Genomic DNA, 60,948 nt, shown 5'->3' on the forward strand with positions numbered 1-60,948 from the left:
ATGCATTCCATGGCAAACTGGCACCAATACATGTCCGTATGTCAGAGCTCCTAATGTCTAAAAGAAACAAGACAAAAAGTATAGCAGAAACTGGAGAAATGAGATAGAATAGGGTGATATATCTACTCTATCTAGATCTCACAGAAAATCTGTTACAGGCATAGGAAATCAATAGCACATCTGGATTTAGGCTGTATTTTCTAAAATATTTAGGAGCCAAAAAATTGCAGGTGAGCCTAAAGTAGACCAAGGCAACCACCTCCTGCTTAACCCCATAAAGCATTTTCAGGAAGGTCCAGCAGGCATCTAGCCACATCATTGGCCACGTTGGTTTTGGCAAGTTTTAAACATAACACACACTGAGATCGCATTAAATTGAAGACTTCAAAACAACATTACTTTCCATCCTTATTGCAATAGAGTCGTGCCCTCAGCAAGTACTCTTCACTTTGTCTACTGTAAACACAGCCCATCTTGCCATGTGGCAAACATGCTTTTCTGAAAGATAACTAAACATTCAATTAAAAAAATTAGCAAATTTAAACCCTAAAAATTTACAAAATCCTTATATGCAACTGCAAACAAATGAAGTTGTTAAAGAAGTGACAACTCCAGAGCTTCACATTTCCTATTCAGGATCTGAATCTGTATTTTTTCTTCATGCAGGAGTCCCCACTGACTTTTATGGGTAAGAATGTAGTAAAGAGCTGATTATTCACCATTCCCGATGTTTTGGATTGAGGTGTGTGTACTTCCAAACAAAGATGACAACATTAGGCACAAGCAGATTTTAGAAGGGAAATGAAGACTAAAATCTTAAATTTAAAGCAATATCAACATTTCATCATAGGTCACTTATCTGGTATCTCTCCAATCATAGACATTAACTATGCACTCATACACCAACCCAATTTGAAAGATGCTCGCAGATGGCATTCTTATCAAGTTACCTTCAGTACAATAAATATAATTGATTTTTCCACTGTGTTAGCAATTCTTCACATTAAATTACTGGAAGCCACACTCACCAGTATAACCAGAAAGCTATTAAATATGGATTGCTTATAAAGCTATGAGATCTTTAGTCTCCCATGAAATAGACACTGCAGTGGATTTTAACCTGTTGAGGGCTTTCAACATGCTAGAGCTAATAACCAAACCATGCAAAAGCACTTCATGAGTTTTCGCAAGATACTATGACAGGAAAACACAACTAGACAGGCAGGGTAAAACCGAGCAGGCAAACTCTTGTCCAGACAAAGTGGGAAGCTTGCCTGGCCAATCTGACATCCCCTTGTAGTCTTGTCTATACCATTATTTTTCCAACTGCTAGCTCCTTACCTGACACACTTCGGTAAAGGCAGCAATAAGAGAAATTCTGGGCACTTTTTTTTCAATTGTGCAGTACTAACCTCCTGCGACATAAAAGAAACATTTTTTTTTTCCACCTCACTGAGACCATGTTTTCCACCAAGACAGGCCCCTGCATTCAGGGCCACATGTCAGAAGCTCAGTTTTCTGGACAAAAAACCCCAAAAATCAGAAAAAAAAAGAAAAAAAAAGAACATTGGCTTCAAAGGTAGCCCATTAAACTGGCCAAGGAAGCCTCCATCAGCTAATGATGCCAACAGGCTAAGCACTGTGGGCTCCCAAGGCTGCACATGGGCAAGGACCCCATCTTGGTAGCTTTGCTGCTTTCACAGAAGTTCTGCTGCTTTCACAAAGAAGGAAACCCACCATTTTTGAGAAAAGGATTCCATACACTTGTTCCCAACCCTCCCTAATTGAACAGTGGCTTTGTCCCATCATCCTTCCAAGACACACAGATGTCTGCAAGAAGGGTCAAGAGTTATGGTACAGTTAGTACCCGAGGCTGCCTTGGCCCAGCCATGGTCTCCTCCAGTGCTACGCTGGCTGGAGAGAACCACACGATGGGCAACTCCAAGAAAGAAAAGCTGGGTAACTAATTCTGCTGCTCAGCTACCATCAGAAAAGCACCCTGAACACCAGATGAGCATGACTGCTGACTGGTACTGTGCAATTAACTTTCCCAGTGGATAGCTTTTCTCCTGTGACCAAGAGGATGGAAAGAAGGAAGGAAAGCTTAAAATATGACCATCCCAGCACCCGTTACAGGAATGTGCCAAAATACACTGGAGACACAGTGCTACAGAGAGCATTAAATAAAAACTATTTGCACCCACTAAATGAGCTCAGAGAACTTATTTTCAGTAATTGACAGAATGCATGACTCCAACATTTAAGTCTGGATTCAATTAGGGAGAAAATCCCATAACTAGGTTCCCATAACTAGATTCAGGAATGTGAAAAGTTCCTGAAAACACAGGAAAGAATACTCCTAAAATTGAAAGCTGTGTGGATTCTGAAACCTCACAGGGCCTCTGTGCATGAAAAATGAAAATACTTCTTTTTAAATAATTCTAGTCCTTGAAAAGTTCTGCTCCATAAATTCTAGCCATGCAAAACTGGGCGTGTTCTCGGAAAATGAAAACTAACATAACAAATGTTGCTAAAATATATTATGCTTCTAGGGCACACTGGCAGCTTTTAGTGTTCCTGAGAAAACTGTGTCTATTCAAAGGTTGTTACACACAGGCATTGAAGTCCTGAATTCATGGGCAATTTTTCTTTTATGCAGTTGAAGTGGTCTAGAGTCAAGGAAACATATTCTTTCTCACCTTTTTAAACTTTACAGGTAAACAGCAAGCCTAATTCACCTTCCTCATCCCTCCAGAATATTTCATTCCTCCTCATTAGTATTCTAATCACTGCTGGCAAAGGCTACGCTTTATGGAACCTGAAAGGCTTATGAACACACATGTTACAACATCCATTTAGGGGCTCATTTTTGAAATTAACTTCAGCTTTTTTCATGTGGTGGACTGGCCTTAGTTTCTCTACTTAAAAAATTAAAGACAGTGATTCACACTTTGTAAGCATACTATGAATCCTAACTAAAAACTTTGTTATATAAGTGCAAAGATCTCTCAAAGCTGTAAAAGATTCCAGACTCCCAGCTCCATACCCCTTCTCAGCACAATACAGCCCAAAAGGAGAATCACCTTCCCACATTTCCTAATCACAATTTTATGAGGAAAGAGTCTCTCTTGTGTTTCACGCTCTTTGCGGGAACACATTCTAGTTTTTCAAAAGTGAAAAATCACCCAAAATGGACCAATGGGAAACACCCTGTTGTTTTCAGGTATAGCTGGAATGCCATGATTAGCAAACCATTTCTATTCCATTTTCTCATTTAGGAGATACATGAGTAAAATTAACTGCAGCAGGTAAAGTAGCTCCTAGAAACAAAGATGCTGTTTTAATTCCTGTGTCTTCATAGAAGATGTAATTCCCTTGCTTGCCAATGCTAAAATTCTTAAGAATTATATTAAAATAATGGAGTATGATCTGAATAACTGTGGCATGAGCAGAGCTGCAGCAGATACCACATGTCACACTGTGAAAATGCCAAAGGAAACTCTGCAGAAATTACGGTGGAAATAATATAATCAAAGTTCAGGAGACTTGCACAGTCCTACTTTGTCCTAAGTTCGCAAATAGGCTGCATCCTCACTAGATCCCTACATACAATCCCAAGGTAGGCAGCTTATTCAGAAGGGCACTTATGAAATGTGGATGTGAACTAGAGGTGTTCCCAAAGTTCAAGGAGAGAAAAGCCTCTGCAGTGCCAAGAAGTGGCTTTACAATAATTGATGGGTTTAGAGCAAACCAAGGGAGAGTTATTGCAGTTGACAGAGCATTGCTTCTAGTTTGATTTTATTTCCAGAGTCAGCAAACAGACTGTCGTAGACAAACATTTGAAAAGAAAGAGCCATTCTGAAATACTTCGCTTTAGGTAAGGTTTTCCGATAAACTAGACTATCAAGTCCAGTAACCGGACAAACAATGCCACTTGCAGGCTAAAATGGATCACTGCACCAGCCACCCTATGGAGCTCGTTCAGTGAGAACTAATGAAAAACTCCTTCATCACACCCAAACCCAATCCTCCCCCAAAGCAAAATCATGGCCCCAGAACAAGCCTGTGTACCCAAGGCAGCACAGAAAATAGCTGTATCCCTCTGAGTCCTTGATGCAGAGCAAGAGACTGCCAAGCAGGAGGCTTGCAGGATTTTGTTCACTTTGTGTGAGTTATTTTGGGGTAATACCAAGCTATTAAAAAAGATAAAGGGTATTTAAACATCAAAAGGAAAGCATGTTTTGTTGGCAATAAGTGTGAAAATGCATTTTCAAAGACTTTTCTTTAAAGAGAGGGAGAACTGCTGTACAACTCTCATATACACTCTGCTATATATACACACTCTACTCATTTAGGGGAAGCTTTTTCCTTGAGTTTGACTGTCCCTCCCTCCTCTCCATGTCCCTCAGGCTCTGCATTTTAGTGACCATCCCTTCAAGGCAAAGGAGGAAAGTCATCCAAAGCCGCACAGCCTTCAGCCAGGAGAGGGTGGGGAGCGACTAAGACTGGTTCAGGTCATTTCCTCATTGTAGGAGGTAAGTCCCCCACAGCAACTACTGCCAGTCTGAAGAGCAAATATCGTCTTTATAGCAGCACTGTGTGCTGCCAGTAAACCTCTGCTCTGGCCCACGTCTCAGCAGTATCTCAGCCATGAACTATTTATATTCCAACCCATTATCTGTACTTTTTTTCCAGACATGCACATTGTTACATTTTTTGTTCTTTAAACTGATACCACCTGAATGTAATTTTAACAGGTCATCTTACTGAAATTCTCTAGTATAATTCAACACATGAAAATGTTTATTAACTCTAGAATTACCTTTGCAAAGTCATTTTTTAGAGATTTACGCATGTGACTAGCATGCCAACTTCTCAGCCCGGAGAATGGGAAATTAGGCAGCCTTGCCTCTGTGAATAAAAGGTATGGCACAACAATGGCATCTCAGTGAAAATGTAGTCTGAAATATCATTGTGTGCTTGAGAATTGAGTAGATGCAGTGAGAAATCCTGCTGATGAGGAGCAATGATTGCTGCACACTCACACCCCTGTCTTTGGAGAACGTCAGAGGAGGAAGGATTAATCCAGTCTCAGATCAACAATGAAACTACAGAGCTACCAAGCAGTAACTTTGCAGGATTAACCAACATGTATAGAGGCCGTAAGTGAGGATGACCACAGAAAAAGATCAAAGGAAGTGGTAAAATAAATGGATATCTGAGGTAAGCGGCCACATGGTTCATCTCCACAGAGATTATGGCTCTATGTCACCTTGGGAAGCCAGCACTGGTCTCGTCTCCCCCATGTCATCCCACCATGTACATCACTCAGCACTCACTGTCAGATCCTGAGGGGCAGCAACATAAAGCTACACTAAGAGTCCAAAAATCATTCTTCACAACCAAAGAGCTTTCACAGCTGCTACTGCATTTAGGCAGATACCAAAGCTTCAAGCACTATGGAAATATTAACAAAGTACTGACAGTATAAAATAAATATTCAAGCAGCTCAAAACTCAAACTACCTTACTTGAACTACCTAATGACATGAACTACCTTGTCATTAGAGGGGCAAGCAAAGGTGTTCCTTCTGCTATTATTTGCAAGGGGGAGAGGGGATCACCAGAAGAGGAGTAATCATAGACAAGGTAACAGATAAACTATTACTACAGACAGAACTACTGTATTCCATTCCAGCACTTGGGCATGTTTCTCACAACTATGGACAGTTATCAGTATATAAAATCAATTCAAAACATAGACCATGCTCCTTGCAGGCTCTTTACTGCAGCAGATGTTTGACAATAAGTAGAAATTTAACTGTGCCTCTATGGCATTTCATTATCTGGAGCTGAAGAATACCACTAAATACTTCACATTTATAAAGATTAATTTATTCTCCCTTACTGTCTAATATCCATCACGATCTAACCTATATTGGCAAGAGCTCCCCATTTCCCTGATGGGATGGGTGCATACTATTAACGTGATGAGGTTTTATCTATATCATAGTACTGGTGGCTATTTACAAACACACTTTTAGTTTATCAAAATGCAAGATTCTCTTGTCGGGGGGGGGGGGGGGATACACTGACCCAGAATTAAACAACTCCTTAAACATCCCCTCAAATTTCAGCCACTGATCACTACATCTATCACAGTCACTTTTAGATAGGCAACAAACCTTGATTTAAAGGCTGTAAACAACAGAAGAATTACCACATCCAATCACTGTCTATTTAAATAGTTCTGTTTCTACAATGCCATGAATGACAGCTTATTTTTCATCCAACATGAAGGATACAAGGAAACCACAGGACATGACTGGGTTCCAAATCATGCTGTTTAAGAACTATGCGCAAACATACAAACCCTGGTAGCTAAGCGCCTATCCAAAGCCCCGTATCAGACCTCCAGAGCCCAGGAATTACACTGTTTATACATGTGCACGGAATTCCATGCACAGGAATTTCATACCCGAAATAAAACATGCTTTCAATGAATTTGTCCATAATGTTATTTACTCTTCAAGATTATTGACTACAGATGTGTTTCTTAAAATGCACTTTGCATTAGTTTATTGATGGCAACCTTGTTTTATGATATTCACTAACTCTGGCTAACCCTGGTGCGCTAAGCAGAAGTGAGAACTCCTTGGTCTTCCTAGAACCAAAGCATTTGACAAGGTTAACTTCACATTTTCACAAGTCAAATTTCAAGAAATTAAATAACACAACTATTCATATTTAATTTTTTAAAAAGCATTTCCACTTTACTATCATGTCCATCTTTTCAGGTGAAGACATGAATGAGGTCCAGACACGTCAACCTCCAGTGAGACTCAGAGTCAAAGAAATTATTCCTCATTAGAGGAAGAAGTAAAAAGATGCTCTTGCCTTCATCAACTTGCAGTATTGCATGTGATGGACAGGAGTGGAATAAAAAACTTTAAAACAGATGGACAATCAATTACTCCATATTAATCCCTGTTCATTTTATCAGTTACATCACTGGCCTACAGCAAAGCCTACTTCTAACCTCTCCAAGGCTTCTGATGTGAAGCAAGACAATGAATGAGAAATAATACAGCTTACGTACAAAATTATTTACACTTTCTTATAATTATTTAGGAAGTCAGCAGCATTTTCTTTCTAAAGTCTTTACACCAGATTTACTCTTAAAAACCAAGAACAACAGAAAAGCTGTTTTAATTAAGTGCATTATATCCAAGCAACAGAGACAGACAGCAATTTCCTGAAGAGTTGAGCACAAATACAAATACAGTCTACTGGCACGGGTTTTGTCAGTCTAAATATTTTCCAAGCAGCTCTGTATGCAATTGAAAATAACATCAGAATAAATCTAAATATTTTAACATCAGGTAACATCCATTCTAAAAAAAAAAAATAAAATTGCATGTTCTTAAAAATGAACTAGATGGCAAAAGGAAACCATAGAAGTCAGACAATGAGATTGTGTTTCTCGGCACAAATATTTTTTGTAATTAAAACCTATTAGTCTCGCATCATTATACCAAGGAGTAGTTCAAGAGCTTTAAGTAGTAATAATAACAACACTTTCTACATCAAGGCACATTATAATCATGAACTAATTAATTTGTGAGCCACTTCTGGGAACTGGGGCATTTGCTGTGGAGCTGAGGAGTCTGAGCTGCCACAGGAAGAGGCACCAGATCCAATGTGTCACAGGACATCAGTAATTGTTTACATTATTTTTTCTCTTTAATGAAGCACAACAAGCTAGAATGTTGTTGCACAACCATGTGTGCTAAAATACCTGGCTTTTTATCTCAAAGTTCCTTAGACATGTTTCTTTTCCCCTCAGAAGCATTTAAACTCAGCCACATACTTTGTGCTCAACCACACTATGACACAGACTCTTCATTTTAAGCTATCCAAGCATATTCAGAGGCCTTGACATACAATTCAACTTATTCATGCAAAGACGGAATGTTTACTCCGAGATAGAGAACAGGAAGATGAAATCTCAAAAAATAATCACAGAATTCTCCAGTGTTTCCATTCTTCCTTCATTAAACTACTTTCTTCTATGACATTACCTCCAAGGGAGATGTGCCTTAGGTCTGTGTGAAAGTAAGCAACTTTGCTTTCATGGAAAAGCGCTGTGATGCCAGTTTAAGCCACAGCAAAACAGATCTAAACCAGCTTAAGAACCAATCCAACCTCACTGAATAAATCACCAACAGACTTAAGAACACTGCAACTCAAGCCTTTTTCTAGCCCATGCAAAACTAAGCAATCACCACAGCACTCAATATAATACAGGCAGCAATACTGTTGTTGTTGTCGTCGTCCCTTACAATATTCCTCCTTAGAAAGAAGGAAGAAACAGAGAGCTCTGTGTGACAGATAGCAGTTGTCTCACCTAAGAAACCACACAAAACCTCTCAGATGTTATGTGGAAGATTAGCAGCAGAAAAGCATAAGCAGAATATAAAACTGAAGTGGAGGCTCTGCCTTTCATTCTGAAAATATTATTCAAGTGATATTTCAGCAACAGATGGAGTCACAAACTGGGCCTGTTACGCTCCATCCTTTTTACTTGTCTTCCTGCTTCGTTCCTAAATTGGCCCTCAAGAAATGCAAATGAAACATGTTGAAATGGCCACCAAGGAAGACCAGTTATATTTGCAAACATTTGTAAAAACAATTACAGATACATTTTCAAACTTTCAAGGCTCTAAGCTTGATTTCTTGGGAAACTAAAAAGTTTTCAAAAACTGGGAGAGTTAGTAGAGTTACTGAGGAAGACTTCAGGCAAGGACAACACTAGCCTTGCATTTAGGAAGGGAAGTCCTTTGACATCCCCAACAGCTAGCACTGAAACACAACTGACAGCAAAGCATTAACACCTCCAGCATCCAACTTTAATGCATTAATGGTTACACTAACCCTTACCAGCCCCTGAGTAGTGTTCTAAGTGATACTTCAGGGTGAAGTAAGTGGATAAAATACTATGAAGGAAGCGGTGAATAGAAAGCATTCCTATGGAAAAACCTAAATGTTTTCTACTAAGGAGTGATAAGCACTCAGAAATAAATCTTGTGCCATACCATATCTGCTAAGAGTGAAGCTATAAAACCTGGAGCAAGACATAAAACAAGGAAGACGCAAAATGAGCTTACTAGCACCCTTTTGAAGGCTTTGGCTTCCTCACTTCTCTCATTTTCAAAATCTGAACATACATAAAAACATTGTGAAAATCATTCTTGCTCTATGGCCACAAATGGCAATCCAACAAGCACAGAGAGGGGTTTCAGAGATCTTTATTCTAAATCTCATGGCCTAAACTGTGTTTTAGGCTGCTTGTAGGATTTACCACTGTGGCGAGAATACATTTTTTAATGAAAAGGCAAACACTGCTATTTACACGGACAACACATTTCCCTGCCTACTGAAACACAAGCTCTTAAGAAAAGTGTTTATTGAAATTTAAGTATAATAAAGCGGTGGTTCTGTAGATTTCAGATATTCATGGCAGCACATTTTCCTTCAGAGGTTCTTTGTTTTGCTTTATGATTCTTGACATTTCATATAGCACATTATGAGCTTTTGCAGAGGAACAGCACTTTTACCAGAGCAGCAAATTGCAGGGGTGGGGGAGGCTGATGCGAAACATTATTAAAAGATCTTCCTTCCAAAATAAGAAATTAATGCAAAGGCATAAATTCTTTAGAAAAACATCACAAATAAAGGAGGGATATTCCGATTTTTAATAAGAAAGTCACCTGTGCACCTGTCTGTTAGCTCTACTTACTATATGGGTCTTCAACGGTTGGATGAAACACTGCACTGTGATTTAACAAGACAGTACATATAGTTTAGAAAACTTTCCAGATTTCTGTCATTTATATGTCAAAAGACTCCAACGGACATGGCTAAAGCACTGTTTTCCAATTCCAAGGAGTTCTAAGCTCCCATACCAAAATCAAAATCAGATTTTATTTAAAATATAGCCATTAATATTCTCTTTTGTAGCAACACTGAGATTAACATTACTTTTAAATCCTGATAATGGCAGCTTCTGGAAATGATTTGTTGCTCTGCCTCTCCAGCCCATTTAGTGACTGCTTTGATATATAAATTGTTAGCAGATCTATACACTCTGAAATTCTTCAGAGCAAAAGCCATGATTCTTCTTTGACTTCATAACTGTCAGAGCCATCTCCCAAATATCAATACATTTTAAACTAGATTTATGTTGGGGTAAAGCTCCACAAATCTCCATAAGGTCTTTTTTGGTTTGTTTTTGTGCAGTTTTTTCTATCTTTCTTTCTTTCTATTGGTTTTTCCCCATCTACTGCCACTTTTCGATTTCCACAACAGTGGTGCACTGTATTTATTTGTAAGCCCTTCCATGGATCACATGATCCATTTTAATGGCACACATCCTTTCAAATTACCTTCCTTTGTTCAATTAACATACTTTATCTAATGTTCACTCTCTGCCAGAATCCCTAGGGTATTCAAGTATTCTTCACTCTGCGTGTTTTGTATGTAGACAGCAATGAAGCTAGCAGTTTCCTTAAAATTTCAGGTTCATAAATCCTCAAGTAGTTTGTTGACATAAAGTGCCTCTACTGAACCATTGGACTACTGGGGTGATGACTAGCACAGCATAATTTAGCCTTCCAAAAATCCCAGATCCTTAGTTTTGGAAACTCTGTATTTACCTAATGCTTCCTGATAAAGTGGCCTGATCCTCTTCCTGCTGAAATGAGTGACAGAATTGCTACTGACCTCAATAATAACAAGGTTCCAACACCACTAAGCCAAGGCTTTATTATTTCCAATCATTTCAGTACAAACCGCAGGCATTAAAAAATGTGTCTCCACCTCAAAATCCTTTGGGTGTGAGGCAGTAGATAAAACCACTTTGCACTGAGATAGCACTTTCTGTTTCAATGCATTTCACAATTATGTCTTTCAATCTCTTCAGTAAGATAACCACATCCTTCCACAGACTGGAAAACCAGCAGAGTTGCTGTCATTTGCCCAGTGAAGCACGGGTGAAACTCCAACACCCAGCCCCTGCAGGTCCATGCCTCTCTGCTGCTGCTGCTGCTGTGAAGTAAGCTCACAAGTCTCACAAGTCTCTGTAACTAACCACCATTTCTTTTTATGAGAACTGAGCTACAGCTACATAATCCTTTGTTAACATCTGCATCTGTGATCTGATTCCACAGAAAAAAAAGAGGTTATTGTTTTAGTGTTCAAGGCCCAATACCAGTCTGTTGAACCTGCCTCACATATTAGTGTAAAAGCTTCTCCAAGTCAGCTGGGTAGAGATTAGGCAGTGTTTCAAATCTTAAAGCACACTTCCAAACACAAACCTTCTTTGAAATAAGGAGTTCCAATGCTTGGGCAAAGCATCTGTATTCAGCATCTGAAGTCTCCTTGTTAAATGCATGCCCTTCCTCAGAGCTTCCCCCACCTTTTGGCTTACCCCCAACTTTGGCGAAAATCAGCAGAAAAAGCAGAATGTTTATTCTTAATGCACAGCTAGCAGCAGGTCCCTCAAAATCACCAAGTTATATTAAGCATTTTCCCTAGCATTCACTCCTTTTTGCAAGATTCTCATTGCTTCCACTCTTCCTGCCCTTTTCCTCTAAAAATATTTCTTTTAACCTATACTCCAACACTCACAATACATCTCTGTTATATGCTTCATAGCAAGATTCTAAGCTGTTCCCTATATCATATCAACCTTATCTATGAGTACCTGTGTAGAAGAGACACTTCCATTGTCTTCATGGGTCCTGACTGCCAAACAGCATGAATACTTGGTCTTGCTTTAAATTACCCAGCTGTCTCACAATTAGCAACAAACCTGCAGCATTTGAAAAGATAGCCTGGTTCAGGGCAGATTACATTAGTGTTAATTGAGCTCACAGATCTGACTTCTACTGCTCTCCTTATAATCTTGCAGCCATACCTGTCTTATCAATGGCATTAGAATGGCTTCAGTGGTAGCATTTAAAAAAGCATCCAGACACATGTCGAGCAAAGCAGCTATTTGTTGATGTTACAGAATGGACAATTTTTGGTCATGTCCAGACTTACATCAACACACAGGTTAAAATGGACTTCATGGTTTGACACAACCCACACTGTTTCCTGGGCTTCTCACTGTTTTTGTTCACTCAGTACCATGATCTTCAGCTCTCTACTGCTAAAGCAAGTCCTTGATGATTTTCTCATCCTATTTGCTGTAAGAAACCCATAGACTTCAACAAAATTATCTAAAGTTGGAAGGCATCTTCCTACAGATGCTAGACAAAAAAGGTTTATTGCATGACTTTCCCCCCTTAATTACAGTTACGAATGTCTTTCTTGCCTCAGATACCTAAGCTGAGTCACAGTGAGCTGGTTGGAAATGCCTCACATGCTCTTGCTTTTTTGTTCTCAACCCCTTTTTATTTCAGCCTTGAGAAAGGGAGGCTCAGAGGGGATCTCATCTCCATGTACCAGTACTTAAGGGGTAGCTACAAAGAAGATGGAGACTCCCTTTTTACACAGAGTCACATGGAGAGGACAAGGGAGAATGGAGACAAATTGCTCTTGGGGAGATTCCGATTGGACACCAGAGGGAAATTTTTCACACTGAGGACAGTCAACCATTGGAATAATCTCCCCAGGGAAGTGGTTGACTTGCCACATTGGACACCTTTAAGAGTCATCTGGACAGGGTGCTGGGCCAACTTGTTTAGACTCTGCTCTTCCCAGAAAGGTTGGACTAGATGATCCCTGAGGTCCCTTCCAACTTGTGATTCTGTGATTTCTTGTCAATATATAAAAAGAAATGGCCCATCTGCATACTTGCTCTCCTACTATTGTGGTGTACTTAAAACTTTAAATAATATGACAAAGATATGACTTGAGTATCTTTCTCACATATGGATGGAGTTCTGGAGGGCACATAGTTGTGGTAAGAAGGGTTTGTTTTCCTCAGCTGGATACACATGAGTTATACATTACAGTGAGGCATATCATATTTACAATTGAATTTGCCCTGTTAAGACTTTCATACCCTCAGATGCATAGCAGAACTGGGGCTGCATCTGCCAAATAAGTTAGGAGACATTAATGAAGCACACAGAACTCTGCTGCTGTACAGAGGAAAGCTGATGGTAAACCAACAGACACAGTCACATGGTTTTGTTATATAATTTTGGTCTTGACTAAAACAGCCAAAATGCCTGACTGTACTGAGAAAATGTCTGTAAAGGAGCTTGTGTTTAAAGCGGAGCTCCCAACCTATGATTGTGCCAAGACACCCATTAAAACTCTTTGGTTTGGAGTTGAAAATAAACAGTGAAGAGGCCATAGACCCTGTCTGGTGATTAGGAAAGGAAGGGGACAGATTCTAATTTGACTTAATCAGAGTAAGATACAGCTTTACTCCCAAAACCTCCAACCTGCATCTGTTCCAAGCTCCGCTTGTTGCCCAGTCATACTCCTGTTTGCATTATAGTTGCCAGTAGTGCAGGAGAACTGTTGCCACACTCAAGGACAACCTTGCCCTTGTGCTGGTTCTGCCCCTGCAGAAGCCAGTGGTGAGGAGGGGGAGGAGGTGAATTGTGAAGGTTGTTACAGGCAAGATAATACCAAAATAAATAAGCTAAGGGTAGCCCTGCTTTCTAACAGCTCCCTCCTACCACAGGCCTGAGGTAATCAGAGACTGGGCACATGGCCAGGCAAGACTAAACCTCTGCAACCGATGTCTGCTGAAGCTGTTGAAAGACAATATAAAGGTGGTTTTGCCTCAGCCATCTGAGACAGCCCCAGAACTCTGTTCACATTGTATAAAGAGCCCCAAGAATCATGGACTTGTCTTACTATTTTAGGGATATATTGGAAGTTACATCATTTGAGGCTCTTAAACTCAGTTGGACACTGTACTAACACCTTGAGCAAATGCCTTAGTGTGTTCCCAGATACTTTGGGCATTTATTTATTTTTCATATTAAGACACAGAGTGAAAACATTCTTTAGAGGCCATACTATATTGTAAATTATTAAGAATTTGTTCTAATACTGACAGCTTAAAAATTGCATGGGCTGGGTTGTGGAACTTTAGAGCTGGAAGGAATCCAGCTCCTTCAAACACAGGAGCTGGAATGAACTGAGGTAACATCAACAGAGGCATAAAATAATTTAGCATACTGAACCCTTTGTTCATTTTTCTTTCCCTTATTCCTTATTCTGTGTACAACTCCTGAAATTATTCTTACTATACACTGCAAAACAGAAGCTATTTCAGAAAGACAATGGATGTGAAAGTGAATACATTAAATATTTAAAAATATAGTAGTGTACTAATAAATTATAAAATTGTCTACAGACAGAGAAATCATTGTGCTAACGGCAGCTTCCCATACTGATATTATATTATTACAAAAAAAGGCTTAAATTTGTGGTCCTTGTATTCAGATGAAATAACATTGCATTGAAAGGGGAGGCTCAAGAGGAGAGATACTTTAATTGAAGCATAGGATTAAAGTTAAGAAATGGAAAATTCTGATTACCAAAGAAACAGTTTCACTATGAGTAAGAAATAAACATACACAACAACCTTTAGGCTATGGGAAATTCTCCCAAGCAGTATGCTGAAAATTGCATTAGTTGAGGTACTTCACATTCATCTGAATGTAATACTTGTAAGCATACCATGAAGGAAACTCTTGCACTTGCAGTGGATGGAGTATTATAAATAACTTTTCCACATCTAGTTTCTACGGACAATAGGATCTACAGTGGCATGAAATGAACAGACCATAGCCTAAACTTCCCATAAAACAAAAGGAATCACAATATTTTATACAGGTCAGTGTATACTTATATAAAAAGGTTATCTGACAGCAAGCTGCTTTTTATGACATTTTGCAGTAACATACTGATGACTTAATAGAGGCTGGATAAAGATGACTAGGGATTTATCGCCCTCTTGTGAATTGGAAAAAAGTTGCAATCTTTCAGAAAATGAACATGCAGTTGCTGCTACTAAAGAATCCTGTAGTACAAACAAAGCTGTACAATTAATAAACATAAATTTGGATTACTAAAGGTAGAACCACTGGTTACTGCAATAAACTATAAGAATTTTATCAGAAAAGGATAAATCAGAAAATTAAAAATAATTCAAATTCAAATCAGACCAAACAAGTTATTTTTTCCATTTAAGCAGGAAGGTAGCAATCTAGTTTCCACAAAATCACTGCCTACAGCATTGATGTCAAATGACACAGACTAGCTCAAAGGTGTGCTAACCCTCCCTGATGGCAGTCCCAAAATATCCTTCAATTTCAAAGGGAGCAGGAGGATCAAAACATCTATTTTTGCCATGTGGGAGAAGAGGTGGCCTTTCAGCTGCAATGAATAACCACGGGTCTAAGTCTAACTTTGTTTGCAGACCCAGTGAAGTTCCCAGAGTCAGGACAAGGGGCATCTTCGTCCAGCACAGCAAAGCAGAGTGGAGTGCTGGACTCTACTTCCACTTGTAATTATACCATGTACACTCTACTTCCACTTTCCAGAAGAAAACAGGCTAACTAAATAGTGGGAAGTCATGAGAAGTCTACTGAGTTATTTTTAACGATCTTCCTCTTTGTGGCATTTTTTTCCCTGTTGCTCTGCACCCACTCAGGGTATTGCTGTACCTTTCTTTCTCCCTCTCCCTCTACTGTCCCTCTTCTTTCCCAAGAGATCACTGAAATAATGGTAAAAGCCATAAAATGTTCAGGCAAAGCCACCACTCCTCATCTCACAAAACTCCAGAGATAAGAGAAAGCAAGGGTCAGCACCTGCTGTTGGACACCAGGGTTTCCATTTCACACCTTGCCCTACGTCTCCGGCCAGCTACATCATCCCTTCCCTCTACTTTGCCCTTCTTCATACACCCTTTACTAACATTTCGGGGGGCTGAACTAGATGATCATAAGAGAACCTTTCCAGCCTAACGAGTTCTATGAGTTCTTACTCCTACATGCTCCTCTACGTCCCCTCATAAGATGAAGTGGCCCCTGTACACTACCACCTTCCTCTTAGGCTCAGTCTATCACACAACTGTAGGGTTTCCCAGGCAGGCATAGGCCTTTCCTGGGTGCATGCACAGCACATCTGCTGTGTTAATACAAATTAATTCTGTTCTTCTATCACCACATCTAATAACAAGATAGCTTTCTCCTGTACCTCTTCAACAAAGAAAGTTTACCAAAACTCTCTCCTGAGATTATTATCAAGCCATAATATTGAGACGCCAAGTGCCATTTGATTGTGAATAACAGAGGACTGTTATTATGAGAGGCAAAAATAACAGTCTTACAGTAATCTGAGAGCTTCTGTGTTGGTTATGCTGCCTTCCCTAATTTATAATAAACAAAGCATAAATCCTATCCAAATGAAGGCATCACCGAGTCCTACTAGGACAATGTAATAACCATTTCCATGAAAAGCTATGTATTAATACCACTTAGCATAATAAATATTTTAAAAGATACTGCAGTAAAGAATACAAATTCACCTATGTCTTTCCTCTTCTTAGTAGTGACACTTAATAAACACAGCTTTATAGCTACTATATTTAAACCCAATTAGTTCCATATATTTCCAGCTTAATAAGAAATAATGCATATTCATTTCTGCTCATTAGCAGTCAGTATATAACTCTTAGCTAATGAACATTCAATTATGTTTCTTGAATACATTGTGGGATAAATTCTCTTTTTGTTGCTCATATCAGTTCACTTCAATTCAGTTGCTTCTAATTAAAATTCTTTTGCCTCATGTAGACAAAACTGGGTTTTTTGGAGTCCCTGGAGATTCGTTTAAGAGTTCTGTTTTATCTTTATGTACAGTCAGCTCCCTAATTAATGCTTTAAATAGGGTAAACTTTACCAAGGCTCCTGGGTTCAGTTCAAAGGGAAAAAAACCCCACTTAATTTTATATCTCATTCTCACACAATTCACTGGAGTCTCTCTTTTTTCTTGTAAATCTACTTTTTTCTTTTGTTTTCAAGTGAATTCAATAATCGGGGAAGGTGCCAGTTTGAGAGCACTGGGAGTTGGAGATCCCCCATCATCAGTCTACAGCTTTCCTTACCCAGAGAAACAGAAGAGAAATTCTTGTCAAATTGTCCAGTTCCTCAGGAGAGGAACTTGAACAGGAGAATTCTCCAAGGGGGCATACCCAGTGGATTCCCTGAGATAATACTACCTTTGTTTTCACTCAGCATCAGCAAGACCCAATGCTATTTTTTCCTAATTTGTTAAGAGAGCTAGCTCAGCAATCCATCTGCCTGTCTAGGACCAAAAATCTAAAACAAGTCCTACTTACTCCACTGGGACTAACAACATGCAAGCTAAGCATTTACTTAAGTGCCTCCCTCCCTTTGTGGAGGTCGTCATCAGGTATGACTTGCCAACGGAAGTGACTAGTTTCTTACCTCTAAATTTACTTGCCTTCTGTCTGTTACACAGTGCAAAGAGAAAGGAATTCAGCAGCAGCAGTTTCAGGGAACTCTTAGCATGACGTGTTCCTTTCTGATGCAGCACCCTAGGACTTATTCTTGGACTAAGTTACCTACATCTATGGCCCGAATTCTCACACTTAACAGACTGGGAACAGCAACTTCCCTCTAAAAAAAACAGCCAGAAACAACTCTCAAGTGGAGCAAATCATTTGGAAACTTACCAGGCAGATGCTGTGTGAACCCTGTGTGCATCCATATAAGGGATGTAACACTGGCACAGAAAGTCTAACATTTAAGGAAGAAGGGAAAGAGGCAGAGAAAGGAATTTCTGTAAGAGGAAACATCTAGGAATACCCAGGAGAACGCTTAGCTTTAGGGTTACAGTTCTGTTTAACATTAAATGAAAACTCCAAGACACATGTATCTCTGCAACTGTCTTAGAAGGAAAGTCTGTCTGGGTTTGTGTGTAATTACATGCATGCGTACGTGTGTGCCTGCTTGGGTGGATACGTGTATGCCAGTCAGCACATCCTCCAGCCCACAGCTACCTGATCACTGTGAAATGAACAGTCCGGAACTGCTTTTCTTGTTTGAAGCCACACCAAAACAATAAATTCTACCGAGGGATGTGCAGAGCTAGATTCCTTGAAGACTGAAATTGATTGATGGAGCCCTAACGAATTACACCATGTGGTACCCAGCCCATTGAACATTCCCGTGGATGGCATTTTTTTATTCAGTGCTAAAAAGATATTAGTTTCAAAGACTGTCAAGTAATGCTTGGTTCAGTTACCTTCGATAATCAGATCTCTTTTTTTCCCCCCAAAGGTCTGTCATTTAATTTGTCCTTTATCAGTACAGATCTTGAAACAGTGCAGGGCAATTCTAATTCCTCTTTCACAATAAGTATTTTGTCTACTATTGCAGCTGATATTGTCTGCACAACAGACCATGTTTATCCCTGCAGACTTCATCAAGGAGACAAGTACCTCCACACTGCTTAGCACTAAGTCTGTATTCCCTCAGAGCCTCACGCAATGCCTTTCTGATTCAGAGATACAGCTATCAAAAATGTTTATGGCTTTTTATTTCAAAGTACCTGTGGCAGCCTGCCACAGCGACGTTTACATAGCATGATACTGCAGTTGTATGTTGCATGGCCAAGGCACAAAGACCTTTGAGGACATTTGGCTTACCAGGATAACACTGGAAGACTGTCCCAGGTGGAAAAGACAAATGTGATGTGACTTGCATTACATTTTTTGGCTGCACTGGTCCCTGGAGAAATCATGCTGTCAGCTGCACCCAGATTTGCTCTCGGAAGGCATTAGCTGGCATTGTTCCAGGAGGGAAGCAGAGACTGAACTGGCATTAGGGCACCATGGCCTGGAAAGAATTAAGTTAAACTGACAATGGAAACACATTGGGAATCTATTTCTCTTCTCATACTAATTTTGCACAAGTAGTTCACATTTAACATCACAGAAGGAAAGAGGAAAATCAGAATGGTACTTTGCACGAAGAAGTTTTGTAGCCGTTCCTTGAGAAAAGGTTGTTGTTTTTCTTACAAGCAGCTAACAGCTGCTGCCCCAACTTTTCCGCGCAGCAGTATTACAAGACTCTGGCCACCAGATGGCGGATTTTTGCCAAATTCAAGCAGGAAGCAATTCAAACACAAAGCAGGTTTTCAATTTCTGTGTCAAAAATGCCTTTATGATCATGTTAAAACAAATAGCCCCAATCAGAAAAATTAAATAGAGAAATGTTAAAAAAGGGCAACTTCTTTAAGCTTCTGGTTTAGCTAGGAATTACTGACAGAAGATCTAAAAAAATATTTGCAAGGATGTTACATTCTGCAGTACATGATTTTGTCTAGCCCACATTTTATAGAATCAATATATATTGGAATTACTTTGAAATCACTATAGCTTTACTAAAATCATCATGATAAGAAGATATGTTGAACTATATTTTTACAAATGCCAGGAAATAGAGTAAACTGTCCTAAAGGCAGCTATGATGGGCCAAGATCTCAGTCCAGTTTAAACTGTATATGTAATTTATATTAAAAACTATAAAGCTTTGTCGTTTTTATGAGAGAAGACTCCTTATCTTACACTATGGAAATGTTTACTGGGTTTTCACGTATTGCTAATATGATTCACCCGGATTGTATATGGAAGCTACACCAGCTCCAGAGCCACTATTTTTACAGTTTCTAGGCAGAATCCAGACAATATAGGGTAAAGCTGTTCAGGGAAAGCATACATCTTTCCAGTGACCTGCAGAACTAAAGCTGTACCTTCAACCTAGAAAAATAATTAGTAGCAACCTAATGCTACTGTTTCCTCAATCCTGCCTCTAGTACCATATGCACCTCTGGTGAAGGAAGGGTATTGAGGTGACCCCAGACATCAGTTTCACAAAAGCTTGGTGGTATTTTGTATTAGTGGACCATTGCACCAAATGCACCATGGTTGATTTACCATAGAGTCACAGATTAAAAAGGAATTATTATTCAAAAGAGATACATCAATTTAGACAAAAGAATTACATGTGGTCACGCCTTCTCATGTGTTCTGAACATTGAAACTTTTTTTGCACTGTTTGTATCTTGGTGCCTACAATGTTAAGACTTTTTGATGGTACTATCGTGAATAAGCCTTAGAAAAGTAAAACATTTGTAATCAATATCATTATTTTTAACAAACATATCACCAGAAACATTCTTCTACATTTTAAAAGCCTCATGCCTGTAAGGCCAGATGTCTTAGAATTTCCCAGTTCTAGAGGTACGATCACTATCACCATCTGATAAGGACAAATGCAGTCTTACAACTATGTACTGTAAATAATAAGTAATAGTTCAGAAATGGATCTAAGTGTTATCATGAATCGCAGTGTGAGTCACAGGGTCAGGCTAGTGACAAAAAAAGCAGTGACTGTATAGGGATTTATAAATATTACATGTTAGATGATACAAATTAATCCTTCCTGCCCACTCATTAGCACTGGTCAGTCCTCCCAGGGGGTAGTATTTCCAGTTTGGGTACTTCAAGAAAGGTGTGGACTCACTGGAGAAAGGCCAGAGGAAAGCATTAAGAATAATCAGATATCTAGAAACTGTGACCTGGGAGAAAAAAATCCTGAAAACACTAGATTGTTTAGTCTAGTGAAGGCTTAAGAGAAGCATAACACTGTATGAGCCTGCAAAAAGTAGCTGCAAAGAGGAGAGCGAACAGTTCTTATGTCTACCAAGAATGGATGTAAATTGCAATGAGAAAGACTCTGCTCAGATACAGAAAAAGTTGTTCCATGACACTACCAGGGAAGTGCTGGAACGGATCAGCTAGAGAAGTCAAGGGCTTTTAAGAAGAGCTTATACAATCATCTGTCAAGAATGATGGAGGTAGAATTGATCCTTCTCCTCTGCAGTTTCCCCCAGGCTTACTTTCTGTGACAATTGTGCTGACCTGGTTCGTACACAGCTCTTGGGTTTTTGAGAGCACAGTGCTGGCTGCAAGGACAGGAAAACACAGGGATACCCTGGAAACCAGCCAAGGGAAATCCTACACTCCTCAAGCTTCCATTATACACAAGCTTCGGTTAGCCCAAAGATATCATTATGATTACTCCTTAAGCACCTGCAGTTGCAAAACACAAATAATAATTTTATAATAATTAAGTTTTATTAATTCTGATGGTATCTTTGTGGAAGCAGTGACGTCAAACTGGGAACTGAACTGTGAGACATTTATAATTCTTTTTGTTACAGCAATACAAGCAGTCCAGCAACACACAGACTAATCTTGTGTTACGAAGCACCAGTATTTTCGTGTGAAGGACAGATATGAGACAGGCAAAAGCACTGTAACAGAACAAAGCATCACAAACAATGTCATGGGAGAGGCCAGGAGCCAGCAGTCTTAGACCCGCGCACCCTGTGCAGGCAGAGACTGGTGGCTCACCCCCACCATTGTAGCAGATTACCATGAGAACCTAAAAGCATGTTTCCTAAATATGGTCAGGCTGAAACTTTTGGGTTGAAACCAGAAGCAGCGGCAGTTGCGTTCGAAGGCATGTAACTGGCAGAAAGTGCTGGAGCACGGTGTGTTTTACAGCATCCCCCGGCCTGGCCGGTGGCCCGCCCGCCCCAGGCGGCCCTCGGGCAGCGGCTGGCCCTGCGGGGCCAGCTCCTGGGCACCCCGATGTGCGGGAAGAGCTCCCGTGGGTACCCAGCACCTTAAGAAAGGCTGCGGGAGAGCTCTGGACCTCACCTACTCAAGACCAGAATCTCTGTATCAGCCTTCTGCAGCGGTGGAAATGCATCTTTCTCCTAGAAATTACTTTAGTTGTACGCCACGACCGCGTTTGCCTCTCAGATAACAGACCGCGCTGATCCTGAGCAGTCAGTCCTTATGAACAACCCCACTGCGATAACACACAGCGAACATCGCCTCCGCCACCGGCGCTGTGGCGTTTGTAGGAGGCGAACATGAGTACCGCCAGCGCGGAGCAGCCGCGGAGGGGAAGGAGAGGGCGGGCGGGGCGCCGGGGCTGCCCGGCCGTGGCGGCGGGCGGGATCCCCAGCGCCTCCCCGGGGTCTCCGCCTGGCAGCGCCCGCCTCAGCACCCTCTCCTCAGCAGACAGCCGAGGACGACCGGGGCCAGCCGGGCCCGCCCACACCTGCCCTGAGGCAGCCTGCCCCGAGGCGGGGCTCCCCGAGGCGGGCCGGGCAGGGCAGGGCAGGGCAGGGCAGGGGTGCCACGGCCCCCCCGGCGGCTCATGCGCAATTGCCCGCGGCGGAGGCAGCGGGAGCATGGCGCCGCGGGTGCTACCGCTGCCCAGGCAGCAGTCCTTCTGCCCGCCCACCGTCCGCAACCCCTTCGTCCACCCGGGGCGCCTGAGCGCCGGGGACAAGCTGCGGGTAAGGCTGGCGGAGCGGGAGTGAGAGGGCGCCGGGCGCGTCCTGCCTGGCGGGCCGGGGCCGGGGCCGGGGCCCGGGCCGCCCGGTGTTCGGAGGCGCATCAGCGCGGCGGGGGACGCCGTCACCCCCAGCCCACGCTGGTTCTGCCGACTTGTCTAAACCCGCGTTACCGTCCCCGTCCGAACCAAGGGATCGTCACCGATGCGGTGGGAAGGTCAAAGACCCCCTCGCGATGGGAGACTGCCGCTGCGCGAGCAGGCGCCGTGTGTAGCCGGCGCTGGCTCCGGCGGGACGGCTGGTTCCCCGGTGCGAGCGGGGCACGGGCGGCCGCCGCGGCCCCGCCGGCGCAGCCCGGTGCCCGGCACCGAGGGGACAGTAGCGCTCCCGGCACTCAAGCGAACATCTACGGCTCTTATCTTCTCCAGGGAAAAGCATCTAGTACGAAGACTTTCTTCCCAAGTACGGCGTAGTTTGCTTCCTGATCTAGTCTAGCGGTAGAGAGCAGAAAATGGGCAAGTTATGCAAATGGCCAAAGCAAAGACGCAATAGGGGTTCAGTGTAAAAAAAAAAAAAAAAAAAAAAAAGTCACTGTATTTTGACATGAAGTTCTGCAAGCCATTGCTCCTCAGAGTCCGCAAACTGCATGCTTCCCCTGCACACTCATGCACACACACGCACACGGGCTTTTTGAGCTGTAACAAGTTTTTTTAAAAGGTTTTGCATGCTCGTTACAGATAACACGTTAGTCCTAGAGGAAATAGGAGTCCTGCTGGACTCCGTGTTTTGCATCATGTTTGAATTTCAAGAATGAAGCACTGTCCCTGTATCCATCGTGTCAAGCGCCTCAGCTTTAGAGTGCAGATGTTGGTAACTTCTCTCTGATATGATACGCTAAAATATAAAATAACTTTTTTCAGTAATCTTGTTTCAGATGCTTAAGTCACTTTAGGCTGTTTTTAAGCCGGGAGGGGGGAGTTAATCTCTTGTTTCCATATTGCAGTGTGGACAACAAAAAAGGTATCCCCAGTTTCACTGGGTTACTGTCTGGTGTCACTGGGTGAACTGAATTAGGTTTCTGAGCTGAATGCTGTCCCATGACAGCTGGGTACAAGCTTGTGTACACATAAGACTTAGAGGGTACTTTTACAAATTAAGAAAGGAAACATTTCTGGGCTTTGATTTTTAAAAACATTCTCTTACAGATTGAGCTGATGAGCCAAATATGAACTGACAATTCAGTGAGGACAAGGATGTCGGTGTGTAGGTGAACTTAGAGCATTTCCTCAAGTTTTCTGCTGATTGTTATAAATATCTGTGACTGACGTGCAACTAAATATTTTATGTTTCATATAGCTCTTCAAGTTAGAAACAATGTTTGCCCTGAAGGTAACTGGGTGGAGGAAATGTGAGAAACCTGGAAAGCAATTTCAGATCCTTTTTTGCCCTATGTTTTACTAGCAGCCTGAAACACATTTCAAGTGCATCTGAATCAGTAGCTGCAGGCATGAACCCAAGGTAAAGAAACCAGATTCTTAATGAGATTTGAGAAATGAATAGCTTTCTGTGCTGACTGTTCTTTGTAGAGGATGCACAGACTACTTTCAAAAGCTTGCAATTTTAAGCTACAATTACCATTTCAGATACAAAAAAAATATATCCTCCTTTTTTCCTTCAGGAGGAAGGTATGCAAACCATGGTATGTCTTAAAGCAAGATACACTCCATACATAACTCCACAATGCACCTGGAAGGAAAAGCACCTGGCTGGGTCAGGGCCCAGTACTAGCAAGCTTTGAAGCAAAATTGCAGTAGTCACAGAATTTTAAAGCAGAAAGATGCAAAAAAGACAACCTTTTTTTATTGTGTGTTGCTCCCCTCTGTTCTTTTTCCCCTATAGGCATAGAGACCAGGATACTTCTTACTGTCTGCTTTATCCTGTAAACATTTGCTCCTCTTTGCCCAGCCCTGTGTATCGGATCAGCTGGGAATTGGAGCCTTACCAGAGAGCTTTACTATAAACTTCAAACACGGGAAGTGTCCCTTCTCCGTCCATTTAAATCAAGTGTAGCGTATCTCCATTCTTGCATGTTAAAGGATTGTTTTATTATATTCCCCCTATTCTATACTATTCCTTTAACATACACTGATAAAAACAGATAGCATTTCAAAACCCTCTTTGGGAGCCCAAAGCTGGATTTTCATATGTTGGTGAACTCCTTGAATGTAAAGGCTGCTGCTGTCTCCTGATGAATGGAGCTTGAAAGTGACACAGGCTAGCTGTTTGCATTTCATTCACCTTCAAATATAAAAATAGGCTGTAGCCAGACTGATAAGCAGAGTGAGAAGATTTTACAATTTTTTGCCAGCCCTTGTATTGCTAATAGTTTACTAGCCAATGAGATGTTTGTCTTTCTTTAGAATGTGCAAAACAAGGATCAGTTGTGCTGTGCTGAACATCTGCATGTGCCAAATGAGAGTTTAAAACAGTTGTTCAGATACTTCTGGTTTCCATCCTCTGACTGAAGCTGGCAGCAAGCCATTGCTGGGATTTTTTCCTTTTGTAGTTTCAGTTCTGTTCATCCTGATTGCTCACCTGCCCTCTCAACTTCTGAGCTGCACTGCAAAGCACAAATACTAGTTAAGTCATGACTAGATTTTCCTTTATTGAGAAGAGATGCTCCATGGATTTATGTAATGGTGAACTATGTAATGGCACAACTGGCACGCTAAAAGCAAGATATTTTTAAGCTAGACTGCCTGGCATAGAGCTGTGATATACTCTGGGTGCTCATGGAACACCCTGTCTTGCTAGGCATGTACTGTTTTGGGAGCCAGTTCATCTGCTCACAGTTTCAGATGTCAGGGGAGTTCAGTTGGAGCTGGGCTTCATTCTGGTCCCCAGCCTGCTCTTCTGCTGCTTCCTAGATAACTTGTCAGCAGCTGAAGTTGAGCAAAATTTCAAACTGGGTTCTGTGGCTTTCTGATAGACGAGCTTTCCCCCTTCCCCAGCTCCTGACATCGATGGGAGTGTGATCCCATGTACTGCTTAAAGGTCAGTTGGCTGTGGGAGTCTGACCTGAACAGCACGGACTCTTGCAGGTGTCTGCAGCTACGGCAGTGACAGGCCACGCAGTTGTTGCAGATCCCTTAAATACAAAGTATGGGGGTGATTCTAAATGTGGGAGAAGGTTCTTTGGATGACTGAGAATAACTCTGCGATTACTGGTTACAGAAGGTGGAGTGGCTCTGATCCTACTTAGTAGTTACTAAACTTTGAACCTGTATTTTCTTCAGTATGAAAAGATATAGGATACCTTTTATTTTCTGGCCTACCTTGACCTTTCTCTTTTCTGTCCTTTTCTTACCCTACTCTGCAGCTGATGAAGCAGAAATCAACTGCCTCATTACACAGTGACCTAGAAAGCCAATAGCTTGCATCAGCAAATCAGTACCACCTGCGCATCTGCCTAAAATAGATTAATGAATTTATTAAAGTTTTGAGGAAAGGATCATTTTGCTTTTGCTATTGCATCCTTTATTTTTAATTGTAGGTCAGTGCATAAATATTCTTCCTTTTTTCACAAGGAAAAAAGTTATTTTAAGTCAAAACACACTGACATATGGTTACGCTGCCCATTCTGCATAATTGAATGCAGCTGGAATGTTGAACTGGGGCTATGGATGGTAATACAAGAGGACACATATGGAGAAGAAAAGACACATCTGATTTTGGGAGGCAAGCAAGGAGTCTTGGTTGGTTTAGCTTGCTTCCTGAATTTTCAGATTCACCACAACTGGCACCAAAGAGAGTGGGAGCAATAGATCTCCAGGACCAAATCTTTCATACCCAGCTACTGAATCCATTTCTGGATCCAGAGCAGTCCTTTTCCTGTTGTCCATGAGATTATGGTCAAAATACCATAGCTAGCTATATACAACTTTTATATAAAAAGACCTTGTATGCTTCAAGAAGGAAAGAGTCATGTCTGAATGTTCACATCTCTCCTGGAGACATGTTACGTGGCAGTGCTTACAGAACACGAGCAGCAACACCATGTACCTGCTTCTCATCCTTATCCTAATTTACACTGTGTATCCATGATCATGTTTGGTGTGTCGTCACTGTGTCTTTTGTAACACAGAACTGAGTCCTGAAGGCCTAAAATTCCTGTTAATCCTCATCAGTATCACAGGGTTTAGAGCCAGAGGCCAGAGCCTCTCCTGAATACTGGTAAGAGGAAAGTAAGAGGAAATTATGTGAAGATGGAAGGAATTTGGTGGGGAGGAAAAGGACCATGTTGATGAAAGGACAGTTGGAACTAACCTACTGTTTTGAAGAATCAGATAGGTAATATGCAAAGGTGCTTACTTTGCATAGAAGCCAAATATACTACAAATATTTGTTCCTTTCTGAAGAAAAGAGATACATGAAAATCCATTGTGTTGTTTAACAGTCATAGCTCAAGCATATATGGTGCAAACTATTTTGTAAAACTTAGTTATTATTAAAAGCCTTGCTTTTCCTGTACAGTAAGTAGTCATTGCTAAAGAGCTGACTAGAAAGGCTGATTTTGAGAGAGGAACGCTGTTATTCAGATGTTGATTTTCTTAAAATAGTACAGCATAAAAAATAGTAAGCTCACAAGCATAAGCATAAATATCCTTTAGTAACTTCCACCATACTTCTGAGCTGGTGAAGCTGTCAGTCTGTGACCACTGATGCACTCCCATGCTAAGTTTTGAGGGACTTTTAGAAACAGCCCAAATCAAGAGAAATAGTCACTGTTAGAATTCTGCTTAGGTGTGTATTGTCTTGTGCAGATGTATGTGCACAGAGCTGATCCTCCTCAGTGAGTGGTAGCTGAGCTGGATTAGGTGCTGAAAGGAGTTGAACCATTTACTAGTTTACCAGGAATGCTAGGCTATGACTTCCGCATGCTAACACAGCTCACCTGCCTCCCAGACCTGAGCTTGCTCAATCTGCATAGCGTTGCACCATAAAGCCAACCTTCAGGATATAGTTTCTAACCTAACTTACGGGGGTGAAATAATTAAGATTTTCTTCCTGCCCTGCCCAGTATCACAGCTGCCTGTTAACAACCTTGTGCCAATGCACCTGTTTCCTGGAGCTGTGCACAAAAAAATGCAAACTAAAAATTCCTTAGGGAAGATATTTGAGGATTACTTGCAACCAGGGCACATTAGTGTTTCTCCTTCTCCATACTCCTTTTACAAATGCATATGAAGAACTGAAGAAGCTATGAACCACAGTGTTGCCTTGGATCTGTTTTATACCAGGCTTCTTAGCTTGGCTGGCTGTGACCGTAGCACAACTCTCTCAATAGTTTCTTTTGCGTCAAGTTAAAGGAAGATAAGAACAGTTTCCTGATTGTGGGGAAGAAAGGGAACTTAGCTTTCTGAATTTATTCTGAAAAATTCAAGGAGGTCCTAGCACAGAGGTTAATATCCAAAATGCTTCAAACAGGAGGCAACAAGTTAATCTTCGTAATCAGAAGGGTTCTGCTCTGTGTTTACTGCGGGCAGTGAGCCAACCACTTCCAAAGGCAACAAGACAAGAGCTCCTACAGCAGCTGCACAGCACTGTAAGGTCTGAGCCTTTGCCTTAAACCGCAGGTTCACTTTTACCAAAAACTCCATTTTGCTTAAGTACCAACTAGGGGAGATAAAGCTGTGTTGCGTGTGCACTACTCCAAGCAGTAGCAGTGAGGATCACTTGCAGCAACAGCTGCAAGTGACTTGACACAAGATTTGTTGTTTTGAAAGGGCAAGAGTACAATTTTGTCATCTTAACAGTCCCACTTGGCTTCTAGACAGGCAGCTAGTTACAGAAGACTCTGTATTGGAGATATCTATTAGCTGGGCAGACTCATTTGAGCTGGTTGTATGCTGCATACCAAGTCTAAGTATAAACTAAAACCAGCAAACTGTTTACCCTCTCTGTCTAACAACATCCAAGCCAGAAACTCAAATACTCAGATATTCCAGTCCTGCCTGAAATGGGAACCCAGAAGTGAAGAACAAAGAAATGCTTTGAATGACTGACTTCCCCATATGAACACTGGAATCACTAATGCTTTCCTTACTAAAACACATAGCAATAATGTTAGTATTTTAAAGTCCATATACTATAACTACACAGATATCTGTGTCATTCCTGTTGATATGATTTCTTAAGATTTTTCTCCTCTTTTTTTCTAGACTGTTCTTCAGGGGATTATTTTGCTCCCCCTCCGTGCCATATGCATTGCATTCATTTTACTGCTAGCATGGCTGTTTGCATCAATTGCAACTTTCCGTCACCATGGAAAAGGATCTGTGCCACTTCAAGGATGGAGAAGGTAAAATATTTGTGAAAACTCTGTGCTTGTTTTTTTAAATAACACAAAGCCAGTGTCTAAAGCTTTTTATTTCCCCCTCTCACTCCTTTCCTCCTTTTGATTAAAGAGGAGTCCTCAATGAAATCTTAGTTTTACCCATTTAGGTGAAGCAATTTTTTGATGAGTGTGTTTTACAACAATATGGATTTGTTTATAATGTATTCCAGTTATAAGGGAGCTTTTTAAATAGGTAGATTTTTAGTTTTCTTGAGGCTAAACCAAATCTGATAAAAATCTGTAGACTATTTGTAAGGCAGGACTTATTTTAGTAGTAATTCTGATAGGAATATTTAGGAAAAGAAAGTCATTAAGAAAAGTACTTAGTAATATTATGTAGGCTGAGTTTCTGTGTAGCCTTTGTCATTCCCTCTATGCTATAATTTATGAGAAAATTAGCTTTGACAGCTCCTCTCTTAGCTATGTTGCCCTTGAACGGAGTATTTTACAGCTGCCTCTGTGGGTTCTGGGTTTCAGTTGCCCAGCCTCTGACCTCAGAGTAGTGACATTGCCTTCAAGTTGCAATGCACTGCAGCTGCTCGCAGATGGAGGAGATGCAGGAAGTGAATTCTCACAAGGCTGAGAGATTATGGAGATCCCATGAAAGGAACATGACCCCTGTTCCAGTAAGGGAACATTGTCTTTTAATCTTACTTGCTAAGACTGGTAGTAAAAGAACAGTATCAGAGTTAAAGAAGTTCTTACAAGAAGAACACTGAATCTGCTAATTACCCACCCTCCCCTTGCATTATTGTTATGCTACAGTGCTACAAGATACAGCAAGAGAAATAGCGTACCTTGGAGCAGGGCTTAGTAAGATGCTGTACGTTGCCTTATCATTAAAATTATAATCTGGTTTCAACATGAAAAGGTGATGTTCCTTTCCCTACTTCCCCTTTAGCCCTACACTCTCCTGTTGAGTAGTATTGCTACCCTGTGCCTGGCCCCAGTGCCGGTGAGAACTAGGAAATCTTTCATAGGCTTCTGGTTTAAAGTACAAAAGAAATTCTGACTGTAAGATGGATGATATTTTTGTGTTTCTCTTTACAAGGAGGATGATCCAGACAACCCTCTCATGCCTAACTCGTACCTTGTTCTTCGTAATGGGTTTCCAAGTTAAAGTAAAAGGGAAAATAGCAAGTCTACTGGAAGCCCCAATCTTTGTTGCAGCTCCTCATTCAAGCTTTTTTGATGCCATTATTTCTGCCCTAACTGGAATGCCATCAATAGTGACTAGAGCAGAGAACCTGTCAACTCCAGTATTTGGCAGTAAGTATTCATGAAAAAATAAAATCTTAGAACTCAGCAATTTGATGTGAGGCCAAAAATCTGATCTCTGAAAGTGATTTAAGGGCAAACTTTTTTAAATCCTTAGGTTCCAAAGATATTGACAGATTATCTCCAGTGAAATCCCTAGGACAAGTTAGCTTTCTGAAATTATGCTGTTTCTTTTCACAGATGAAATATAACATCACTTTAAATTTGCTTTATACTGAAAGCATGTTTCGTAACTGGTCGGGCTAGAGGCTTTCTCTTAAAGTTCTCCCAGTAGGTAGCTTGAGAAATCTGTTCGACTGCTGCTTTTTAACAGTGTGGCCCACAAATGTAGAACATGGATTAGTGAAGATTATTTCAAAACAGACCCAAACTACAGCAGTCTGGAAAATACCCTATTTATAAGTTGCAACTTGCAGGCACTGTTACGGATTTTTTTAATGGGAGTCAAACCAGGAAAGAATAAAAGAGAAGTTACTCAAAAAGCAAATGCTGAGAATGGAAAGGATCAGATGACTTACCAGATGACTTCTATTATTTTCTCCTCTTTTTGGCACAAAAAGAATTCCTGTTTGCATTATTACTAGAATCAGCTGTAGACTTTCTGCTCGCTGTATGTCTCTTGTCTCTATAGGACTCTTAAAAGAATAAGCCAACATTAACCCAAAACTAAACTCAGCAGGCAACACAGAAAAGTGTCTAGTAGGAAATAAACTGACTGATAATATATTGACCTTCTCTTAAAAGCACAGGAGTGGGACACAGAAGATAATTCTTCCCCAATTTTCTCATCACATCTCAATAGGTCCACACGTTCTGATGTAGACTTCTGACAAAATGAGGGGGTTTTTTCCTGTCATTTACACACGAGCTGTGTATGCTTTGTAACTGAAAAGGGACGTCTTAGTTCTTTAGCATATGCTCAAACTACTTGCTGATTACAGCCTGCATGAGTTAGGCCTGGGTGTGGCTCATGAGCAGAGACCCGATCACGTCTTTTCCTTATAATTGTGTGGAAACGCTCAGTGAAAGGTAACAGCAATATTAGCAGAAAGTGTTTGGATGAATTTGGCATGTTTATACCTACTGTAAAGCTCCTCAGCTGGCAGTGTAGATGTATCTTCTATGTCTTACTTCCTGTTTTGCAGAATGAGGCGAATAATAATAGTCATCTATTTAGTCTGAAAGCTGTTTGTGCAGACTCTCCTAGTATGAGAGTAACAATTTTTTTGCTGCAAGGGAGCCTTGTACCCATGTGTTTTCTAAGCACTAGTGTAAGACAAATAAAATTTTTTATCTCTTTCACAGCAATTTTAAATTCCCTTCAGCCTGTATCAGTTTCTCGTCAAGACCCTGATTCACGAAAGAATACTGTCACTGAGATAACTAAGCGGGCACTATCAAGAGGCCAGTGGCCGCAGGTAATAAATACACTACTACTGATCCATTGTGTATTCATATTCCATATTCACTGTGCTTCATAATATCGCAAGTGCCCAGCTGAATAGGATTCTGTTGAAGTATGAAGGTAAGTCAGCTCTCAGGTATATGACTGGTTTAGGAAAGGAAGATGAGAGGCTGGTACCCAAAAAGTTTTGCATGACAAATGGGTTAGTTAAAATCCAGCCAGTACCAATTGCTGTTCCAAAGTGCATATGTTCCTGGCTTTCTCTTCTCCCTATTTAAGTCTTAACATGCTGTTTTCAGTGTAGCAGATGACTTGGATTGATATAAGTGAATCAGTATTCTCAAGCAAACTAATGTGCGAGAAGCTATCACAGAGCTGCATGTGCAACAGTTCAGGGATGAGCAGTTCATGAGATGAGTAACCTGGGCTGTCCAAGCTCCAGCATGAACAGTACTTAAGCTGACAACATCAGTTGCACATGTGAAGAATAGCTGAGGTGAAACTCAGTTCAATCTTTAGGTTAATAATGCAGTAAACCCAAGACTTTCAGATTAGTCTGAATTGTGGTAAGATTTTAACATGGAAGCAATAGTAACTGATTCTGCGCACTGTTTCCATAGTCATTCCTCAGCAGCAAGCTGCTGTTGCACTTCTAGGCCTTGGACAGCTTTCCAACCTGAAGAACTAATGGAGCAGGGGTTGCTCTGGAGGGAGGAACACGTTGAGGCAGCAACTCTGCTGCTCTTACAACAGGCAGAGGGCTGGGATGGAAATTGCATCCTTTGCAAGGAGAAACACCTGGAACAGCTTTGAACCTACTAACATCTCATTTGGCAGTGCTTCTCCGATTTCTTCTGTTGCATTAACTGTGTTCTGATGTTGCCGACAAATACAGTATCACTGCCATGCTGCTGGACACGTACAGTCAGTGATATAAGACCTTCAAAGATATCCTGTGTGGTTTTATGTATAAATTCATGCTTTGTGTTTTTAAATAGTTCTTGTTTTCTTAAGGATTAATTTGCTTAAAAAAATGGAAAACTCAAAAGAAGTGACTGGTTAAGTAGCTAAAATCACAAGATCTGTTCAGTTTGCTGCCTCCTAAATGATTGAGGAGTTACCTTCTCCTTCACTTTTGTTCCAATGAGTGGCTCTTGAGGAAAATTAAAAGAGGCTAGTGAAAATACAGACTTCAAGAGCAGGTATCTCTACAGCAGCTAGACCTGAATGCACTGCTCTGCTCTCTGAATAGTCCCTAGAAACAGAACATTTGAGTGTAACTGCTTCTCATCGTGAGGGAAGACCAACTCTTGCCACTTTTTTTTTAAATGGCATTATTTAGACATTTCCTAGATCATTTTTATTTAGCAAGCACCTTATAAAAAGCTTTTTAGTTAGTATTTAGACTGCTTTAATCTGACTCATAAATGCGTTTTTCTAAGCTGCCATAAATACTTTTAGAGCCTCTGTTATTTTTTTCATTTTATCAATTATATGGAGGATTTTAAATACACATATGTCAAAGCTAGGAAGGCTTTTTTTGTAATACTGTGCTTACAGACTACCCTGATGCTTATGATTTGCTGAACTGTTATGAAGTGATTTCAGCAAAGCCCTCGTAGACCCAATCTCTGCTGAAAACAGCATTGGGGAGGAAAGGGGGCCTTACACCAATTCTGTACTTGGGATAAAAGCTAGATCTATATTGCGGCATAAATAGTGTATGAGTCAAGTAATCTGGGAATCAACAAGACTGAGTCAGCAGCATTGCTTGGGAGTGTCACTGGGTGATTCCTAGTCCTGTGCCCTGGCCACACCTTCCTCCTACTCTCTCTCTTTTTTTTTTTGTTTTTTTTTGACCACAAGCTGATGTGTGTTATATCCTCTTCACAGTGCCTGGGCTACATTCTCTCAACACAACAGAAAAGAAGGAGTAGCTGGATTCCCCATTCCCTCTGTCTAAAACCAAAACCCAGGAGGCTGGGCAGCACTTGTGCTCATTAACAGCATGATGTTCTGATTAGTGCTTCTCCTAACCCTGTACCAAAACAAAGGGGAAGGAGGGAATGATTACTTACTCTTTGGTCAGTCACTAATATGTTTCCTGGGGCTTATGACATAGGCTAAGCAGAAACATACCCATTTTTGCATCCATAGCACCAGCAAACAATTTCTGATTACAGAATGCATAGTCAAGCTGTAAATCGGTATGTGCAGCTGTCTCTGTGATCCTAGAACAGCCTGTCTCACTTGGGTATGACCCAGTGATGCCCTCTTTCATCTAGCCTTGACCTGTTCATTTGGACTGAAGTGGGAGCACACCCTGAACATTCTTTTGATCGAGACCTGTTCTTGTGCTGAGGGTTTTTTTTTTTTAATGCTGCTTATCATCCTGTGGTGATATGAGAAACATAAAGCTTCTGTGTATCCTATAGGGAGCTGGATTTGATGTGACACATTGCAGCTCACTGCACATCTAACCTAGTATCTTTCAGACACTAATTCAGAAACCTTCTGGGTGTTTGGTGCGCCTGAGTCATTCAGGTTCAGAGGCTATGTAGTGGTGTCTAGTGCCTTCAGAGCTCTGCGTCACAGATATACATAGTCTCTCTGCCTTTTGCTGCTACCCCTCAAGCTGTGATCTTCTCATCACAGCTGGCATCTCGACTCATGTTGATAGCATCAGTGCCTGCAAAGGCTCAAGTACCTTATGCACTTCATGTCAGCCCAGACTCTTGATGTTTATACACCCAGGAGTTCAGTAAGGAGCTGCAAACAGAGGAACAATTCTGATATCATTACCAACACTAAATATGTCAACTGAAACACTTAAAGGCTTTTGTACCATATTTCTGAACTGATAAAGGCATTTCCCCAGAACTCCTCTCTTAAAAAGCTTTTTCCAAATCAAGATTATCAGGTCAACAGGTTAATATTACTGTAAGCATCCTTCATTTACTTGTTCCTTTCCTTTTGAAACAGTAATGATATTCCTGTGATACAGTGTAACATGTCACAGCTTGCATAGAAAGTCAGCTTTTATGTAACTGATGCTGAAGTATAATCTTTTTATGAAATGCATGTGTATATATGTATTTCTTTCTCTTTAAATCCAAGATACTGATTTTCCCAGAAGGCACCTGCACAAACCGATCTTGCCTGATCACATTTAAACAAGGTGAGAGATTTTGTTGCATTGTTGTTGAAAAATAATGTGTGAAATATTACTTTGGTAGTTCTAGTAAGGCCTATACTTCTGCAGGTACGTCATCCACAACAGCGCTGTAGTAATGTCTTACATCATTGAAGTTTAAGTGGCATTAAACCCACTATTTTGTACTAGTCAGCTTACTTTTCTGATTTTTGGTATTTTGTAGGATGCAAAATATCTGTGATGTATACTCTTCATTGGCTGGGGTTTTTTTATGGGTACAGTTTTAATCCAGTTTACTTACCCAGGAACTTGACTGATAACTGTAAGATGAACTACCAAAATACATGCTACTTATGATGGTCTTTTAGCTCAACTTGCAGTCATCCCATCTTAGATTTCTGTACGTTTTGCCATGCAAGATTTAGCAACTAAGTTATGAAATCTCTTTGTGTAGTGCTTAGCAAGGCAGACCAACACAGAAAGGTACTCGATAGCATCACTGATCACTGGATTGCTGTGCACTTCAGTTAAAGCCATGTTGCTCTCATTTCTTACTGTTGTACAGTGTCTTGGGTAGCAAAGTTACAGAACCAGTACTAGATGCTCAGATCCATATCACTTATGAAGATGATCAGAAAAAGAAGGGTTCAGGAGACACTCAGTAGCCTTGTAAGCATCTCATCCCTTGAAATGAATGTCAGTCAATGGGGAGATAATACACAGAAAATGAGTTTGAACACACCAGGAGGTGTATATTTAATATAATTAAAAGAAAAAGGGGAAAAAAACAGAAACACAAACAATACAACCACTCACCATCTGCCAACCAACACTGCTGGTCCTCAAGCTGCAACTGCTGCTTCCCTCGCCCAGCCAGCTCCTCCCAGTTCACATACTGGGCATGACGTTACATGATATGGAATATCCCTTTGGCCAGTTTGAATCCACTCTCTTTCCTCCTCTTCCTCCTCCTCTCCTTGTGATGGCCCTGAACACACCAGGAATCTTAGACAGCTTTCTCCTAAACCATTTTCTGTCCTGACATCTTGCTAGTCACGCTGCTGATTTCAAAAAAACCCAAAACAAACCCCACAGCAAAAAGAACACTTCCCATTCTTTTTGCCTTTTTCAAAATTGCTCCTTCCAGATACCATGTCTTACGTGAATCACTGAAAACTCCCAACTGCTGTATTAAGCTTAGCCTTTACAATCAATTCTAATTTGTGGTGGCAGGTGCCTTTGTTCCACGAGTCCCTGTACAACCTGTGTTGCTCCGATACCCCAACAAGCTGGTAAGCAGAACATTCTTCTATCACTAACTAGTAATGCAGAAGTCAAAATCCTAACTTAAACGGCACCTACGATGAATATTTTGCATTGTCACAGAAGAATTTTGTCATTGTCACTGTCACTGAAGAATCACTGTTACTATCCCGAGCTTTAGCACTGGAGAGCTCCTGGAAGCAGCTGGGCTTCCCAAGTGTCACCATGGTGTAGTTGCTGTTCTGATTGTTAAGAACTTACTGCTGGGCTTCTTAGCTGTATTTTAAGAGGGAGCACGGGAAAGTATTGCAGCGGAAGTTAGAAACTTCCTGCAAAGCCACAGAGCCTGCACTTTGAAGTCTAAAATGTACACCACTTCCCTACTAGTCATCACTTTTTGTTTCAGCTCAAAATACTGTCACTGCAAAGGGGCTTGCAAAGTTTGTGCACAAAAGCAAAGCTGAGCCATGCAGCGCCTCCAACACCCCCTCCTTCAGGGACCTCAGGAGGGCAGCTTTGCAGAGGGTTCTTCTCGTGCAACTTTCCCTTTTTTTGCCAAGTAAACGTTTACACTTTCTGCCAAGTATAGGGGTACAGACGTATGGCTCTGCTTCACTGACGTGTAATGCTGGGACATGAGTCTAGCAGCTTGTTAACCTTATTTTTTTATTGGTATTATTATTATTATCTGGCCGTCCAGCAAATCCAAAGACCAAACTGTTCATTCCTAATGGTTTTTAAGATTAAAAACAAGTGATTGTTATTGTTGTTGTTGTTATTTAGAAAGTTGCCTTTGTAAAATCCTTTTACAGATCAATTTCAAAGCAGTGAACCACTAAAGGGGTTTGGTATCACATTTCACTGACAGGGATTAAGGATCTGCAGTATACATTGTAAAAATCATACATAGGAAGTAATAAACATAGAATAAGAAAAAAGCAAAGAAAAAGCATGGTGAATTACCTATTCAGAAATGTCCTTAAAAACTAAATGAAATATATTTTTGAGGGTGCCTTTCTAAAGGGACTGGTGAAGTCTTCTGGGAAAGTCTTATTAGATTATTTTTTTCCTACTTCTGTTTTTTGGATCAGAATGAATGATTTAAAATATCTAAAAAACTATATAAACTTTATTCCCAATTTTTGATATTATCAAAAGTCTGCCATGCTTATTTCCAGAATTTTAAAGCAAGGGATCCTAGTTGTCTTGACACCTTTTTTTTGTTTTCACTACAGGACTTAAAACCATCATCTGCTTTTACTAAACTTGTGCCTGTTTTATATTGTAACATATCTGCTCTCTAACTTTAATCTAGTTTTGTCATATATTTCTGTGGTTTTTTGTTTTTTTTTCCTTAGGATACTGTGACCTGGACGTGGCAGGGCTATTCATTGTAAGTTGCTTAATCCTAATTTTCAGTGTGTATAGAATTTTTTCCCTCCATTCCTAAACAGTCCACCAAACAGATTCAGCTCAGCCAAGACACATGCTTTTCTAGATCTGTTTTTATGCGGGAGAAATACTTGGGGATAACGCTGTCATGCAGTCAGAATGGCTAGAGAAAGGGTTTGCAAATGGCGAAGCGTTATTTCCAGCTCTGCCACTGTTTTGTTTAAGTTTCTCCTGTTTTGCACATTACACTAGAGCAGAAGAAAGATTTTAAGTTCTTTTTCTTTGGGGAGCAATCATAGTCATCAAAACCCATAGACGTTTACCATTTCCTACATGGTATACACACAAGAAAAAATTATCCCTTCTGTTTATTCATTCCTCATTTGAAGTAAATGAAGATGAGCAAAACAAGTATGACTTTTCCCCATCTTCTCCTGTTGTAACAGGGATTCTTCTTCAGATTTTTATTTTGGCCCAAGCCAACAAAAGCAATTGTCCTGAGAGCCTAGGGAAGAGACTATATATAGTATCTGACATTGAAATAATGACAAAAATTTCAGCAAACCATTTAGGCAATGGATCTCTGTTTATTTCTCAATGCAGGTGGCGTTCTAATATGCCAAAATATTTTATTAAAGTATTAAAAAGCATTTACAGCTGCACTGAAAATACTTTCCACCTTATAAACATACATTAATGTGGATTTGCAGAATCCATATGCCATATTTTCATGTGGAATATGTAGTGTATCTAAGTACCATAGTACTGATTTACTAAGTGACTAAAATTTTTAAGGCAACTAATTTTGAAGCATGTCTGAACAAGTGGAGCGGATCATAAGTGCCTTTTAAGCTATCATTAGTTAATCCTAGCATCTGCATACCTGTAGAATGGACATTATGAAAGCTGACCTAGATGAAAATGTCCATCTCATTTAGTTTCCCAAGAATTTTTTGCTGTTTTCATTACTGCTTTTACAGTTATCAGCATACTGAGAGTAATGAATATTGCAAATTCAGTAGCATACTACAGATTTCCCCTATGAAGGATTTATGCTGGCAGATTGAAGAGGAGCTACATCTTCAGTTATGAAAGATGGTGTAAGATTAGGTGAATAAATAAATCATATCAGAGGTATTCCTGTGGAAAGGAGGAGGCTGCCCATTCACTAAAAATTGAGAACTGCTTTAAGCCTGGTGGCTGGATGATGAAGGCTCAAACTGAAACCTCTGAGAAGACGAAAGGAACAGCTTGGCAAAATCATGGGAAGACAAGAGATGGATGGGGTAGAATCTAGAGATTCTTAACAAAAATAACTGGAACTGGGAGAAGACCATCCCCCACACAAACCTTCAGTTCACGAAGTGCAGAATTGTCATGCTTTTTGTGAAACTTCGTGAATATTGCGGCCAGGATGGGATGGTACCAGTCTCCTCCTCAGAAATCTCCTGAAACCCCAGCTTTCACTTACTACTTCTTTATTATTTTTGTGCCTTACTGGGAGGAAAACCTAATGTATAACATATAACATAGGTACGTAACACATAATATTTAAAAAAATCAGGCGTTCAGAATGGATTGCTGCAGAAAGTAGAAAGTATCCCTTAGTTCTTCTGCCTTTTCCTTCTCTCTTTTTATTTTGTCCAAAACAAAAGGAGAAGAAAGATTGCTTGAGGGTTTTCTACTGTAATTTACCTGATTTAAAGTAAAGAGCAAATGTCTGTTTCTCCTTAAAAATCACAGTGAAAAGAGCAATTCAAGAGGGGAAGTGATTATGCTTATCCTCTTCCCAGTTTCTTCCTCCCCCTACCTGCTGATACTAAAATTTATGACTTTTTCTTAAAATGCTGAAGGTCCTGAACATACTGACACTTCATTAATACATTCATGTAAACACTATTTTTTGCAACACTATAATTTGCAAAAAGGCTAGCGAATACTAACAAATGCTTGCTTCAGTTCTGCAGAAGGAAGTTACTGGTCCCATTTTGCAGATGAGAGAATAAAAGATAAAGTAAAGCTACTTCTCAGAATCAAAACTCTTCAGGCTTTAAAATCCAGGATGTATTCACCTCTTTAAAGAAAAAGTAACGTATACGTTTTGCTGGCCAAAGAACTGTACAGTATTGTTAATACGCACAACAACAGAAAATAAATTGCCTGCCCAGTGAGCAAGTAGCAGATGTACACAGAAGCACTGTAGAAAAAAATGTTGAAAGCAACATTTCAGGGAACTTCACTGCAAGGTACTTGAAAACCTTACCCAGTATTGGCTGTGTTTTTGTCAATGCTTTTAAAAGTTTCGTCTACTGACATGCAAATACTTTGTTTTTTAAGTAAGTAAAATGTATTATTCTTCCTCTTTCTTTCTTGCCTGCAGAAAAGAGCTGTGCCTAATGACGGTGTGTCAGCTCTTCACAAGAGTAGAAGTTGAGGTAAGAATTAACAATATTTTTTTACTAAGATAAAGCAACCAATTTATTCACATTATTTGTCACTGTTAGTGAACAATAAACAAATGTCTCAGAAACAAGAACAGAATTGTGGTAATATATTTATATTTGTTGTCCATTTCTATGCATCACTTAATCTGATGAGTTCCTGGAAGAAAGCTGTCAGGAATGCCTTTAGTTTTAAAGCGTTATCACCACGTGCATTTTACAGATGTTAAAACTAAGAATTCTAGTATGTTCTGTTAAAGGTAACAACTTCTCTCTTTAACGCACCTTCTCATTTCCCTTCTCCCTTCAAAGCATCCATGTCTTCCTCACCATCTTCCCAGACTGAACTCTAAAATGTTTTCTGCAATGAAGAGCTTACTTAAGGACACTAGTACTGGCACTGGGGAGAAAGCTGAGCTTTGTATAACAAACCTCTTCCCTTGATCATTAAAATCAGCTGCACAGCACAAAGGCAGATGAATGACAACTGAAACAACATACACACTTCTTTGTATCTCTACACTTAGTCCAGCTGCTCCCTGTCAAAGAGCCAACATTCAAAACACAGTAGTGAGGAGCCATGTAACTGAGGTGCCATCAGTTTAAGTGTTGTACTTCACATTCCTTACCAAACCACAAAGGATTGTCAGTGTGGACTAAGTTTGTTTAGGGACCTGAAGAATGGGAGAATTTCAGACAGGTTTTGCTGTTTATTTGCAAAACACAGAATTCAGCAAAGTTGTGCAAAGCTTTGTGAATAAAACCTGTGTTGCTACTACTAGCAATTAGCAATATGGTGTTTGTTGTGAAACAAATTCGTTTTCAAGGGAGCACCTTGTTACTGTATAGTACGTGCAGTAGACATATTTATAGAAGGTGTACTAAAGAGTCAATTCTCCTAATGATTTTGTGCAGAAGGACATATCTGTGTAATTTATATATGTGGGAGCAAGAAATAGTTAATGTAGCCCTTCTAGTAGAAGGTTTATTTTCCCCTACTTCAGAACAGAACTCAAACTTGCCTGTTAGAAAATGAATCTCGTGTTCTGAAAGATTAAACTGAAACATAAAAAAACATGCAGCTTTCACAGCAGCATGTGTCCCCAAAGTGGAACTAATTTCTTAGCATCAATGCAAAAGTCCTTCCATTTCTAAAAAGAGAAGGGGCAGAATTGTTTGGGGAAGGAGGGAATCGGACTACTCCTTTTAGGAGCGCACATTTCTGTTGCTGTCCCATACTGCAAGGAAGTAGCCTCTCCACTCCAGTCAGTCTTGTGCTGCCTCTACCTACTGTGCATGAACAGTGACGTACTCCTGTAGTCCGAGGGAGTATGTGCGTATGTGTCTACTCATATTCTAACAAACTGGATACTGAAGATTAAACAGTGAACCTGGCAGTGAGTTTTAGGACTGCAAAAGCTACAGCATTTGGCAAATTCTGTAAGAAGGTCAAAAGCAGATCAGAGAAGTATTTTTCCTACTGAAAGAGCTGTGAAGAATTTTCTAACAGGACTGCAATCTGACAGGGAAGGTATACCTACTAGTCTTCACCAGATAAGCAGCTGGCTATATGTGAGATCATGCATGCCACCTCAGGAGGCCAAGAAACCAAATTCTCCATCTCCAGACATGGTTTCTGGTAAACCAGTTTTGTGAATAATTGTAGGTGGGTTTTTTGAAGGGGACAGAGGTGGTATTTAACCTACCAGAAATTCAGGTTGCTGTCTGAGCAAGACCTCAGCCTCAAATGATGTAATGACCACTTAGAAGACCATGCCCCATGTTTGCATAGATAAACCTCTCAGAGTTATTACTTCATCACGCCTAGTGATGACACAGCTTTCTGCATCTGTACAGTGTGCCTGTGCTTCCTCGATTTAAGGGTTACATGGCTTCTGAAGGGGAGTTGTATAAGCAGGGACATGTCAGACTTCAACAGAGTTTGCAACTGCTTATAGAAGGAATATCTCAAACCTTCACGTGAACAGCTAGACCCCTGCTGTCCTTGCAGGGGAGAAAACTTTTAGCCATAAACAGAAAATTGTTATGGCTATTTGACAGAAAACCTATTCCATAAACATACTGTTTTTAATCAGAGAGGCAGCATTCCTTCAAAACAAAGACTAAAAGGCTCTTCAGGATGGACAGCATTTATATGGGCAGTTACTGCTATATTAGTGCATCACCAGCAACTCAATGTAACTGAAGAAACATATTGGCACATAATTAGCAACTGTGCCTTCCAGCAAACCATGAGCAACACCTTATACTTATTCTAGAATTGCTGTATTCTAGGATTTAAGGGCAAGATTGCAGGGTGGGGAGTAGCAGAACCAAGATAAATGATAACCATAACTGAGAAAAGGCATGGTAAACAGAGCTGCAAGTAAACACTGTAGACTGAAGTGGAAAGAACAAAACACTCATACACACACACTATTTTGCAAACAAACGGATGCTAATTCGTGCCATGTTAGATAATAATTCATCTGTAGTACATTTTTAGTAGCATTGAGTAAATCCTTATCAGTAAATATGTTGCAGTTTAGATATCTGGGGTGTTTTCAAGGTTTTGGAGGAGATGGGGTTGTTTTGCTGGGGTTTTTTACTCTCTGCTCGGAGTTCCAAAATTTTACAGTATTTGTATCCAGTTAGTACTCTACTTACAACTCAGAACTAAGATTCCTTAACATTTTTATCATGGAGGAAGAACTTACAGGAAACTCATCAGTCATGTGCTGACAAATACAATTAACAGGTATGAGGTGGGACTGCAGTATGTACTTAAAAACATAATAAATCTTACATACACTATTCCAGTATATAACATGACTTATAAAGAATCTTTGAAAAGGAGCGTTCAGTATTTCAGACTCACATTCTTACAAATGTAGTATTTAACTTTCTAACTAAGTATGCATTTGTTATACTTCCTTTCTTTGGGGGTTTGATTTTTCATATTAAAGCAGCTTCTACCAATCTTTAAGAGGCAGATTTGACCCAAATCTTATTTGCATGGCTAGGGTAGAAGAGCCTGAGAGTTTTCTAAGGCGGTTGAGACCTCTAGCGTTCAGTTCCTTCATTGCATGGCTCATTTTTTAGCTCCTCTTTTTCCCCCTTTCCAAACAATAACAAGAAATTATCCATGTTGCTAATAAAGTGGTGACTACAGAATTGATTGGATAACTCATCTCTTTCAGTTTCTGCCTGTTCATGTTCCTACTGAGGAAGAAAAGAATGATCCCATTCTTTTTGCCAACAGAGTCCGGCAAACTATGGCAAGGTATGTAATCCGTCATGAATAAAAATCTTTGAGAACTTTTCTTTTATATCCAGCAATTCCATATATATCTCGGCCATAAAGTAAAATTTAGTTAAGTCCCAGGTATTTTTTATAGGAATTGCTCTAGATTTTCGCTAAGAGGTGTCAAATTCATATACTAAAACACCCTGATTGTTTTTACATGGACCATAAAGAAGGCTGTCTTACATTAGAACATAGTATGTTCAATTCATGGAAAGCTGGAATAAATTGCTCCCATATTTGCTTGGCAAGAATAAGCGAGTGATTTGTTCTCCAAGGTTACTGGGCTGCATTTACAAGACTGTAAATCTTAAAACATCATGACGCTGCCATAACATAATTTCACAGTATTGTTTCACAGTTTCACAAAATGGTATGTATTGCTTTTTCCTACTTGCAGCAGTGCAAGAATTAATTTCTTCTGTATATTAGCATAAAAGCCAAACAGACAGAGAAGGCAAACAGTCAACTAAAAGCAATTTTAATATAAGAAATTTAATATAAGAAATATAAGAAATGTTTCTTTTTCCTTAATTTTGTTCCAGTGCTTTGAATGTGCCAGTCACTGATCACACTTTTGAAGACTGCAGACTGATGATTTCAGCAGGACAGCTGACTTTACCCATGGAAGCTGGGCTGGTGGAGTTCACCAAAATTAGCAAGAAACTCAAGTAAGGGAAGTTTAGCTGTTGGAAGCATAATTACTGCAGTGATACAGGTGTTGATGGCTACCTGTAAAAGGATACGTTACCTGACAAATGACTTGGCCATGTGTGACGTAGTGTGCTTATGTACACAACTTAAATTCATAAACTATATGGACATCAGAGATGAGGAAAACCTCAGTACAAACTAATCCCAACTAATTTTTGTGGGCAGTGTTACAAGAGGAAAAATGCATTTTTCTAATCTTTTAAGGACTTATCTCACCAAAAGGTGAGGAAGATAGAGCAGTAGCTATTTGAGGCACCTGATGGTAATCTTGGTGCCCAATTTAAATTGCTTTTGTGGAGATGCACAGACAGTGTGTGTTAGGAAGTAAAAAAAAAAAAACTTCTTTCCAGACTCAGACTTCAGCCAGGGGCTTACTTAGTTGTACTGTGCAGCCATGTTTCCCTAGTGGTATTGGCTTTTTCTGCCTGGATACAGTGGTATTTGAGGACAGGACCACTTAATCATACAGTAACTCCATCAAATAACTTGGCGTGGCTGTGGTCAAATCTGAAGTATGTGCACAATAAATCTTGACTTCTTACGTATTTGCTATATATCCATTTATAGAACTCTGTCTGGGACAATCTTCAATAGTTACATGGCAATCCTAATTACTCTTACTGAGATGCAGTGGTGTATTTCTGCAGAGAGATCAAGATACTTTTCAGGCTGTAGTGATACTAGTGTTTGGGTGGAAAGCTAGTTAATAGAGCTGAGATCTATTCCCTTCTTTTAAGGCAATATTCACCCTAGGGAATAATGCATCAAAATAATACCACATTTGAATTCATGGTAATGAAAAGCTCTCTGCTAGACTAGCCTAGTAACTGGACAGATGATTCTAGGTTTGGGAAGTTACTCTAAGGAAGTCTGATATACCGAAGCATGGAACTGCCTGCTTTTAATATAAATAACCCAGGGGAGCAGTATTAATTGCTGTTTTCATATAAAATATCAGGTTGGAACTACAGCATTTCTAATGCTGTACATGCATGCTCTGTTTGGCTGTTTTTCATCTTTGAACACTGTAATAACTCCTACTGAAATTCCATCTGTCCAAGATCTGCTGTATAGAAATATCTCCTCTCCCTCATGTTTGCATAGCCTAAAATGGAATCATGTCAGAGAGCAGTTGGATACCTTTGCTGCTATTGCAAGTGCTTCCAAAGGGGGAAGAATTGGAATTGAGGACTTTGCGGAGTACTTGAAGCTGCCTATTTCAGATGTCCTCAAAGAGCTGTTTCTACTCTTTGACAGGGTGAGTAGTTGGTTAACTGACTTGTTGACATTTTTTTTCTTAAAATCACATTCCAAAAGGATAGTTAATTCATTATAACCAGCTTAGTAAATGCTTCTTGGTTAGCAATTCCCATAGGCAAGATAGGTGACTCTTACAGTTTCCTTCATAAGTTTCGATGGAAAAAAGCTGGTCAGTTTGCACCTTGTGAGATGACAGCCATCTCTTGGACCAAGCAGCTGCACCACCATCAGATGATAATCTTCATTCTGGGAACAGCTGAATGTTTCCTTTTGCGTACCCCAGATTTTGAGCTTATGTAAACTCTGACAGCTTAATTAACTGATGTAGTTTTAAGGGGATAATTTAAGGCGGATTGAAGCTGACTACAGCGTATGTTCCTGCTGTGTTTGTGAAGGGTGCTGTTAGACACTATAAGGACTCCTCTTGCCTATCTCCAGCCATAAAGGAGGCTATGCGTTAATGTGATCCTTTAGGCTTTCCTCCATAGTCATGAGTGATCTCTCCAATTTTCTACTTCTCTCTGAAGACGAGAAAAATTGCTCTGTGGATGCACCCCTCTGACCATACCAGAAACATCAGTGACTAGAGTGTAGCATAGAATTCATCTTACTTCTTGGCACCCAATATGTGCTACACTGCAAGCCGCATGTACTGCAAGTGCTTATGAACTGGAGTTTGTTTCTTACCATAGGACCTCTCCCAGGTCAGCATCACTCTTCCTGATGAAGTTAGCTTTAGCAGTACACCTGTACTTGGGAGGTCATTGCATTGTATATGCCGATCAAAATTTTTTCAGGATTTTTCCAGATAAAAAGGTATTACAAGCTCTAAAATAGAGAGGAGTCAAATGTATTTCCTTAATTGCTGAATGCATTGAAGCTCTAGCAGAGCTAGGTACTCATCCTTTCTTAATTCTTGCCTCCCCATCTTGGACCATTGGCTCCTATGAACATATAGTCCGAGTCCTGAAGCACAGGTGTGGCAACCAAAATAATTATGGGCGATCAAGGCTCCTCTCACTTCACCTATATGGCACAACAGCGTCAGAGACTAGAATTAGCAATGTAATGCTCAATTCACTAAAAAGTTGAAGGCATAAAAGATTGCAGGAACAGACAAGACTCTAGTAAGGTTTTGCTGCATTTATCTTTAAGGAGATCAGCATAACTGTGGAACAGTCACACTAATGTGGCAGGGCTCTTTTCAAATTGCTGCAGTTATGAGCACAGGTATTTTCAGACTTCTGCTCTGTGGCTTTTCAGCCTCACTGTTAAAAAGACTCCTCAAATCACATAAAGCTAACTACGCAGAGAAGAAAAGAAGAAATAGACATGTATCAACAATTGACAAAAACTACTGACACCTGAGATAACTCTGGCAGCTGGAGACATGCACAGACATGGTGAAGCGTAAGCACGCAGATAAGCTGTGTTGTGCCCACGCCCAGCTCAGACACAGTACAACTTCGGAGAGGTACAGAAGAACAGGATCTCTGAGTAACTCCCTTCAAAAAATCTTCACAATGTTCCTTGCTAAAGCTTTGCTGAGTGGAGGAAGTGGTAGTGGTCATGGAGGGAGCCTTGCACGTGGCCTTGGAGGTCTTCTAACAGGAGGTGGACATGGAGGGAATCTTGCAGGACTTGTCGGAGGTCTTGTCAATCTTATAAGTGAAGCCGCAGCTCAGTATAATCCAGAGCCACCTCCACCTCCTCACAATCATTTTATGAATGTGGAAGCTTATGAGAGTGAGGAGATCAGACGGTTTCGTTGCCTTTTTGTCCAGCTGGCTGGAGATGATATGGAAGTGTCTGCCACAGAGCTAAGGGACATCCTGAACAAAGTCGTTTCCAGGCATCAAGACTTGAAGACAGATGGCTTCAGCTTAGACACATGCCGTAGCATGGTCGCCGTCATGGACAGTGATACAAATGGCAAACTGGGCTTTGAAGAGTTTAAGTATCTGTGGAACAACATCAAGAAATGGCAATGTGTATACAAGCAGTATGATACTGATCAGTCAGGCACTGTTGGGAGAGCTCAGCTGCCGGATGCCTTGAAGGCTGCAGGGTTCACCCTGCATGAACAACTCTGCCAGGTGATCGTGCGCAGGTACGCTGACGAGGACGGTAGCATGGATTTCAACAACTTCATTAGCTGCTTGGTACGACTGGACAGCATGTTCCGGACCTTCAAGTCCCTAGACCAAGGTGGAGATGGACAGATCAAAATGACCATTGAAGACTGGCTGCAGCTGACCATGTATTCATGAAGGCATAGCAGAGAAGAGTAAGCTTTGTGTGGAAGATATACATGGAAGACTACAATCCCGTACTATAGAACTGTAGTCTTTCTGTTGTTCTAAGGCAGATGTAGTTAGTGGTAGATAGCTCAGCTCACAGCGTTGCAATTCCTCTTCTGTGTGCATTAGTCTGCTTTTCTGAAGGGTTTGTGTCAGTTGGACAGCTGCGTAAGTCTCTCAGAAAACTATCTCTGCATCAAAGTTTAGTTACTTCTTCATGTAAAGTGGCTTGTATATGAGTATACCTGTTATATAAAAAGCTCATAAGTTTGGTGTTGCTTTGTGGTGTTACTGTTCTGATTTGTCAGCATTCACTAAGCTGGAATAAAGCTGCTTGCCTGAAGGCAATCACTAGTAAACAGAGTTGTGCAGTTATTCCTAACAAGGGGGAAAACATGACAATTACAATAACTGTAATGATGAATGAATTCACATAATCATATTTAATTTCCTTCTGACCTCTGCTTTTTCATGCTTGTCTGCTGAAGCAAAACCTGAGTGGTATTGTCACTGGCCAGGACAAAATTGAAGACTTATATAAGGCTACTCGTACAACCTTTTTCTCCATCCTACAATTCTGTTAACTAGTTTTTTCTCTCTTTCCTTGAAGCCTTATTATAGTTATAATGAGAACAACTTAAAATACTGCGTTTATATTTAGAGAAGCTTGCTGTAATAATGCAATCACATAGCAGCCAGCCAGCCAAAATCAACCTCTGTCTTTCTGAGTTAAATTTTATCAGGGCACAGAGTCCCACTAAAGCTAGTTATGCAGTTCTGTCCAAGACATCAATTTTTGAGTAAAAAAAAAAAAAAAGGAATAATGTGAACTGTCAAATGTACATTTCTTCAAATTAAGGATTACATAGTTGATGAAAACAGCTCTTGCACTGCAATGTAACAAAGCAGAATTCTCAGCAGGGCTGTGCTGCTTTAAAAGAAAATTGTGTAGGGTGTGTACCAGCTGACTGGAATGTGAAAGGATGAGTGGAGTAGCCCAGCCTGGGCACTGTGTACTGCACTGCGCACAGTCTCCAGAGGTAAGAGTCTACATGCCCCTGCCACTCCCCAGGGAGACATCAGTGACTAATTGAGAAATACCACACAATAGCTGCAGGGCATCTGAATACTAATGTGTTTTGGTTTTGTTTCTAAATTTCCATAGCTTTGATTTCTAAATCTTGCAGTTGGCAGATAGTATTTTCCAAACTGATGAAATCTCCTGACTGGTATACTTGCAGAGGCCTTTTACTTGCAACTTAGGAAAAAGTTAACTTACAACTTTTGCCCAGACTTTTTTTCCTCCTGCTCTTTGTTTAATACCAAACTGGGTGACAGAAACAGTAAAAATAGTTGTATTGTGATGAAAGAGGTCAGTTCCTTCATAATGGCATTCACCCCCCTCCCAGTTATTCAGTGAAAAAACACATTTATTCACAGTGGCATTTGGGCTCTGAGTAATAGAAAACTGAGCATGAGGGAAAGTGTGGTACCTCTATGTGAGCACCATCCTACCAGGTTTGTTTCAGAATTTCCCTTTCTGACTCGTTAGGACTTGCATGTAGCAATGGGCAGTGGAAGTTTGGAGTTACAGCAAAAGCTTCTTAGACTATGAGCCTGGATATGAACACAAGAGGTGCATCTGCAGTTCCTCCTCAAATGGTCCAGCTGTAGCTTCTTTGTGGTAGCCCTGTAAGTGACTCATGGTTTACTCATCTAATCAGAACAGGAATGACCAGTGCACACACATATACATACACACACTTGATTTTTCCTGTTGCCTTACATAGTGAGAAAAAAGTTTGGGGGCAGTAGTACTTTAAACTTTATTGACTGCATCTGTCTTGCAGAGAGCTTTGCTCACTGCATAAAGTTTACTGATTATCCAGCCCGAATCTCCTTGTGCAACTCTTAAATGGAGACTGTTCACAACAATGCAAACTTTAGTGTTTAGCAAAGTGTAAGATTTACTGTATTATATGAAAAACCCAACAACAAAACACTAGTTACCATAGCATGCTATAGTGAAAACAGTAGCAGAAAACTAGTTGCCTTAAAGAAAACAAGGGTTGTTGAGGGTATGCTATGTTTCAGTTATTTTGTGTAGCATAAATACAAATATATAAATATTGATGTTGTACTTTGCTATTTAGAGAACTGGAGCTCAGCTCACGTGTTTTTTCCTTAAAATATTATTGCATGCATAGGCTGCAAAAACAGCTAGATACAGATAGAAAGACTATTGCAAGTTGCTCTTTTGCAGTGGTGCTACATGAACACTGAAGGATTTCTGGCATTTTCAGTTTAACACCTATCATTTCTCCTTAACCAAAATGCCAGAGCATCTGGAAGTTAGCCAGCATCCTAGGATTTATTAGAGCTAGTCACAACATGATCTTGCAAGTATAGTAAGTTTATTTTCTACTCAGATGGCTGGAGTTCTGTGTATCAGATTGCACTCAGTTTTGGTTACTGGGGTTTAGCACTTTAGTGAAAGTAACATGACCCTTATTAACTCTTGTCATTTTAGCACAGCCAAAGCTGTGTTAACTGATTTCAAAAGTTATTTTTAATGAGACTATTTTATTTAAAGTTTACTTCCCAATTCTTTTCCTGTGATACTAATACTTCTTCTTTAAAAATAAATTTAAAAAAATATTCTAATCGCAAACAGTCCTTTGCTAAGAATACAGCCTATAAAACTGTCCAGAAATAATATTCCATGGAACTTCGAACAATTATTATCTACAGTCTTGCTTCAGTTGTTTTAAGTGTTTAGGTTTATAATGATAAATGTTAAAAGTTAGATCTACTATCGTTATGAGAACTATGATGCAGCCAAAATACTTAAAGTCAAACTTTGCAGCACAATAAGAGCACAGATTTCTAAATAAAATAGCATTTATGAGAGAACATTGTCCTTTTCTAATGATTGAAAACTGTTGAAAGCTATATCCCTTAGACACACATGAAAATAACTTTAAAGACTATTCATATTTTTGCGAAGAAGTTTCCTTAAAATTCACAGGCCTTTAAAGTACAAGATGTTCAAAGGTTGTCTTCAAACAAGATTGGTTAGACCATTATTATAAGGAAAATCACACTTCTCCATGCAAAACAGTCTTGAATTGGTGTTGAAGGCTAAATAAAATTCTATCTTAGTGGTTTTAAATCCTGTCAAATATATAGCTTGACAAATAAAAGTTAGTACTGAGTCCATTATTACACATATTTTGTTAATCAAGGACTATCTTAAGACCTACATTCAATGACAGAAATCCCTATTTCATAGAGCCCAAGATTTTCAAAGCGCTCTACAGAGCTGCCTTAGCATTTCTCCACTGGCAAGCTCCATATTCCACTATTCAGCAGCAGAAAGTCAAGAACAGAAAGGTTAAGGCTGGTCTGCTCAAGTGGGCATTAGAAGTTGGTAGGAGAGCCAGAAATAGAGTCTAGATCTGGCTGTTCACTACAGATTTACCCAGGAGACCACCCCTCTCGCTTGGCTGAAAAAGTTTTGCGCTGTCCTCAGACTAAGGGAGTCCGCTTCTTTAAAAATCTTTTTCTTCTTGAAATGTACAACACATCCACAAAGGGAACTCTGCTTTACACTTTTTTGCTTTTAAAATGTTTTTTATGAAAGTCCTTTTTGTGAATGTTCAAAACTATGAACTACTAGTAATCGCTACTATGTTTTCATTACCCACCGTGTGTCCCTTCACCTAAGTCTTGTATATGGCTTCTTCCCCAGACTGGGTGTTTCCCAAAACCCTCAAGAAACTTTCAGTGTGGTCACAGGAACACTACTGACTTAAGCATGTATTTCAGCGGGCATCTGCCATTTTCCTGATCTGCAAATACAACGTAGCTTACATAGAATTAATCACGAATCCCAACAAAGCAAGCTTCAAATGTTTTGTTGAAGTACCTTTGTAGTTAACACATTGAATTGTTCATTCAGATTAGAACTGGAATTATCAGAGAGGCTGTTACACTGAATTCATTGCATTTGTGGCTTAAAAGGTAGGACAATGTAGTGGCTTCAAAATAGCACGCAGGGCAATGCATTCACCTCAAAGAAAGGCTTAAGACAGACCACGTAGATTTACTGCATCATCAGGCTGTACTTTCACTGACATCTATTTTACTGCTAAAGGTTCCCAGGAAGAATTAACTATAGGCAACAGCCTCACTGTTGGCCTGTTTATTCTAGGATGTTGCATTGGGCTCTGGACTTCAGCAAGTGCCAGTGCTACATGAACTGTTACAGTTACCTTAAAGACATGTATTCCAGTTCTTGTTAGAGGCTTCTTGGAGGTCATATACTAAAGAAAAACTTGTAAGTTGTTTTAAATCTTTTTTGTTTGTGTGTTTATAAGGTAGAAATTGATACCCCATTTCTAGCTATTGAAAATACATATATAGCTACTTCAGCCCTAGTATTACATATATTTAGTGAGCTGTTAGTATTTTTTTTCAGGAAGAACAAATACCTCTCGTGTTGTAAACTGTCTTAGTGCGTGTTGTATAGTTGATTTATACAACAGCTTTTAAAGCAATTTGCTATATTAACTATAAGTACTGCCATACGGATTTTGGTTACAGAATGGAGACGGCACCATTGACTTCAGAGAATATGTAATTGGTTTGTCTATTCTTTGTAACCCGGCCAACACAGAAGAGACTATTCGGATGGCATTCAAGGTGAGTTCAATTTAGTGTGAATCTACAAACCTGACAAATCAAGACTGACTGTAAATCTGTTAGCTTTCAAATCATAAGTTTACAGCTTCAATCTGTTATGCAAATGTGAGTAATACTCTTAAACCAATTGACATTTAGAGTCTGAAGGGGAGGGAGAGAATTGCAGGCATCAGCTTCATAGAAAAGGGTTTCAAAAGCCATGTGAAGGCACTAATGAATATGTAACTTGGCAGGCTAACTCCAAAAATGATTCAGCAGCACTTGCAGTTTTTTTGCCTGAGGTTTTTTCTGCTGTGGTTCTTCAGTGTCACAAGTAGACAATAGATGGAGCAATATCCTCTTATGGGTCAAGCAGTGACTCTACTGAGAGTCACTGTTGTTAACAACGAGGAGGGGGAAAAAATCAAGAAAGGCTATTCAGGACTGGCAGATCCAAAACTGGGCTGCATCTAAGATCATCTACTGGCTTCTACTATGGCGTCCTGATAGTACAAGCAGTCTAGGAGCAGTAGCTCCTTTCAGATCTCAGGAACAAACAGGCAATATGTGGCCAGAGATGCCCAGGTTGTGAATCCCTAAACAGGAAAATGCTCAAGTGACTTTTTTTTCAGTAGATCTTTGACACAGATTCAGTTATTTTACCCACTAATCTGTTCCTACGAACCATACTGAACAATATATTGAGATACGGATCATATTCATCTTAAACTGGATACTTTTTAGTGCTGACGCATACTTGGGAAATACCAGAATTTTTAGGGTAATCCATTATATCCACTGGCTGCTTGACAGATAAGTGCTACAGCTGTTCAAAGTGATTTGTGCTTTTTCACGGATGTTTTATCACTACAAATTCCTAGGAAGAAGCAAGCCTAGCAGCAATTGTTGCTGTTTCATTGTTTTGTTTTCTCTTCAGTATCTTAACAGTTGCACTGATTATAAAATTAATAATTTAATTCCCAGTTTCAGTGGGAAATGACTGGTTCAGCTGGTAAAAGCCTGTTTCAGTCTGAAATGCAACCATAGGTTTCCTTTTGCCACTTGTTTTCTCTGCCACTAAATATACTTTCTTTCGCAATGGGAAAGCTTGCCTGTAGCCAGTACTTAAGAATTATAGCCATCCATCCCTTGTATTTCTCAAGGGGTTGATTCATAGCAGATGCTTACTGTCACTGCACCGGGAAGGATGGGATGATCAACGTACACCTACTGTCTGCATTCCAGTCACCAAAATTGCTTGTTAATCACGATAATTCCTTAGTGGATGACAGATCACATATACTAAAATGGAGGTATTTTATGTCAGAGCATAAACTATGGCAAATTTAATCTGATGGCAGTTGTGCCATAACTTAATGAAAATTAGTACTAAAATCTGCGATGTTCCACTATACAGTGGCTGAATCCAGTAGACCCTTAGTGTAGCTCATGGTGACAATTAACATAAACTTTGTTTACATTTTGTTTTTATCAGTTTTGTATGGCTTTTACTACTGATAATGCTGTCAGGTTTGTTTGTTGTTGCAGGTTTGCTACATACTTCTCCTATTAGAGAATATTCTAATCCCAACTATAGCATGTACATTGCTTTGCTAAGTGTCTGCTTAGTCTCCTTCCAGGGAACATACATAAAATCTTTTGCAAGAGAAAGTAACTGAGATGCAACCAGGCTCTTCAAATCCCAGGTGTTGTTTGCAGATCACCTCCTGAATACTAGAAACCTGATATGGGTGGCTGCTGTGCACCAAAGGTTCACAGGCAAACTGATGCTAAAGTATTTCTACCATAATGTCTTTTCCAGCTCTTTGACATGGATGAGGATGGCACTATAACAGAAGATGAGTTTGCTTCTATCATTCGGTCAGCTCTGGGTGTGCCTGAGCTTGACGTTTCTATGCTCTTTAAAGAAATAGATGCAGATGAAACTGGGAAGCTGTCCTATGGTAAGTTATGTCCTTTTGTAACAAAGAGGACTCTGATAGTCATATTGACAGTGAGAGTTTCCTACCTTTTTTCTCCCTGAAGTTATCTGATGGTTCTCATATCCTGTTTCTGGGGAAAACTGTTGAAGCACAGACATAGATACTTTATGCGATTTGCCTGAGGTGCTTCACAGGAAAGTAACTGGAGATGAGCTTCAGTAAAAGGAGCAGGCACTGAAATTCTCTTTGATCCTATTGCTGCAGGATAGTGTCTGTATTTTTTATTTTTTTCAGATGAGTTCAAGGACTTTGCATTCAAGCATCCAGAATATGCTAAGTTGTTCACTACATACCTAGAGCTACAGAGATACCAGTTAGATATGTTGGAGGAGGATGACATTGAGTCACCTGAAGTCAAACGCAGTCCAGTTAGAAGGAGTACAATCCCAGTCTCAGAAACAACACCAATTGCAAGAAATAAAGTCTGTCCTGAAGGCCATGAAGAGGATAACTCAAGTACCTCTGACAAAAAGGATGACTGAGAAGAGTTAAAGAAATCAGCTCTTGAATTCCACAGGACTTCCTCCCTACCTATTCATAAGCACAATAGGTATAAAATAGAGATGGAAGTTACAATTTTAAAAAAAAAGTTTCTTTTTTTACTTTCATATCAGGAGGAGTTATTCCTGTTGAGTGTAAGGGAAAAACCACTGTAACTATTCTGTCCTTGATGTCAGTATCACAATACTGGGAATGTTGCTCACTGTCTTCCAAGTTCATGCTTCTACAAAAGTAACAGATGTGCTAAGAGGCTCCAGCACTGCAGTGACCTCTCAGAAACGAGACTGAGGAGTCCACTTGTGTAAAAACAAGTGGAGTTTTTGGTGCTGCTCAATTCCTCTACATCCCCAAGATGTCTTAAGGGGAAAAAAATTATGCCAGAGTGTTTTAATTTGCATTATCCCTTAGTCTTTCTCAAGTTTCCAAGACACACAAATGAGTTAAGAGGAGTTGAGGGTTGAAGCTGTTTTTTTTCTTTTAGTTGTCCTTAGATTTCCCTTAACGACTTGTGAACTATAAAGCCTAAGCTTCTAAACAAGACATGCTGATGCACTGATGTTAACAGAAACAGCTTTAGCCTTAAAGGCTAGTTAAAGATGGAAGTGGCTGCACTTCTAACAACAAAAAAACTAATTGGAATTCCAAGACAGCAGCTCATAGTCTACAGGAAAATGCAGACAATAAGACCCAAGAGTTAATGGACTATTTCAAAATAAGTAGAATGTTGTTTACAGTAACAACTGTTCAGGATCACATTAGAAGGAACATTTCAAACTTCAGCATATTTTTATTCTAGTAATTATCAACAGAGGAATGTGGCCGTGCTCTGCACAACTTAAAAGGCAAATATGCTGTCAAGCCATAGTTCTAGTAGTTAATATCTACTCTGAAGTTATCTCCTAGAAACCATGTTTGTATTACTGTGCCATTGCTCAATATATTATTTGCTGCAAAACCAAGCTCTTCCTAACCAGCTATTAGAGTGTGTTTTGCCTCAGTCCCCTCTAGTGCACTGGAAATTGGGCCTTTACCTTTTCCCATTCTTCATCTGAATGCACTTTATACAGTATTTAAAATATATATGTATTTACACAAGTAACTTCTAAGTAAAAAGTTGGAAGGGGTGGAATGACAGGATAATTTCAAATTAAAACTGAGATGAGCAAAGTCTAGAATGTCTAGTACCATAAATAACCAATTGTCAGCAGGTTTCGTATGTAAAATGGTAACCTCTGCCTCTAAGTTATTGCTTGCATTGTGTGGCTGCAAATTCATTGCCATGTTTAATCTTTCTGTGTTTATAATTGTGCCTATCCTGTTGTTTCATGTGCTTAGAATAAATCTGTATTTTTAAAAGACTTTATTTGAACAGCGAAGCCTTTTTAGTACAGTGGGAAGGGTACTCTGTCTACCTTAAGGGGCTGGGGGGGGAGGTTCTAAGAATGTAAACGAACAAAAATGAATCAAATGAATGAAAAAAGTAATTCCTTGTGATGTCTTACCTTGATAAAAACAATACAACCTGAAGTTGGCATTTTTAGTTCTGAGTGTGATGGCACTTTTCTTTATGGTAAGGGTGGAAAGTTAGGACAAGACTGATGCGTTTCCAAAGAGTTACTTCTGCCGACTATCTCAGCAAGAGAGGATATGATGCAAAGATTTGCAGGTACATGGAGAGGTACAACTGGTTTCTGATGGAAAATAAAGCATTGCCATTTACAGGTAAAATGAGTAACCGCAACCATAGTTGAGAAGTAACAGTCATGGCTTTGTGTAATATGAACATTAGGAGAGGATTTTCTTTCATTTTAGAGAAGAAGCAGGAGTTACCCTAACCTGGCTGTACAGTTAGCTGCAATACATGTTAATTCCTTGGGAAGGATGCTTTTGCCTTGCATGTTAACCAAAGTCCTCAGCTTTTCAACCAGCAGTAACCTTCTCTAAGATGACTTCTATTCCAACCAGTAACAAAAGGATAGATGGGCAAAGATGACAAAGACAACCACTTGGAAGTCCTGGAATACCAAGGGTGCCTTACAGATGCTCCTGTTGAATCCAGCCACACTGAACAACTGGAGCACTATGCTGTCCAACAGTGCAGCATATTTAGGACTAGTGATTTTATAAAAACCTGCAAATCACCCAAGTGCTTTGCAATTAAAGCTAAAAATATTGTGTGTATTCCAATAGTTTAAGGAGGAAAGGCCACAAATGGGTTTGGTATGTAGCAGTGATTCAACTATGCTCTGAAAAGAAATCAGCTAAACATTAGAGACACTAACTCGATATACACACATCTGCTTGATGCACGGGAAGGGAATACATTAATTTCTAGGCATCATTGCGCCTCAGGGAGCTTTAAAAAGGACCAAACTAAAAGCAGTCTGCAATAAAAAGGCATTACATTAAGCGGCAGAGCAGGAACTAAACAGAAGGAGAAGGTTAAAAATACTAAACAGAAAACAGTTCTCAATCAGGCATTGAGGGATGACACACTTCTACCTGAGGCTTCTTGAGGTGCCAGTTCTTAATTCTACAGAGTGCTTAAGGATCATTTTGAGTCCTGTACAGAAGAGCTAGAAAGGTATATTTGGTCCCCTGTCACTATTGGAAACATAATTTATTTAATCAGTGTGCCTCTGTCATGCTGTAACACGGATTTTATGATAAAACCTTCACAGATACCAGAATAAGACACTATAAAGTATCTAGAAACTCTAGCAATCTTAACAAGGGCGAAAATAAGTCAAGGACAAGTCTCTTACAAGAGGAAAACACAACAAATCCTCAAGAACAGAGGCTCATGGACTGCAGTTTTTCATGTTTTCTGATAACTTTGTACATACACTACAAATAAATCTCATTTACATTTTTTACAAGCTAGGCTCCTGTTTCTGAACACATGAAAGGCAATGGCCAGTCACCTGGAAAAGTGGACCTTCCTTGTTCACCCTGGGACAAGGAAGATATTAATACTGTAAATCCTGATCAATTTGTTTAATGAGGGTGAATCAACAGGGTCTCTACTGGCCACAGCAGAGGTTGATTTCTGAGGGAAAGATCTTCTGATCCAAAAAAATTAAAACTGTATTTGTACTTCCTTTGCTGTATCAGTGGCACTCTCTATATAAATACAGAAATAGAGCTAATGCGTCCAGGTTTCATGTCAGATTATACTGCTATAAGGTCTGGTCCTAAACTGCCAAAATGACATAGCTCCCGGCTGGTTGCTGTCCATTGGTAGAACTGTGAGGCGCAGTAACACTGCTGGAAAGCATCCAAAAATGGATCTTCTCTTTTCACAGCCAATAGCTGTGCAGCATCCATTAGAGGTACCAAGCCAGGCAGTGGCTGCTCCTTCTGAGCTTTTGTACTTATCTACATCAAAAATTCAGGCACCAAATCATATTCCCGCCATGTTCCTGCAGGTGTTGCCTCCTCTCCCTTATCAGCTTGCTCCATAACGTGGGGGGAAAAAGGAGGTCAGTGAATCCCAAATTGTTTGCAAGGGACATTCTGCAAGATGGCTGTGCACTCTGCCTGTTCAACCACTAATGACCGTTCATAGGACTGCTGCACAGGGTAAGGGCTGCTTGGGAACATCTGTCATCTGCCCAGCAGTTTCCATCTAAAACAAAATGTTGCCTGGGTATCAGAAATCTGAGAAACATTTGTTGAGATCGGTTTTTTTCTATGGTGGTCAGCACACCAGGGCCCTATTCCTGGGTAATTCCTCAGGCACTATGCCAGTGCAAATAAATACACCATTCTGCCTGAGCAGTCTTCTAGTGGTGTTTGCATAGGTGCCAAGGGCTACTCAGAATGCATGGATGTGGAAAATCTGGGCCTGGAGCTTAGAAACTAAATGTAACAAATGTCATTACATATGCAAACGCACCCACAGCCTTTGGACAGTCTGCCTGTGAACTGTCTGACCACAGCCTTTGACAAGGAAAGCAGCCCGAGATTTCATGCTGAGAATTACATAGCTCTCACTTTGAGAATGCCAAAGGAAAAAGTTAAAGATCAATTTTTTAAGAAAGGTTTGGGAGGTTTGTAGTTATATTCTGTATGATTTGCTAGGAAGGTTGGACTCTGGCCAGTGGCTTTTGGCTTACGGTTTTCCTGTCTGTTTTGCATGCCTTGGAAAAGCCTACCTGTCTTTCTACTTTCTCCCTCCACGTTTCTGCCTCAAATGCAGCCACAACCATCAAAAGCTGTATTCCAAAATGATTAAAGAAATCATAAGATTAGAACATAAAAATCACTGAATTGGGTGGGATTCAGTGGGCACATGCAGTACTCAGGTATTACTTTTACAGGCCTGCAGTAATAGCAAACTTGTCAAAGGTTGCAAGGGATTTTAATGACATTTAATTAATTAATTTTAAATCTTTACTCAATGAAATAACATTTATTAGACTGACTAGCAATAGGGACACATTTGTCAGCAGTGCTTAAGTTGGCAGACACTCTGTTACTATACATAGCCAAAGAGGCAGAAAGTAAACATCTTATAGGATTAGCAGCTATGTTCATAGCTGAGATGAAATTTGGACATTTCATTAGTATAAGATTGAGTCTGACATTTCATAAAGCCAAAATGCAAACAAAAAGATGTCTGATATAAATACAGTATGCGGCACTCAGATAAAGTTCAAGAAGCACAGCAGGTTTAGTGCCATGACAAAGGAAATACAGAAGGGTCATTTAAGGACCCAAATTCTGCTAAGCACTTAAGTGTATGCCTAATCCTGTGGTCATCAATCAGATACTTGGTACGTGTTAAAAGCACACAATAATACGGATAATTAGAAAACTTGAAAAAATTCCATGGCTAGTCATTGTTAATGGTGGTAAGAATTACACCACCCTCACCAAGGAAAACAATTAAATTTTACAAAAGTTTTCATTTATTGTGCCATCCTCTTAGTTTAAGTTAGTCTGTGACAACCACAGCTTGACTGGTGAGACTTTAGAGACACATGACAATGTTATACTAGGAAATACTTCATTACCTTAATTACCTTTATTGTCTTTTTTTAAGCCCCCCATGCCACAACAGGTTCAAAGTAAATATATGCCCCTCCTCTATTCTCACATCACGATTATTCTACATTTTCATGGTATTACATGCTCTCATGTGCTAAAAGTAAGTAAACGATGTTAACTTTTTTATCAGTTTATTTTCTAGATACTCTAATAAAAACTTGCTGTTGAAAATCTTCTTTTGCATGTTAAAATGAGGTTTAACTGAGGCTCATCTTTAAAGCTCACTGCTTTGCTCCAAACTGGGCACAGGAAGGAGTGAGCATATTTCCCTAGTTTCTAGAAGTCTCCTGGAGCCTGTTAATTCTTGAGGTTATACAATGGCTGCATGAGACTCAATTTAGCAGTGCAACAGTACTACAACTAGAACAGGAATCATTCAAACCAGTCATGGGCTTTATATAGGGGATTGGGGATTTGTGTTCTCTAGGCATTTTGAGAATGTACTTAGCTTATGTTTCATTGTGAATTTGTTATTAAATACCCAATAAACACACACACAAAAAAATTATACCCTGCCTATATACCCAACAAATAGAATTTGTTTGCAAAAGTGAAAATTCATTAGATTAAACCTGTCATTAAAGACCTCTTCAGAGGAAGGCTGTCCAGCGTTGCCATACAATCTAGTCCATTGCTTAACAATTTCTACTGTTTAAAAGTTCTTCTCATGGTCTAACTTCAATACTTCTGCAACTGAAGTCACTAGGTCTTGTGTTCACCTTGCTCAAGGAGAATTGATTCATTTCTACTTCTTTGCAAGGTAACTATATTTCTACATACATATATCCAGAGCTTATCATCATGCCTGTTTCACTCTTGCATCTCCCAGCCTACCTTTCTTAAGCCAAAAAGCAAAACCTCTTTCACTCTTTCCTCACAAGTTGCACTTTCTAGACTTCTGTTTATTTTCATTTCAGTTCTCTGGAGACAGCACTTCAGCTCCAGCCCTACCACTCCTCAGTAGACTAGAAGGCTTTCTTTACATAATTTGCAGGCAATATTCCTGCTCATATATATCCAGTGTAAGGCTTAGCTTTCCTAAAACAACACGGCATTGCCCACTCATATACAGCTATCACCAACCTGTAAGCCCTAGATCCTCTTCTAAAGAACTGCTCCTTAACCAGCTTCCCCCTTTCCTCCTACAACTGCTATTCCTGCCTACTGGAGTATATTAGCTTTATCCTTACTGAATCTAAAAGGTCAGTTTATCAAGAACGTTTTGATCAGCTCAGATTATTGTTAAAAAGAGCTTTCTTCTAAAAAAAAAAAGTTTCTTCCCTTTTGTTAAGGAGATTATCTTCCTAAAGCTTCACTAAGCATCTGACAGTGCACTAGAAGCAAAGCACTACAAATTAGAGAGAC

At 40.0% G+C, this 60,948-nt stretch overlaps 2 protein-coding genes across 2 annotated transcripts; both read left to right on the top strand.

The window, feature by feature from the left end:
• Positions 1 to 22,113: 22,113 nt before the first annotated feature.
• LPCAT2 (lysophosphatidylcholine acyltransferase 2) lies at positions 22,114 to 55,889 on the top strand. The gene is made up of 14 exons (XM_075101631.1): positions 22,114 to 22,439; positions 28,658 to 28,797; positions 29,885 to 30,102; positions 31,417 to 31,529; positions 34,634 to 34,694; positions 35,904 to 35,962; positions 37,292 to 37,326; positions 39,706 to 39,760; positions 42,967 to 43,049; positions 43,616 to 43,741; positions 44,889 to 45,042; positions 51,950 to 52,048; positions 53,850 to 53,991; positions 54,265 to 55,889. The coding sequence occupies exons 1-14, from the start codon at positions 22,332 to 22,334 to the stop codon at positions 54,510 to 54,512; spliced, it is 1,641 nt and encodes a 546-aa protein (XP_074957732.1). The 5' UTR covers positions 22,114 to 22,331; the 3' UTR covers positions 54,513 to 55,889.
• On the top strand, positions 45,098 to 48,140 carry CAPNS2 (calpain small subunit 2). Its single transcript, XM_075101632.1, has one exon. The coding sequence runs from the start codon at positions 46,445 to 46,447 to the stop codon at positions 47,312 to 47,314; it is 870 nt and encodes a 289-aa protein (XP_074957733.1). The 5' UTR covers positions 45,098 to 46,444; the 3' UTR covers positions 47,315 to 48,140.
• Positions 55,890 to 60,948: the final 5,059 nt, after the last annotated feature.

This window comes from Phalacrocorax aristotelis, chromosome 8, assembly GCF_949628215.1.
Source record: "Phalacrocorax aristotelis chromosome 8, bGulAri2.1, whole genome shotgun sequence".
NCBI classification, from domain to species: domain Eukaryota; kingdom Metazoa; phylum Chordata; class Aves; order Suliformes; family Phalacrocoracidae; genus Phalacrocorax; species Phalacrocorax aristotelis.

Excerpts from the sequence above, each read along its gene's own strand:
- CAPNS2 (XM_075101632.1), top strand. The coding sequence starts at position 46,445 with ATGGTGAAGCGTAAGCACGCAGATAAGCTGTGTTGTGCCCACGCCCAG.
- LPCAT2 (XM_075101631.1), top strand. The coding sequence starts at position 22,332 with ATGGCGCCGCGGGTGCTACCGCTGCCCAGGCAGCAGTCCTTCTGCCCG. Across the intron at positions 30,103-31,416 it reads GTCAACTCCAGTATTTGGCA|CAATTTTAAATTCCCTTCAG; the intron begins GTAAGTATTCAT and ends TCTCTTTCACAG. Across the intron at positions 45,043-51,949 it reads TGTTTCTACTCTTTGACAGG|AATGGAGACGGCACCATTGA; the intron begins GTGAGTAGTTGG and ends TTTTGGTTACAG.